This window comes from Epargyreus clarus, unplaced genomic scaffold (assembly GCF_041222505.1).
Source record: "Epargyreus clarus isolate Ecla_fem2 unplaced genomic scaffold, WU_Ecla_fem_2.2 ptg000001l, whole genome shotgun sequence".
Lineage (NCBI taxonomy): Eukaryota > Metazoa > Arthropoda > Insecta > Lepidoptera > Hesperiidae > Epargyreus > Epargyreus clarus.
Window position 1 is genome coordinate 13,287,275 of NW_027332209.1, and position 60,948 is coordinate 13,348,222.

General features: G+C 34.4%; 5 protein-coding genes across 6 annotated transcripts in view; 2 read left to right on the forward strand and 3 right to left on the reverse strand.

The window, feature by feature from the left end:
- Window positions 1-35, reverse strand: part of LOC140753884 (uncharacterized) — a 14,710-nt gene extending 14,675 nt beyond the window's left edge. Inside the window, exon 1 of one of the 2 annotated variants that reach the window (XM_073088739.1) lies at window positions 1-35. This exon is cut by the window's left edge and continues 218 nt beyond it. The gene's annotated coding sequence lies outside the window, so the exon portion shown is untranslated. The other variant, XM_073088819.1, reaches the window with a different exon arrangement.
- An 11,857-nt stretch (window positions 36-11,892) lies between these two features.
- On the reverse strand, window positions 11,893-20,731 carry LOC140754008 (alkaline phosphatase). The gene is made up of 9 exons (XM_073088942.1): window positions 20,655-20,731; window positions 18,393-18,595; window positions 17,591-17,783; window positions 16,600-16,763; window positions 15,505-15,718; window positions 14,780-14,913; window positions 14,162-14,360; window positions 13,073-13,291; window positions 11,893-12,237 (listed from the first exon to the last, which is right to left on the reverse strand). Exons 1-9 carry the CDS (start codon window positions 20,716-20,718, stop codon window positions 12,068-12,070), a joined length of 1,560 nt encoding a protein of 519 aa, XP_072945043.1. The 5' UTR covers window positions 20,719-20,731; the 3' UTR covers window positions 11,893-12,067.
- A 2,455-nt stretch (window positions 20,732-23,186) lies between these two features.
- LOC140757602 (uncharacterized) lies at window positions 23,187-27,515 on the forward strand. The gene is made up of 5 exons (XM_073093437.1): window positions 23,187-23,319; window positions 24,510-24,596; window positions 25,151-25,342; window positions 26,788-26,917; window positions 27,315-27,515. Exons 1-5 carry the CDS (start codon window positions 23,317-23,319, stop codon window positions 27,383-27,385), a joined length of 483 nt encoding a protein of 160 aa, XP_072949538.1. The 5' UTR covers window positions 23,187-23,316; the 3' UTR covers window positions 27,386-27,515.
- A 7,053-nt stretch (window positions 27,516-34,568) lies between these two features.
- On the reverse strand, window positions 34,569-46,601 carry LOC140742242 (uncharacterized). Its single transcript, XM_073073091.1, has 13 exons — window positions 46,355-46,601; window positions 44,674-44,762; window positions 44,132-44,206; window positions 43,053-43,082; window positions 42,891-42,932; window positions 42,469-42,537; window positions 41,921-42,022; window positions 41,258-41,275; window positions 41,136-41,162; window positions 40,391-40,420; window positions 39,694-39,772; window positions 39,313-39,323; window positions 34,569-36,128 (listed from the first exon to the last, which is right to left on the reverse strand). Exons 1-13 carry the CDS (start codon window positions 46,460-46,462, stop codon window positions 36,047-36,049), a joined length of 762 nt encoding a protein of 253 aa, XP_072929192.1. The 5' UTR covers window positions 46,463-46,601; the 3' UTR covers window positions 34,569-36,046.
- A 1,255-nt stretch (window positions 46,602-47,856) lies between these two features.
- LOC140754099 (probable methyltransferase-like protein 25) lies at window positions 47,857-59,062 on the forward strand. Its single transcript, XM_073089046.1, has 9 exons — window positions 47,857-48,348; window positions 50,081-50,313; window positions 50,733-50,961; window positions 53,353-53,525; window positions 54,339-54,527; window positions 54,972-55,140; window positions 56,899-57,069; window positions 57,430-57,539; window positions 58,040-59,062. Exons 1-9 carry the CDS (start codon window positions 48,180-48,182, stop codon window positions 58,400-58,402), a joined length of 1,806 nt encoding a protein of 601 aa, XP_072945147.1. The 5' UTR covers window positions 47,857-48,179; the 3' UTR covers window positions 58,403-59,062.
- The last annotated feature ends 1,886 nt before the right edge of the window (window positions 59,063-60,948 follow it).

The window sequence follows — 60,948 nt, forward strand, 5'->3', positions numbered from 1 at the left end:
TACGGCGATGGCGCGTTCCTACATCCGAATAACGGACGACCGTGGCCTTGCGGCTGCGGCGCGTCATTTATTAATCAAATACGATTGTTTCAGAATATCAATACAGGGGGGCATAGATTACCATAAGCTACTTTAGATAATATCTATCTGATTCATCTTCGAATCTCTACAATATTAAATATAGATTGATAGATAAACAATACGCGAGTCGCGAACGAGTGGAGGAAAGCTACCAAATTTTATGAAAATACACGTACGAAATTATTCTAATAAGGGGCGTTCCGATTGAGCCATCAGGGAAACAACGAATTTGACTTGCTTTGGAGGCTCTTCATCTGTTTGGAGGTTTCATTTCCGGTCCAGGGTAACTATTAGGTACCTATATCATTTTGGTATAACCTATTCCTGTTTGGTATATATGAAATCTATCTATAAATTGTTCACAACACGATCGCGATTGCGTACACAGATGTATAATCAACCCTGTGTATTTAAATATGGAAGTTACTCTAAAGAATACATCGTTTTCTCGTATGTACGTTTAACGGGAGTGGTAAGGAAAATTATCGTAAATAAATAGTCCTAATTTAAATCATCATATATGTATCGTATCGCTGGCCGGTCTAAAGTAAAACTCAAATGATATTTGCTGTTGATTACGAATGTCCATGGGCAAAACTGTCTACTTAAAATCTCATCCACTAAAATGTATACCAATCATATTATTTAATGTAAAATTATTATTTAACGTAAACGTATACAATAATTATAGTAAAAATATACTACGCTCTAGTGGCTTATGGGGGAAGGGCCGGTCTTCCCCGGGCGCCTGATCTTGGGGGCCCCCAAACACAGTTGTTAAAAAGATCGTCAGAACCAAACAATCTATGAAATGTGTATCAGTCAGCGTAAAATAAGGTCACCGAATCACAGACGACTAAAATTATGTGACACATTTGTTATTTTTCTGGGTTCCGTACCTAAAAGGCAAAAACGGAACCCTATTACTAAGACTTCGCTGTCTGTCCGTCAGTCACAGAGCTATATATCCGGAACCGTAATAGATAGACACATGAAATTTTTACAGAGGATGCATAACGGTGGCCGCTATAACAACAAATACTAAAAATAAAATAAAGTTGAATATTAAAGGGGGTCTCCATAAAACAAACCGGTATTTTTCGCAATTTTTCGATCTAACTCTTAAACCGTTCTTTAACTCTTAAACCTAAGAAGATGGCTGAAGTTTTTACAATCAGTTTACTACTATAACTGGTATTATAATAAATACAAATAAAAACCTTAAAACATATTTTAACGTTGTTTACGTATTATTCATCATCACCCCAACGCCATCTATTGTTGTATCATATAACTAAGTATTGTTGAAAATAATAAAATGAATAAAAATAAGTAAAAAATAATGAATGGTGGTACGGAAGCCTCCATGTGCGAGTTTGACTCGTACTTGGCGAATTATATAATCAAATCAACTAACAGTACGGGCCTACACTCAACTTTCCGCCCCGGGCCTCTGACCTTATTCCGCCACTGATACTACCGTATATTTTCAGAAACGATTGTGTCTGAAACATGCGGTGTGAAAGACAACTATATTACATGCGTGCGAATAAATCGTAATATTTCGATCATCTGAGGAGTTGTACTGAATCGAAATGTTGTTCCATATTCAATGAGTCAGCTTGTTTTTTGTACTTGATGAAAAGTGGTTACTGTTATGTGTCGACATATTTACCGAAGTAATATAACCACTACCTTCGAAGACTGAGTTGAATCATCTTAATTCATTTCTGGCCAATCTAGCTAATGTATTTCACACACTTTTACACATTTTTTTCTCCTATTCACCTCTCCAGCATTTTTTAACAAATATTTTCTTTTACCATATAGCAATTTGTGATCTTTCTCAGAAAGTTTAATAGCATTTGCATGGGATTCAAACTTCTAATTGCACACTACTAAGCTATCCCTGCTTCAGGCTTCTAAGCACGCGCTAAGGCTGCAGCGGGTACACGGTCGCATGTTTGTATTGAAAAATGTATGACCAGATTTTTTTTTATAAAGTGACAGTTAAAAAGCGTCAATCAAACTTTCCCTTCACATCCAAAAACCAAATTGCGCCCTCTGACTTCTGCACACTAAGGACCAAAAATTGCAACGTTTCAAAGAACTAATGCAATAATATTAAAATATGCATTATACTACTTATTTTGTAAATAAATCGAGTATTGCCGCTACGTACCGCAAGTCTCACAGAAGACAATTTAAGCGTACGTCCTACAGTGAAATGTAGTGGCAGATGTTGCCATTAAAAAGAAAGAAGAAAGAAAGAAATAACTTTATTAAGTAATGTATTGTAAACACACATGACAACGAAAAATTATCTTAATTAATTACAAAATAGTGGGATATGGGTAAATCGAAAACTAAATACTAGATACATAATATAGCAACACAAACGAATAAAAAAATACAACAGTTAAATAGATGCGTTCCTGCATATCCCTATGCTTGTATGTATACATTGCATACGGAAAAGGTACTCACTCAGCATTGATGCCATGGTGAGTTGCACCACGGCGCTGATTTTCAGTGAGCCCACAGAGTGACTCACAGATATGCGTACAGCGAAGAGAAGTAAGGTGTAAGCGAATTATTCGTTTAAAGTCTATAACTGATAAGGTGAGTGATGGTAAAATAAATAAGTATAATATAATTTGTCAAGATTTCATCTGAAGCTCTAGTAAATATAATTTATACTTATTTCTAAATATATTTACTGTTTGTAGATTACGGAGAGGTAGACGAACTAGTCTAATAAAATAAATTTGTCTCCTATTTTTTTAAGGTCAAGACACTTAGATATAAGTCGCCTAATTTTTTGATAGTCTAAGACTCTTAGAAGCATTAAAGAACACTTTTATAAGGATATATGATTAGTTAACGATTTACCGACAATCGACATGAATGATCTTTTACGTATTATTTACCTTACATTTACTATTATACCATTTACATATAGGTTATACCAAGAACATTTAAAAAATAAAAGTACCTACTGTTCTATTTAAGCGTTTTATTTTGCTAAAAATATTTTATTAATGAGTGGTTTTACTAATTCTCTCATGGGTTAATCCCCCAAATCCCCAATATCCCAAAATACACTTTTTAAATTAGAATACTACTTCACACACAGACACTACTCGTATATTATATAACAAGACAAGACAGAATAAAACTAGCTTAGCAAATATTCTTTAAAATTACTTAATTTATATAATAAAGGAGAGTTTCTACATAGCATGTAGTATAAATCAAAATTTATTTTAACCAATCACATGTATCTTTATTAAACGATCTTTTTTTATACAATATTGAAGTAGCCAACGACCATGCAGTCCATCTCATGGTAAGTGGCTACAGCCGCCCATGGACCATGGCCCATGGATGGATGGTAAGTAACCTCAAACAAGATAAGAATCCTATCTGGGGGTTACTACCATCTTTTAAAACAATATTACTTTAATCATACATTGAAATTTCGTACCACAACGTTAAAGTAAGATTGTTTTTTATAATATTATAATAAGCAGTTTTGTATTATGTCGGTCGATTCTTTTTTTTTGTTTTTTTTTAATTTTAAAATTAAAATTTAATTTTTAAGCAAAATATGACAATTTCAGTTGGTTTTATACAATGGATAAGCGAAAAATTAATAAGGATTTAAGTTTGTTCAACTGCGTATGACGGAACACAATCAAGATCATGGTGCGAAAGAGATAACACTAGTTTCGTTTTCTCATTTCCTCTTGAATACTCGGCAGGAATAAAACAAAACTGTTTTAAGGAGGTCGTGGTACGTTGAAAAAAAATAATGTTGATACAACATTAAAATAAAACTTTCCTGAACTACGATGGTTTCTAAAAGATGGTGGTAGGCCCCCTGAGGTTAACCACAGATGCGTTGCCACACCCAAGGACTAAGTTGGAACGCCTAAAAGTATGTCTCCCTTACCACACCCTTCCAACTGGAACACAGCAGTGCTTAAAACTGCTGTTATTAGGCAGAAATAGGTTTGGTAGTGTTGCGTCCAGAGTCGAACCACAAAGAGTTCTACCACATTCAACCAGGGCCGGATTTAGAAGTCTAGAGGCCTTGGGGCAACAAAGGAGTGGAGGCCCCATTGCCCCAAATTATTTTCCGAATAAAATGAACAATTTATTCAGTTGAGTCTTTCAATAAATATTTTATTGTGAAACGCAGAAGTACTGTAGATAAGTACTACAAACAAAGTACTGTAGATAAAGGTAAAACAGCGAAAGAAAATATCAAAGGAAAAGATATATATACTTTTTTGCTAGTGTTTACTAGTCGGAATTAAAAAAAAACCGACGTCTCTATTGGGGGGTTCCTCTTTTGTGGAGGCCCCGGGGCTGCCGCCCCGGTTGCCCTCCCTTAAATCCGGCCCTGCATTCAACTACCTATTATAGATAAATAGCTTTCCCTACTGCGAATCACCTCGAAGTCGCAGTAAGACTACTCAATCTAAATATATTTGCATTTCTTTCATTTATTTTGCCCCGTACAAGCAGGAAAAAGATTACAAAAATAATTAACACTTGATAAGAATTAATCACACAAAAAATGTATACATGTATATCGTTTCTTACATCTATGTACGTATGGGCGATCAAATTCGTTACTAGCATTTGAACACCTATAATAAGTACCAATATAAAAGCAATTATGGCACATTTGATATAATTACCAATACTCCTGGTACCCTTATAATTGATAGCCACTAGCAGAATCTTAACAAAAGCCCCGATATTTAGAAGTACAATAACTGCTTCAGAATAAAAAATGATTTCATAGTGAAGGTAAAAGTACCGCTGATCATCCATTTGCAATAAAAATACACAGGGCAAAGCAAACGGAAAGGGGAGGATCAACGCTAATATACATTTTGTACGTAGATAACGTTTCCTAACAGGGAAAACCTGTACAATTTTGTTGTATAAATTTTTCGTGAAGAAACACGTGAAAAACAGAAGAGCAAGATCCGTATGGTAGTATAGCACATAAACAATCTGTTTAGACATAATTTGTAAATCAGAGGTATAATAGATTATTACGAATTCACACACAGCGTTTAAAGCTCTCGCGCACGACATCCCACAAAGCACTACTTCGTCGAATTTTCGACATTTCGGCACCATCACGAAGAAGCAAACTTGCACGATTATCGTCCCAAGTGAGATTACTATCCCCACGAACCATGGGATTTGTGACATGTCCCCGATTTTAATGTACTGCGTTGTGATATTTTCAGACATTGTTGTGATATTGTACTCCATTTTATATCCTTATCCGAGATATTGATTCTCAAATCCATTCAGTTCGGCGTCTCTGAAGATTGATATTCCTTTATCATGGCGCAGTCATGGCAACAATGATTTCACAAATGTTCATTAAACGTCCGCCAATTTTATCCAAATTTATAAATATTTGTTTTCCTCCAACTATTTTAGGAGGAAATTTATTACAAATGTTTTAGATAACACTTATTTACGGTCACTATAATGTACTTATTCTCGAAGTAACACTTCCGTCTTCACTCTTCCCGGTTCAAAACTGAAATGGAGCGTATATGAACACTTACTGCCCATGAGAGCGATATGTTGTATCTATTGGAAGGAACATAATACATTCGGGACCACAATAGCGTTATCAACACATACGAGTAAATATTATTTCCAAAAATAACATAACTTATATTAGTAGACAAAAAATTAAGCCACTTGCTATATCGACTGTTGTAGGTGTGTTTAAAAAGATTAACATGATTTTTTTTTTAATTTTCGATATGTTTACCTGAAATTAAATAAGGAATCTTAGATTGAAATAATTTTATTTAGCAAGCAGTAGATAAGTAAAATCAAAATAAGAAGAAGAATGTTAGATATGGTTGTCACAGTACGTATTTATTCCGAGTTAGGAGATAATGCCTTTGTCCAAAACAGACCATGTTTTTTAAATATATTTTTATAAAATTAATTATTAATTCAACCGTTAATTAACTTGCCGTATCAGTTCGTATGTATGCCTATAAGTCAAATCTTGCAAGCGAAATTTGACTAGCTTCCTGGTGCTTATTTGAGCTGAAATTTTACATACACTTTTGGAAATGACAATCAATAATTAGTTTATTGTTTAGATCAGTGACGTCATAATAAATCTAATATTGCGAACTAATCTATCCACCCATGATATGGGTATCAAATGAAGGGATTTTGAAAATTGGCCAAGTGCAAGTCGAACTCGCACACGGAGGGTTCCGTACTACCAATTTTTTTACTATTTATTGTTTTAGCCACCCTTATACATACTCTGTAAAAAATTCAGGCACCTATCTATTACGATACAGGAGATAGAGCTCTGTGACAAGTAAAAATTAAATCAAGTTATAGTTCACGCAAAACTGCTAGTCCGCTCTGAATATAGAAATGAATCGCGTCGCTATAGCAAATTATATGACTACACCTGCTCGCTACAACTTCGGAGCGGGCTAGCAGTTTGGCGCGGACTATACCTACCAATATTCTTATTTTTAAAAACTTTTCGTATATTTTCGTTATTAATATCACTACGGTGCTAAAATAGACCTAAAAGCGACCAAAATATGGAAGGTGGTAGAACCCTTTGTGGTCCGACTTCAGCGGCACCACCGCCACACCTATTTCTACCTAATAACAGCAGTATTAGGCGCTGCTGTGTTCCGTTTTGAAGGGTGTGGTAAGGGAGACAGACTTTTCCGAGGCGTTCTAGCTTAGTCCTCAGGGGTAGCGGCGCATCTGTGGACGACCTCATGTAGGAATATCTAATCCTATCTGGGATTGAATACAAATGTCCATGGGCGGCAGTAGCCACTTACCATCAGGTGGACTGCATGCTCGTCTGCTACTCCCATATTCTAAAAAAAAAGCGAATAGTCGATATCATAAATATCAACCCATAAAGTACATTACTTTATCATCAAAACATCTATCATGTTACAAGCGTCTGGATTTGAACCCATTATAGATAATGTCTGTTTTATTAACGTCAAACGTTTTTATAATCGATTTGCTTGTTTGGTGTATTATAGTTTATTAGTGAACGTAATTACGTTATTACATTACAGATATATTTACAGTGATTTACAGATATACATACTCTGTAAAAAAAATCAAGGGTCTATTACGGCTTAAGAGGTAGAACCCTGCGACAGACGGACATATAGCGGAGTTTTAGAAGTAGGGTATCGTTTTTACCCATCATCATCATCATCAACCCATTACTGTCCCACTGCTGGGCACGGGTCTCCTCTCAGAATGAGAAGGATTAGGCCATAGTCCACCGTGCTGGCCAAGTGCGTATTGGTAGACTTCACATACCTTTAAGATTTTTTATAAATCTCTCAGGTATGCAGGTTTCCTCACGATGTTTTCCTTCACCGTTTAAGCAAGTGATAATTAATTTCTAATACGCACATAAATTTGAAAATCAGAGGTGCGTGCCTGGGATTTGAACCTCGGACCCCTCGATCGAGAGGCCGCGTTTCTTAACCACTAGGCTATCACTGCTGGTTTTTACCCTTTGGGTACGAAACCCTAAAAACTAATAATTTAAAGTAACCTCCTACGCACACACACTCATACGGGGGCTCAAACTGTTGACTTTTATTACCAAGAGTAGCTGCTCCCCTCGGTTTCACGAGCATTACAAAATCTACCAATATCATATAATACACCAATACAAAATATCATCAAGATTGAAGTGGTCTTTGAAATGTACCTCCCGGGGCCTTGCTTTAACGATGAAGGAAAATATCGTTAGGTACGTCTAATGATTATTTTCATAATATGTAGGTACATACCAGAGCGTTCTTTAGAAATATTCTCAAATATTCCAGAAGCGAAACATTTTTATAAAGAATTGTCTTCGCGCCTGATTGAAACCTCCGGTGACCCAAGAGCTGGAACTTACCTCGGCCAAAAAATTAGTTTGTCAATTCAGCGAGGTAATGCTGCTAGTATCTTGGGTGCACTTCCTCGGAGCAGCGATTTGGCTCATTTATTTTATTTATAAAATTATTGTGTTAATTGTATTCGTTTTATTTGATTTTAAATAGTGTTTAATTGTTTTATAAATATTCTATTGTAATTACAATTATACAAGAGCATAATTGCTGTCTTTAAATTCGCACTTGGAAAGCGCCACTTGACTGACTGATCGTGACCCAGTGACTTAGTAGGCAGTTATTTTATATCCTGTAATAACATAAGCCGTACTTTGATTTCAAATATTTCACAGTATTCGAAGGTGGTAGAACCCTTTGTGGTTTAACTCCGGCGGCACCACCGCCACATCTATTTCTGCCTCATAACAGCAGCGTTCAGTGCTGCTGTGTTCTGGTTTGAAGGGTGTGGTAAGGGAGATACTTTTCCGAGACGTTCCAGCTTAGTCCTCAGGGATAGCGGCGCATCTGTGGCCGATGTCACGGCGGCAGTGGCCACTGACCACCAGGTGGGCCGCATGCCTCGTCTGCTACTCCTATACTTGTATTATATTAAGTGCGTTTGAATTATAACTTTATTTCGCTCCATAATTCAATAATCCATAATTTAATTGGCTATATGGGTCTCGTTTCGAAAATCGGAATAAATTACCTAATATATTTAAAAAGATTTATTCATCAAATCAAACCAGTTCCTAAGTTTAGCGCAAACAAACAAACAATCTTTTCCGCTTTATTAGTATAGATAAAATTATAGTGAGTGATGGGCTTCCTTTAAAATACATAAGTATGTAGGATTTGCTTAAAATTAAAATCACGTAAACAAAGATTAAGAACAAACTACAAAGAAATGTTATCATATTATAGTACTTTACGGTTGTTTTTCAACGTCCAACAAAGCGAAATAATTGACTTGATGCGTATCGAATAACAACGCCATTAATCTATATTAATCTTAACCAATTTTATTAACCAGATGTGTTTGTTTGTTTGTGCTAAAAACGCATCTATAAATTACATGAGGATTTATTTTATACCACGAAAAAAGAACTCTCTGTGGTTGGAGTCCAGCGGCATCGCCACACCTATTTCTGCCTAATAACAAAAGTGTATGCGCCGTTATGTTTGTGGCGCATCTGTGGCTAACCTCACATATGAATTGAATCTGATCTGAAGTTGATGATACATGTCCATGAGCGACAATAGCATCAGATGGACTGTATGCTCGTCTGCTGTACCTATGTTACAAATAAAATAATCATCGGGTCGCACTCCGTGAGTGCTGGCAGAAGTGAAAACTTCCGCAAGTAATAAAACTTTCGTAAATAATAAAATTTAATAAGTAAATAAAAAAATAAATTGACATAAACCCTGTAGTGTGTGTAGGACTTACAGTTATATAAGTTAGGTTAAGCTTAGTATTAGAACAGTTATAATAAAGACCTCATTCAAGTAAGACGCCTCTCTTACTCACACGATCGGCTCCTTCACTACAACCCAATGACATATTTTTTCTATGCAGACAACGGATGACATTTTGTTTTTTGCCTTGTTGTCCTGACGCGAGTTAAACATTTTTTACTCATCACAAAAAGTCCACAACGCCGGAAAAGAAGTTTTGACTTCATAAACCTCTTTTATATGGATTTAATCACCAATACCCATAAACAGCATTGACCTTCAGTAGACTTCAAACTCAATGCTACCACAATCTTATAAAAAATATTTAAAAATTCGGATGAGACCGCGGAGAATAACTAGTTACAAGACTAGTAAAGTTAAATGTGCAAAGCCTTGACGGGATCGATTGGTATCAGCTATTCGCGTCTGGCGCCTTGTAGGCGATTTCCATGGTGTGATGGCGGTTGCTATGGCAACGTGCGACTTATCCTCATGCTCTCCTTCATACAATTATGTTGTATAGTTCAAATCGATCTTTAGCGAAATGAGAATTGACCCGCGTGGCGGAGTGCTCACCATACCGGTCTGACGCGTAAGGTTCCGGGTTCGATCCCGGCCAGATTGAATGAGGAAATTAGTTCTCTCATGGGTCTTGGTCATAGATTAGTAAAGATTACTCACTCCTAACAAGAAAATGAATCAGTTTTGAAAATTGAAATAGTTGCGTTAAAAAGGTTTGCCACGTCTCCGTGCGAAAATGTCCCTTAAATATTTGAAATATTTATTTATTTATTATGTAAAGTAGGCAGTATTCGTTATTTATTTGTAAATTTTCTCTAAAAATGTTTTTTATTTGTCAAGAATTCCAAAAAATAACTGACAAATCAGCGTTTTTGTGACTTTATTCAATTTCAAGGCGGCGAAGTATCTTTACTAATATGGTCTGGCTGTTTGTGTATTCGGCTTTGTGTGTGTTTATGGTATCTAGGACACAGGGAATCCTAGTGTGGGTTGTGTGAGTACTAAGCGTATGTAAGCTTTCAGCTTATGTCATCATCAACAATACATTGCTTTCCCAATGTTAGGCAGGTCTATTCTCAGAATTCGTTTTACCGGTGTAACCAAGTGTGGATTGGAATTTACACATCTTTGAGACATATTTTAAATAGCTCCTAGGCGTGTAGATTTCCTCGCAATGTTTGTCTTCACTGTTAAAACAAAGGATAGATGATTTCAATTTCCACGAACCACATAACTTCGAGACGTCGAAGCTTGGGGTTTGAATCCGTTTGAACAAAAAACAGACAATTATTAAACCAACCACGCTATGACTACTTTTAGATTACTAGACTAGAACTATTTTTACAATAATTGTACAATCAAAAGAACTAAATTTTCTCATTTCCTAAAACAAAAGCATTTTCTCGACAATATCTTTATGTACACAAATGTTTGGCAATACTTACCTACATATGAATCATTCGCATTCGTATGAATATGTTAAAGTATAAATTGTATATTTTTAAACAAGGTCCTTGTTTTTGGAGCCTTTTAAAGACATATTTTATTTTACATGACATTTTTATTTTTGGAACCAATAATAGTCAACTATCAACCGAAATTAAAACTCTAATCTATCTATATTTTACCAGAGATCGAAATTTTGAATTTCTAATACGAAGCAATCGTCAAATATCGATATTTGGTAGCCAAAGCATGGAATACTTTTGTTACTTTGTTTAGAACATAGATATTCGAGTGAAGGCGTTACTTTAAAAATTTGCATAAATAAGACTGAAAATCATATTTAATATATTTACTCTGAAATAGTTCGCGTGTCTTTCCATTCACACATCCATCGTTTAACACGCACACACAAACACGATGCCCTAAACCCAGACCCGAAAAAAAATGTAACTCCATTATTAAGATTTATACCCGAGACCTTAGTATTGCGTGTTCCAGTCCACCCCAGATGACATGACTTAATGGGTGAAAAAATAGATTTTTCATTTATCGTAATGTGTATTTTATATTGGAAGAGATTTGAAGCTCAATTTAGACCCCCAAGATTTTAATAGGACAAATTTTCTTCACCTAAACATATGCACATAATCGCTAGGGACAGTTCTGAAGAAACTGTGTGATCTTGAGTACGTTTTATTGTCTATTTCTTTATAGCGGGCGGCGAATTCACTTTCATGTACCTGTACGCTACGCCACTTAACATGTCTATTTATATAAGAAGCTGTTTTTGAAAGTGGTAGCACCTTTTGTGGTTCGACTCTGCAGGCAGCACCACACCTATATCTGCACCTATAACAGCTGCGTTAAGCGCTACTGTGTTCCGGGTTAAAGGATAAGGGAGACATAATTATTACTCTGTAACAAAGTAAAAAAAAACAAGTGGTATATTTTGACTAAGATTTTATTATTAAGAACTAGAACTTAGTTTATCATTACAATTTACCCGTGATATCCTTCTTTCATTCTTTTCCTAAATCTCGTCTCTCCGCGACGTAAATCAAATAATAAAAACATAAATAACAACAATTACTCGTCAAAAACAATCTGTCCATCACGAATCATGAGTAAATAAAAGTATAAAAGATTAATATGAGCGAAGTGGCGAATAACATCACATTCATATTAACGAGTGATCCGGTGCCATTCGGTATCAACTGAGCTGCGTGTACGATAGCATGGAACACGTAGTTTTGCTCGTGGATGCTGTGGAAGAGATGCGCAAATGGACCTGAAATAAGAAATAAAAAATCAGTTGTCTGTAAAGTCGGTTTACTGATGATAGTTTAATGTGACAACGTCATAAGAAAGGCCGATTGTGCCTCTTTGTCGCCCGTTGCGCGCTCTCGCTTGCACTTTAAGCCTTAAATGGAACGCCTCAGAGCCAGGTAACGCCGCATGAGTCATGTTTTTTGGTACGTGCAGCCGGCTCCATCGAATTATAAGACGTTGTCACGTCAATAAATAAAATGGAATGGAGACAGTAGTTTGGGTGTAGATTTATCGATGCAGGCTGTGTTACGAGGCAACCATCAGAGTTTTTACGAGTGGTAGCACATCTGTGATCGGCTTTAGGTAGAACCTATACTATCTGGAAGTGGTCACAAATATCGACGAGCGACAATGACTATTTACCACCAGGGGGACTGAAAGCTACTCCAATCTTATAAAAAATGTGAACAAATGGATGATACTTAAAGAAAACAAATGAATTCTTACACTCCGGACGGCTACTTAAAGAAAACAAATGAATTCTTACACTCCGGACGGCCTGGGACATGCGCCCGTCACATGTATGTGCATAGCGACCGTACGTTCGCCGCCTGGCACGCGTATGAAATCCCGACGCAAACGCATAGACCTATGGCGCTGCTCATACTATTCATCAAACACGCGAGCGTACATCGGTGCCAGTTTAACGCACACGTGCGAACGCTCGCACACACGCCACTTCTATACCGTCGTTTGTTACGCACACACTCACGTGTCCCGAAGAGATTGCATTAGTACGGGTGGACACAAACAATCACTGAAATACAAAAATTACAACCCTAAATATCCAGTACCTCTAGCGTAAACAGCCACATCGCCACCGCCGTGGTAGTTTTCCTCCAAGGGTACAGCAGCGATTTGTTCATACATGTAATCGTCTGAATTTTTGTCACTCGGATTATCCCTCACGATAGAACCACTCGACGCGTTGTATTGGAAGGAACCTGGACCTCCTGAGCCATATGAGAGGGTTGTGTAGTTGATGTGGTCGAAGGAGGATGGACCAAGGGTGCCTGGAATCAAATATACCTATGTGTTAATCAACGACTTTACCTTATTTCTGCCTTATAACAATTGTTAACCGCTGCTGTGTTCTGGTTTATAGGGTGTGGTAAGAGAGGAACTTCTCTTATTTAGTCTAAAATTCTCTTACTTAGACTAAACTTAGTCCTTAAGGATATATTGCATCTGTGACCGACTAATCCTCCATATATACCTACAGAAGTCGATGAACGGCTGAAAATTGACTGTAATGCGATAACATCCAACATAAATCTTAATATACCGTATAGGTACCCTCGACATAATATTACAAACATTTTTTATGTAACTTTATGCAGAACAAATGTACTCAAACACTCACCTTTGCCACGAATGTGCTCTGAATACAATCGGCTCTCTGCACTTATTAACGAAATAGATATTTTCCACGACTCAGGCGCAAGCCTGAGAAAAAAGCTTACCGCACATTTCTGCAAATGATCTACAGAACAATATCTCACTTTATTGATACTTTAGATTAGTTATTTGGTCTATATACTTTAATGTTATGCTTTATATATAGGTCTATATTTAAGATTAGCAAAGATGTACGCACCTGTAACTGGCATGCATACCAGTCAACGTGTATAAGAATAAGTCTGTATAATATATTTTGTATGTAATGCTGTTGGTGTGTCTTATAAATAAATAAAATAAATAAATAAACGGCAATGACCACCTGGTGGACTGTACATTTAATTCTTTTCTTCATGGTTCTTCAATTTCATCAATCTGGATCACAGAGACTGAAATTGTACTCTAGGGTGATAGCTCTGTTATAAATCCAGGGCAAAACTAAGTTAAATTCAAAAAAAAAATTTACAGTAAAACAGAGCACTAACCAAAAATGTTGGACCCCCGTTCCGGATACCCGTTGATAGAGAGTGAGTGCGTATGGTCGCTGGTGACCACGATCAACGTGTCGTGCTGGTCAGTCATCTCCACAGCGAGTCTCACGGCGTCCTCCAGCGCAGCCGCTTCGCTGATGGCCGTCTTGGCTCTGCCGCGATGGTGACCCATGTCTATGTTCCCACCTTCGACCTTTAAAGATTTTTTTTCATAAATTCCGAAGAACACTTTTTAAGACATAAATTTTGATCTACTCTACGTTTATTTGCGAAATCACGAAGATTTCGCAAAAAAATATCTTAATTTATAACTAGATCGCGATGATTAGAATAGATAGCTAATTCTATCTATTCTTAATTTTTTTCATCATTCCCTTAATTTTGAAAATTGAAACTTAAGTAAAATAAAAAATTATAAAAGAATTCTCGTTACTTCATTTGGGCTCAAAAAATCTTAGGTTATAACTAGGATGGAACGTCTCACGCAATATTTTAGTATTTATTTATTATACGATGTTCAGCACAAGACCCACTAACACTCCTATCTGATGATAAACTACACAATAGTGATAATATTAAATTGAATGATTCGAGCTTTTTATGTGTACAAACCATCAGAAAATACCCTTTTGGATTTTTCTTCAGAACTTTGATAGCAGTTTCCGTCATTTCGCCGATAGAGGGCATCCCGCTTGGACTCTTGTCCCTTTCAAATTCATACTGAAGATGGGCGTTGGAGAAGATACCTAAAATAATTTATTCTTAATTAAGCAGTTAACGCACATAGTTTATTAAATACATGCCATCAAAATAATATCATCATATTTGTTCTTAAAATAATTAACTCATTAAATGTTTAACATAATATTAAAACATTGTCATTGATTATTATCATTATTTTCAAATTTGTTCGTAAGTTCGAAATTTGCGAAGTTATCTACGCAATAATTAATTGTAAAATGTCGAATTATGAGAGGCAAAAATAATTAAGACATTTATTACTAACGAATCTTTCAATCGACAAATTGTAATAATTCTAATTCTAAATAAATAAATTAATTAAGTTAAGATTAAAACTACTTCGCAACAATCCGCTAAAACATGTATATATTTTAAACCATGCAGTATGTACCACCCTCCCTCCCTCAAAGGATGCATGCAGATGCAAAATAAATAAATTCTAGGCTGTTAAATAATTCTACCTGTAATTTTAAAAACTGTTTTGCATTTTATTTTAACGCACAGCTAAGTGCGTTGGATAAATTTCAGCCACTTAATAAGTAATTACACGAACACTACACGTCCTTTTTCATATAATTACTGCAGAAAAGACTTACCTAACAGGCAATCAGTTTCATCAATATTCAGTTCTTTTAATTCCTTGTTATTATAAACCACGTTATATTTAAGGCCTCTACTTTCTTTGTCCTTCTTGTATTCGTCAATGAGATTCTTTCCGTCCTTCCTATAGCACGACCACTTGCTGATCGGATCTGTTGCTGTACCAGTGGAATTAGATACCAGGACTTGTCGACCACCTCCTAACACCACCTGAAACAGTTACAAATATTCGTTCATAGATGGCGCCACAATGTAAAGTAAAGTATTCTGAAACACGCTATTGAAGTTTCGTAGCCATTTTTCATATATACTTTTCATGTATCACTGATAAAATAAAGGCGTTACTTTAAATTTGACCAGCATGCACGGACTAGTGAAATTAACTCTATAATCTACTAACCAAGACGAGGATATTTTGTTTAGACCTCAACCCTGTATTTGTTTTGTGTTTAGACTCGTTGTTTCATCTCAAAAAGTAAGTAAGTACTATTACTTTTCGTACAAGAGTTAAATCACAGGTTGTGGACGAGTAACGGTGTTGGTCGCGGAGGAGGGGTGGGGTGACGGGCCCGTCACAGCTGTACGTAATGGTCAAGCGTGAACGGTTCCTTTGTGTAAGAATGACCATTGACAATAATTTAAATAGACCTTTGCTATACTAACTCATAACCCCCGATATTCTTTGTATCGCCGGTGTATACAAATAATACAAATCACCCGGAAATTGATAATACAAATACAAGTACACGAGCACCCAGTACCAGAAATTTAAATCGTTAAGATGCCCGTGTGACCAAGGTTGAACCCAAGACTCTTTATGTCCCAAACGTCTATTTGGAAAAGGCAATTGGTGCCACGTGGATTATTTAATAATTTAAATTGAATTGATAGTATCAAAAATAATTGTAATATGATTTTTTTATTTCATAATAAAATTAATTTATATTAATCATTCACTCCTATGTTCTTATTCTTTAATTCGTCTAAGGGGCCTCCCTTATTTTTACTTCCCACCCAAAGTTTGTCGACAACTTGCTTGCTACCCTAAGGGCTAAGTTAGAACGCCTTACGCCTTACCATCCTTTAGTTACCTGAAGATCTTTGCCAGGCCAGTCCTCGACTAACTGACGAGCGATGTCCTTGCAGTGCTCAGTACCATTGGGCATGGCGTCTTCGCATTCCCAGGATCGGGAAGCACTGTGGGCGTATATAGGACCCGGCGTTCCATGGGTCACTCGCATGGTGGTCACGAAACCTGGAATAGTCCAAGGGTAACATAAACGACCGTAATTTAAAAGGTTGATTTTGAAGGTGGTAGAACCCTTTGTGGTTCGACTCCGGCGGCACCACCGCCACACCTATTTCTACCTAATTACAGCAGTGTTACGCGCTGCTGTGTTCCGGTTTGAAGGGTGTGGTAAGGGAGATAGACTTTTCTGAGGCGTTCCAGCTTAGTCCTCAGGGGTAGCGGCGCATCTGTGGCCGACCTCAGGTAGGAATATCTAATCCTATCTCGGGTTGATTACAGATGTCCATGGGCGGCAGTAGCCACTTACCATCAGGTGGACTGCATGCTCGTCTGCTACTCTCATATTATAAAAAAAAAAAAAAAAAAAAAAAAAAAAAAAAAAAAAAAAAAAAAAAATAGGTTGAGCCAATATGATTCAACCGGGGAGGTGCTACCGCACCTATTTCTAGAATAAAGCAGTTCTTGCAGTCCACCTGATAGTAAGTCCTGCTGCCCATAGACACCTGTAATCAATCCCATATAAAACTAGGTTCTACCTGAGGATGACCATACGTCGGAACCCCGAAGACTAAGTTCGAACGCCTCGGAAAACTAAGTCTACGTTACCACACCCTTCAAACCAGAACACAGCAGCGCTTAACACTGCAGCTTATTCCACAGGAATAGGTATGGCGGTAGTACCCTGAAGACAGTGGTATTGCATTTGTTATCAGCTTCAGGTAAGTCTCCTATCCTTCATGTCCACGTGTGGACTACCAGACCACATAATGGTTGTCTAGTGACTTCTCCCTAATAGATGGTATGTATGCTACTTCAATCTTAAAAATCCTTACCAGCACTCTTCCCAGCTTTAATGGCCAAAGCAGCGAGAGATTCCAGCCTGGCTTTAGGATCCAGACTCGCTGAACAGTCGCCACTCTTTACGCTGGCATCGACTCCAATGTTCCTATGGTTAGTCTTCACACCACATAAGATGGCAGTGGCAGTGCTGGCTGAGTCGGGCACCATTTTGTTTGCTGAATACGTCTGAAATTTCAAAAGAATAGCGTGGTAAGAAAAGGTCAAATATAAGTATCAGTCGCATTACCACACCCTTAATTGTTTCACGTTTAATAAAAGCAAGGTTTTTTAATTAAATTTAGAAGCAGCAAACGGCATATTAAGTGCAACTGCCGCCTGTGAATATTTGACATCAATCCCAGATAGATTCAGAGTCCGAACTGAGTTCGGTCACAGATGCGTTGCTACTCCTGAAGATTAAGATAGTCGCCTTATATAAAGTTCAGCTAGTTCACCCTATTTGGTGTGGCGGTAGTGCCTCACCTCTGTCGAACAACTCTTTCGCCTGGCCATGGACGGAGAGAGGTTCAAGAAACTAACGCCCAACCTTCAGTAGTGAAGAGGCACATGAAGAAGAAGAAGAAGGTACCTTCCTGGTCGAACCGCACTGGCTCTACAACCTTCTAAGGTCGCTTTTGATTCCTAGATTTCCATGTTTCGTGACCACTATGCGAGTGACTCACGGGACACCAAGACCTATGTATGCACAATGCATCCCAATTCTGGGAACGCGAAGAAGTCACCTTGGTCATCTTATTGGTTCCACCATCAAATTGTTTAGTTTTCCAACTATACCTTTAACAACCCAACATGCGGGAACTTCTCATACACCAGCTTATGACTTTCTCCTCCTTTCATTATCCGAGTGGCCGTGATGGTATTGGGACCCATGCCATCTCCTATGAAGAGGATCACATTCTTCGCTATACCCAGGTTCCATTTCAGCTGAAGAGCCTCCTTCAACTCCTCTTGGGCTAGCTGTTTCCAGTAATCTGCGTCTGAAAATATAGTGTTTCATGTAATATCATTAATATTAGCAATGCAGTAGTAAACAAAAATGCAATCCCATTAGTAGTAAGTAGTAGTAAAGGGTTGACAAAGGTAGTCCTACAAAGACGTAGAAACCTAAATTAAAAATAAGTATAGTCCGCGCCAAACTGCTAGTCCGTTCTAAAGTTATCGCTAGCAGGTGTAGTCATACAATTTGCTATGGTGACGCGGTTCATTTCTATATTCAGAGCGGACTAGCAGTTTTACGCGGACTATACATGTGAGGTATTTTTATAACCACCTTAAGTATCGGCAAATTCCATCAACTTGTGAGTAAGTAATTAACAAGTACTTACTATTTAACTACAGTAATAAAATCTAACAATGCAAATTCGGTTATAAGACTGCAATTTTGCTTTCAATATTAGCTTGACGTAATAAAGACTGCTTGACTTTGAATTTTTGGTGCGCATATATTATATTACATAGCAGTGATAGCCTAGTGGTTAAGAAACTCGGCCACTCGATCAAGGGGTCCGAGGTTCAAATCCCAGGCACGCACCTCTGATTTTTCAAAAAGTTATGTGTGTATTATAAATTAATTATCACTTGCTAAACAGTGAAGGAAAACATCGTGAGGAAACCTGCATACTTGAGAGATTTATAAAAAATCTCAAAGGTATGTTAAGTCTGCCAATACGCACTTGGCCAGCGCGGTGGACTATGGCCTAATCCTTCTCATTATGAGAGGAGACCTGTGCCCAGCAGTGGGACAGTAATGGGTTGTTGATATATTACATTCAATATTTTACCTGTGTGTTTCGTTCTTTAAAACAGCTTTATTCTACCCTTATTCCCAATATTCTTTTCTATATATAGTTTTAAGCGCCTACTATTCCTTATTATTTTTTAATTATTCAAATTTGATATTTTTGTTTATATATAACCAACACGTAAATTCATAGATATCACATATTTAAGGAAGTCGCCGACAGTAAGTTTCGACAATAACAGATTCTATGGTGATACAATCGCAAACTCGACATATTATCGCGTCACCCGTCGCTCTACCCGAAGTCACGATACCGGCTAGAACGGCGGGTAACGCGACACCGAAATAGCGCGACACAAGTTAACACAACGCGGGCTCACAAAACGGACTGTAATAATGTATATATAATTTATTTCAAATTATATAAATTTATTTAAGACACTTAAGATCGATACACAATAATATACAAAATGTATTGGTACATATTCATTGTCTAAGTGTTCATGTGCACTACTGAATCGCTGAAAAAACCTCGTAGTGGATGATCTAACTTACAAAATAATAATTTGGACTGATCAATAACATAATACGTAAATTTAAAATTGTAACTGACAATTTCAGGGACCACGTAACACGTGATTCAAAATTCTTTCTTATTATTCATTTCTTTACATATTATTATGATCATTGGGAACATTAACATTAAATGTATAATTAACATCCTAGTGTAATTAACCTAATGTATAAATTAACGAAAAATGTTATACATAGATAAACATACTTAGAAATAATTTAATCCGATAGTAGTTTAATACTATAGGCGTCGAATTTTCATCAAAACTTATTTTTGTTTTATATCATACGTGAGCTAATCTTCAGGCATGAAACGTTCCAGACACGGGCCGTGTCAGACAAAATAATATAATTCTATGCAATGCATAATATATAGGTATTTATATCTACCGTATCGGGACCCCGCATGAGCCGAGGTTGTCAAATAATGTTTTGTATTAAAAATTATTATTTAGTCTGACGCGACACGTTGTATGCCGGTAGACATAAATGGGGGCAAAATATTAATTGTGTCATCATTATAATTTTGCAAAGAATAAAAAACGTCTATGACGGGGTTCCCCCGACCTCACAACACCGAATCTGTTTAACTTTATTATTTACACTAATTTCAACACATTGAGCAACAAAACAATATAAAGCATAAACAAACTTAAAATTTAATAAGTTGCACACAGTAAAATAGCGATAAAACTCATAATAAAGATAAAACAAAACCTTACCAGTTCGTAACTCACATACAGTATGAACGTATAAGGAAAAACACAAGAACACAACCGGCAGCATCGTACGTACTCTTACAACTGAACTACGTATATAAAAAACTAGGTGGTACTACTATCAATGCGATATAAAACGTTAACGCTTTTATCAATATAGTTGTATACATTGCTGGTTAAGTTATAAAAACAAATTAATCCGTAGTACAAAACGAGCAATGGATGTCGCAAAGTTTTTGATTAAAAATTGTGTCGTAACCTCGTCAGCTGTAATTGCAACAATTGTATTTGTAATCCAATGAATGGAAGATAGCGATACAATTCATTATTTAAACATGACAAAACCAAACAAATTTTATTGACACGAGAAATATGATATCTAAACACCAATAGACTGTATTAACAATCCATTTGGAATCAATTCTAAAGATCTATCTGTAATTTGGTTGTGAATAGAGACTTGTTTTAGGGCATTGTTTCGTAACGAATGGTTCGCAAAAATATGAGAGGCGGTGGTGCGCCGGACTAGAAGCACCACTGTAGTAAAATGTGGTTGAACCTTCGTTTTACCACCATTAGTAACGAGATAGAGTTATGAGAGCCGAAGTTGTCAAGTAGTAGTCTTCTCAAGTAATGGTTCAAGAAGATAGAAGATGAAGGTGGTAGAGTCTAAATAGATTTACATGGGAGGCATCATTTCCACACCCATTTCTAGGGTAAAGCAGTTCTGCCTTTCGGTGGAAGGGTTTGGATGCTGACTGACTTACAAATGGGGTCACCTTTATACTCAGTGACATCCTCACAGACAACGCATCTATAATTACCATCAGATCCTGTTATACATGGAGTTGATTACAAATGTCCATGGGCGTCAATAACCACTTTATTCAGACGTTTGTTCGTGTCTTTTAAACGTATAGAAAAAGGTAAAAGAAGAAACTATTCTAAGTTGACAACATTATTCACTTAAACGGTCTAATCTTCAAAGGTCATCGCATCGTCTAAAACGGATTTCCTGCAACCTGATATGACTTTGAAATGTTATGTAAATGCAGTCGTAATTTTTCTAACATCACGATACTTTACTGTTTATTGATTTAGAATAACAATAGGTTTATAGGTTGTACCTACTATACGTTACAGTTGTTTTTATTTATGATCTGAAGTGGTTCGACGGCGGGTGCCTTATTTTGTTTAAACCCATTGTTAAGCGCTACTGTGTTCTGGTTTGAAGATATGGTACGGGAAAAACTAAACAAATCATTCCAGCTTAGTCCTCGGGGGTAACATGCATCTTTGTTCAAACTTAGACAGAACTACATTAGCAAAAAATGTTACAGTAACTTAAACAAACTTTAACAGAAATAGTAATTGTAACAAAAAAAATAGTTTTCCTTGTAGTAACCATTGTTCCCAAAAAAATTAGGTTCTTGTCCAATAACTGAAAAACACCATTCAGAAATGTATAGAAGAAGCTCGTGTAAAATATTTCCAAGTATATTGAATTTTTAGCTAATACTAAATCAGCCACACCTAGGTTGCCCTAGATTTAGATATGTTCTAGATTTAAATGTTGTGTAGCTGATACGTTCGAGAGTTGTACCGAATGCTATCGATCGGTGGTTCGGTCCCTTTGCGCAGGATCGGTGCAGCCTCCCAGTTAAGGCGAAGATCTTTGTCACAATTCAGGACTTATATAGTTACGATAAGAGATGAATATCAATCATTATATTATTTTTATAATAGCAAATGAGCATGGATATCTTATGGTAGGTAAGTGATAATTTCCATTCATGGATATATGCAATCAACTCAAATAGGTTTCGACTTTTTTAAATTGAGGTCCAGCACAGGCTACAGGCCTACTTTGATTTTAGCCAATTTTACTTATAAAATTGTCATCTCCAGGATGGCCAAGTAAGTTTGTAAACTTCAATTAACTTCAAAACTCTGACAACTTTAATGTAATCAAATTTGATCATCGTCAAGTCATTATTGTCCCACTAAATGGCAACTACTGGGCACCGTTCTCTTTTCAGTGAGAGCGGCTTAGGCCATAATCCACCACGGTGGCCAATTGATGGATTTTACAAACCTTTGAGATGTTTTTTAAAGAACTCTGTGATATGATTTTTCCTCACGATGATTTTCTTCATCGTTATAGGAAGTGATAAGGTATCTAGGATTTAAAACTCAAACCCGAAGGATTGAAGCTTAAAGTGGGTGTTTCAATCACAAGACTATCAATGCTTCCTTATAAAGTTTTATTAAGACAAAGAATATAATTCGTTAACTTCGAAATATCAGTGGAACCACTTAGAATATGTCAGTAGCGAACCTGATCAATCAATACATCAATCAATTGTGGTTTCAGCAAGCGTTATCAATTAGTACATTAACCAATTATTTTTGTCAAAACATAAATCAATACACGAACTCGCCTCAACCTATTTTTTTTTATCAAAGACGAACATCTTAAAGAAATTGATGCCGCTAGCAGCATCCCCTTAACAGTCCCGGCCCCACTAACTTCAATCAAACTCGCCTGTAAACTCCTTTACAATGTTCCTCGGGAATATTGAATTTCAGTGCACATTCTGACATAATCTCCATCACGATACGTGAAGAAGTGTAAAAGAGAAGTGTTGTGGTTAGGATTCAAGAAATGGTAAGTAGCTTTAATGAGACTTTTTCAGTTCTTAGAGGTGTTTGAAGTTACCACCTGCCTACTAAGGCCAGGATAGTCGTAACACTTTACTAATAATTCATATGAGCCGTGGAAAGATTCACCATTTGGAGTGTGACTGGTATTTTTCCATAGTTTTCCCATAGGTGTCGTATATACTATAGGTAGGTATATTTCCTGTTTCAATCCCAACATATATTGTATGTTAAATTTTCTCAAAATATCAGATTCTTCTCTAACATTCTTATAATAGATTCTTATTACCGAATGTTTTATGTGGATAGTTGGTAATTTGGTATATTACAGAAAGAAGTTAGTACTGGCAACTAGTAATGGCTGGCTATTTATCAGCTGCCTGCTTGCTATGCCTGTAATATTTTATTTATTACGCAGCAAATTTCGCAAGCAGAACAAGGGCCGATGTGACAGTGGTGCCACAATCACACCTTGAAGTCAAAACGCATGACAGCATACAATAAAGCTATTAATTTTCACAAACACATTGGATGTAATAGACTGATATAATGCCAAGTTTTATAAACATGACTGGCATATACGCCTGGTTATGAATAGAAAAATATGGACACGTTTTCCATTTACCCAGAAATCCCAAACACTTGTTGTAAGAGCAACCGGTGGCCAATAGACCGGGAAAGTTGGCGTCCATCCAAGATCATTTTTTGTCCCGCAATATAGTGTAGCCTCCTTTGTTTCTGTTACGAAGAGACTAGTTGAGTCTAACTAATGGGTTTACTTTGGTTAGTTGTTCTTATTAAAGTGCTGTTGGATGCTGGATGCAAAAAGATTCAAATGATACACCTCTGATCTAATTAAGACAATTCTTACAAATACTTGAAGTAGAAAAAGTAGTTTTAATAAGGATTTAAAATCATACTGACGCCGTCATAAATCGGCGTCCGTTATTAATAATTGATCTGTCTAGTTTAGCCAAAGATCGACATGTGACAATTTCTCCATACTAGAAATTGTATTAATGTCAGGCTAGAATTCTCTAGAGTTCTAGTCTAGATAGAGTTGATTTATTGGTCTTAACTCTTAATTTTAGCTTCCTGTGCAGAGGTTCAGTTGGATATTAACAGATTTTTGGTAATGAAGTGTATAATAGTTTTATTTCTTATGATATTTACTTGAACATAAACCTTATTTTGTAGGCAAGGATGGAGTTACCTGTATTGGACAAGTGCTGTTTCATATTCCACTTAAGAACTGGCTGCATCTGCATGGGAATCATTAATTCTGTAAGTGTAAATACTACTGTGTGTTCGTGTGTGTACTGATACATTGATTAATGTTGATTTGTTATGTGTAAGGTTTGAATAAGAGTGATATCCCTCTGTAAAACTTCTAAGATTAGGATGTCATTAATTATAATAATTAACTGTCCTCCATACTCGTAGCCGGCTATAACTAGTAGGTACCTCTATCAATCTAGATAGATTATAACCAACTGGACTGTTTAGTAAACTTACAAAATCGCATCAGGCAAGACTTTACGATTGTACGATATAAATGTAAATTATCTAATAATGCTCCACGATCACATTCCTTGAACTTGAAATATTAGTTAAGACAGAAGTACTACTTTAAACAAATTAATTAATTTATTCTTTAGCATGTCCAACAACTTAAACGACTTTACAAATTTTAACAAAAGAGGTGTCGTTCAATTTATCCAAATTGTGGGATAACATAGGATAATATATCTAATAATATTTATGATTGTGGGATAATATATTTTCGAATAGTCTACATTTTATGTTATGATAATTCCCACCACGTTTATATTCCACAGCTCCTGACCTTCGTGCTAGCAGTAATTCTGATCACCTTCGCGGTAGACCTGAAGGCGGCGGCGGATGCCCCGCTGAAGCGAGACGACATCGAGTCCGGGACCTCCGTCGTGTACACCATCGTGGTGCTGCAGGTCATTCTGCTGTTCATCAAGTTCTTCCTTGACCTGGTCTTCGTTTATGCTGTTTATAGGGTGAGTAGCGTTTGGGTGAATTATATTGATTCGTTCCAAATTATTGCTCGCAGTGCAACGCATCTGTGGTCGACTTCACGTATGTATTATGTTAATTACAGACAGCATTGGCCACTTACCATCAGATGGATATTTTAAAAAATATTATACGACTGTTGCTCCCTCTCCGTAATTAAGAGAGGTCTGAAACATACCTTAGAATACCATATCATCACATCAGCCCATATCAATCCATCTGGGCATAGGCGGGAGGCCTTACGTATGCCACAACATTCGCTTTGCGATAATACGAATTGCTGGAGAAAAACACAAGTTAAATTAGCGAATGTTAACAACCAGCTCGCGAAGGCTTCGAGGTTTAACGACCTCACATTGATAGAACTAGAATGACCTTATCACGTGCTCGCCGAACTATAAAAGCGCGCATCTATTATATCAGCAAGCGAGCACCCTTACAAAGGGTATCGTAACCCCTTTACAACCATAATAATAAAGGTGTATTTTATAGTCGGGTAGATTAGATAATAATTTTTTACCTTAAAGGAATCATCGAGCGAAAACCTAGATATAGGTATACTCTAAAGTGGGTTAAGTCTAAAAATCTACTTACTAACTCTCTATCTAATAGGAGATTCGTCATCATTACTACCCTAGTAGGTAGTAATAAACACCCACATGATAATGAACAAGTTAGTTCTCTTTAGAGTTGCGCAAAATATATCACTAAAGTGAAAAGAGAGAGATATATCTTTTGAACTCAGTGATATATATATCACTCTTTTAGCTCGGTAACTCACTTTAGCTCAGTAGCTCTGTAACGATATAAGCGACATTTTATATCAGTATTTCTGAAAATCAGATCAAAATGTTTTGACAACATTTTTGATTCCTATATTTAATACAAAACTGGCAAGAAATTATATATGAATTTCACAGCCAACATTATTTGTATATCCCTGTTTTCATATTCTTAGCAAAGAAAAAAGATTTTAATTTAGTGTTTAATAAGTAATGCATTTGACTCAAATCAGACTCTCTCAGTCAGTCGCTCATTTGACTCATCACTCGCTCGCGAGCGAGTATAACACTGTTGAGTTCATAGATATATTATCCTACTGACGTAGGGGTTGACTTAAAGAAGATCTTATATCCGGAATCATATGGACCTATGAACTCAACCATGTGACGCGGATATAAAGATATAATTCAAAATCGTCGGAGTTGATGAGTGATTAGCTCTTTGGAGAAAATATATATCTATTATATCACTCACTCGCGAGCTACTCAATTCTAGTTCTCTCTCCTGAGGACTAACCTCAGGAGTTACAACGTTCAGCTTCGGAAACAATCCGTCTTGTGACCATCAGATGGACTGCACGTTTACTACTGCTCTCTTAAAAAATCTATAACATTATGGTATACTAATTCATTTCCGTTTGATACAGGAAAAATGCAGCATCATGAAGAAGTACTGCATTTTCTGGATCGTGTTCATGGTGATCTTCATCATTGGATTCCTGAAGTCTCTGTTCCAAATGGAAGCTGGCCACGTCATCGCCCAAACTCTGTTCTTGGGTAAGACATACTCTAATTCTATCTCATGTTCCAGTCCCATTGCAACTGTGGTTTCTTCTGGCTTCAAAAGTTCAAGTCATATGTTTCCAACTCAGTCCTTAAGCGAAGCAGCGCATTTGTGGCCGATCTCAGGTAGGACTCTTTTCTTATTTGGGATCGATTACAGATGGGCATCAGTAACCACTTACTATACAGGTGGAATACATTTTTGTTTGTAACATCTTCATTATAAAAAGTCACCTAAAATTTCCACGGAATGTTTTGCTATTTTTGTTAGATAGATAGGTAGGCTATACTGATATTTTAATAAATTTTGAGTAAGTATATCCAAAGCTTAAACTGTTTCGAAATAATGTGCCCTAAATATTAAACAAAAAATATATTTTCTTGTTTTCAGCTGAGAACTTCTATTACATCTGCGTGATTCGTAGTTATTTGATATCCATCAACGAAGACGGTGTTTTGTAAACCCCGTTATTATTGTTTTAATTTAATCAAGAATTAATTGTTGTACTTATTTTTATTCAGTTTTACTTATTATTTTATCTAAAGAGTTTAGACCAAAATCAGGAACGTTATTAGGTACTAGTCATCCTAACACGAGGAAAACAACGTGAGTTATTCTAATACATTCCTACTATATTTTATAGTTAATGTTATTTATAATTATTGTCATTTGCTGCAGCTATAACCTAATATAGTTGTTGTTAGTTTAGTATGCTTTTTATATTTAAATAATATTTGGCACCGTGAGCCGGAGGTTAAAATAATGATATATATAATACATATATTCATTTCTTAATATACATTTTAAATGTATGACTATACCACTTAATTTTAACAGATTTTAATTTACTTTCCTGTCGCGCATGTTTACACGTGAGAGTCGCGTTTCTTCGCGTCCCACACGCATGTATATATGAAACGATAGCAAACTTGCATCCGTGCATATTGCACGTCCCATCATGCGTGCGGTGAGACACATTACGAGCGTAAACTCGCGTGACAGGAAAAGCGCCCTAATTAATTATTGCGGCAATTTTTTCTTATATCTATTAACAACATATGTATTATTTAAGTGTAATATTTAAATACTGTAAAATTTAAAAACAAAATCCAACTAGTCTTCCGCGTTCCATTAGATATAACGAACCTAAACTTTATTACGGAATTGCAAATACATATTTGTATCAACCATATCGATGTTAATATAATACATCTTGAACTATTTTAACTGTGTTGTGAATATTTGTTGTGCATTTGTGTGTACATTATACCAAATTTTAACATATTGTTATATGAATTAAGTGTGCGTCAGATATATTAATAATCTACGATATCCTCACATATAATAGATAATATCAGATATTATATTTTTTATATTTTAATGAACATAATATTTTTAAATTTCTCATTGGTTCGACTTAAGTCTTTGCTGTCTTAAAATGCGACTATTTAAAACTTTTGCAAAATACATATACAAAAAACTTATATACTTTAACATCGTACGACCCTACATTACCTAAATATAAATATACTAAAACTCTACATAGTCACGTTAATTTCTGTCTTTCCAAAAATAACATTCTTTTAAGAATTCGCTTTTTAAAAGAATGCAATCGTATAAAGCGACTTTTAAAATAAATTTGTAATAATTTTATCAAATAATAACATATCTATGTGGGTATATATATTTTCTGTATCTATACATAAAACATCTTTATAGGAAATATTTAACAGAAAATAATTAAATAATATATCGAAATATTTCAATATACATTTCACATTTTTATATATTTACCTACATAATATTATAATCGCAAATCTTTAAGTATGAAATACTTGAATATCAATATTACTTTTGTAATATTTAATTAATTAGTAATTGTAATTTTAATAAACTATTTCATTTTTAAAGTTCCTGTCATAAACTTATAATACACAAAATATATATAATATTATAATATAAGATACTTATATTACTTATATGTTTTATCGGTGTACCAAATATAGATTGTTACGGAAGCTTTCATAAAAAAAAAACAGAAACCATTTTATTTCGATTTAATTTGTCTCTTTCTTTCTTTCACGCCTTTTGTTTTTGAACTCATTTATTCAATTTGATGACGTACTATATTATAATTTCGTTATTAGGCACGTAATCCATTATGAAACAGATATCTAATGAATATAAATTATTAAATCAATATGTTATACTAATTATCTACTGTTATAAATACTTATATACCTATTAACCATTCAAAAATGTTATTATTAGAAATCTCATACTTAATTGTATTGAAAACGTATGAGAATGTATGAAATATTAAATATCATATACATATTACGTATCTACGTAGTTGGTAAAGTGCGTAAAATAGTGAATTCAAATATAAAATTTTTGAACAGCAGTATTCAAATATCGTTTATGTGAACAATATGTTGATTCTTAGAAAAATAATGCTATTTATCTTCTTCGTCGTTTCGGTTCACCTCACCACATCCGATTATTTAATGAAAAGGAAAAATTACATTCATAAGATTTGATCTACCATTTCCCTTTTTCTGACATTTTTTTGTATTTTTTGAACGTTTTGAACGTTTTAAGTGCACTAATAAAATTCCATCATACCATAGTCATGAAAAAATCCAAATAGCAGCTTAAATTATACATATATCGCACAATATCTTTAAACGATATTCGAATAACGCTGTTATTTTATAATATCCCATTATAACATATTACTCGTATTTCGTGTAAAGTTAGCGATCATAGTATGTTAACATTTAACTACTTAATATCCATTGAAGATTGTAGGTACCAATAAATAACGACAATAAGACGTCCTTCGCTTTAATTAGCTAATAGTTTGTGTCTTTGTATCTCTTACTAAAAGCAAATGGGGTGACTTTTGCGAGATAATTTACTTTCATTTTAAATAATAATGTTTTTATAATTTGAGATGTGTATAACCTGGTTTAATAAGTATTGCATATTGGAACATGACGAATCTTGTGTTTCCGCTGACGTTATAGAGCGCGCTAAAAGTTAATATTTTTTTACGCGAGTGGAAAAAAAGAATGTCTTTATTATTAGAGTACCCACTTGGTTTTCCTTTTTCAGTTGACTATTCTTAAATCGTAACGTTAACGTTAAAACGAGATACAATAGGTACAAAAGTCTCTATTTGATTTAATTCTTTTCTGAAACAAAATAGATTAATTCACTTCGATTTTCTATTCATTTCTATTTTCTTCTCAATTTCTTAAAAGATTACTTCAGCAAGAGCCATCCCGTTTGCTGATATAAAATATAGGAAATCCTTAAATGTCAAAATGCATATAACTTTATTAAATATCCATGTTTCATGGAGTAAATCTGATAAACAGGTTACTTTGCGGGAATCTTTTTAAAATTATGAAACTTCTTTGCAATCAAGGTGAATGAACTAAGATAATTTTAGCAATATGTGCTGCTCTCCCAAAGCGCAGAACTATTCATTATTTTATTCTATTTTTTACTGTTTTCCCTTGATCATCAATATTTTATCTATAACTTAAACTAACAGAAGACACTATGGAGCTGAACCTCCGTGACCTGAATAGATAAATAAATAGCATTGCGAAAATAAATAAGTATACGACTTCAGACCACACCTTCCTATCTTATGTAATAATATTTAGACTATAACTGCTTGTTAATTTTTTTTATACTATTTACTATACAGGGTGAATTTTTCAAACGGGCCTTCAGGGCCAAATCCGTAACTATAAGGATTAGCTAAAAATGCTAAAAGGAGTTACGAGGCCGATTTTGATAAAAACTAAAACCGCATCATTACTTTTTTAAAATAACTTTTTCCCTAGCCGGGAATCGAACGAGTTCATTTTGAAAAAAAAATACACCTCTATATTATTCCACTATCTGATAGTGTTTCTTACAAGGATGAAATTCTGGGAAGTAATGATAAATGACAAACTAAAGGAAAAGCCTCAATTTTAAGAAAATACATATTTTTTCATATTAATTTGGCAGTTAAGTTTCCGCCTGCCATTCATATAAACATTTCGCGTATTAACATTTTTTTGGCTTAATGTTTCAAATAATTCGAAAGCGGACGTTTTGTTCACCAAGAATTTATATTTTTATGTTCGACTTAATTAAGGTTATTTTTAGGACCATTATAATAGATTTAACTTGCTATGGACAAAATTTCGTTTAATACAGATGAAATAAAGTTGATAATTTGCGAGAATGACTTTTTCGAGTCAAGTCATTCATTCATTGTGTGATTACTAAACAAAGAGATATAGAAAATCATATTTAACGTTGAAACGAAGTTGTAAATAACAAACAATAAGAATTTACTATTTAATCAGTTATTAAAGTTAAGTTTATTAAAAAAATAAATCCTTAAAACGGCGGTAACTTATTTGCCAACCTATTACTTTCTCATACTACGCCGTATTTCATGGTCATAACGTCGAAGAATTAGTTGATTAACCAACTAATTCTTCAATGTTATGACTTATGTATAGTTCTAGAGAATTATACATAAGTCATTTGTTATGTATAATCCTTAAGGATTAGTATGCCAATGTATGAAAAAATATGTATTTTCTTCAAAATGTTACTTTTCCTTTAATTTGTCACATAACATTACTTTCCAGAATTTGATCCTTATAAGCGGCACTATCAGATAGTGGAATAATATAGAGGGTGTATTTTTTTTTCAAAATGAATTCGTTCGATTCCCGGCTAAGGAAAAAGATATTTTAAAAAACTAATGATGCAGTTTTAGTTTTTATCAAGATCGGCCTCGTAACTCCAATCAGCATTTTTCGCTAATCCTTATAGTTTCGGATTTGGCCCTGAAGGCCCGTTTGAAAAATTCACCCTGTATACCTCTTGAATTTCTGAATCTCTTATAAGGCAGTGTTTAATATTAGGTTACAATTATCTTCTCATGTAATTTGTATTATTATTTTTTCATATGTAGATAGGTAGTCTGATGTTTTTAAATATATTTTGGTACATATTATTATATTGCGTAACATCTTTTACTGCAATTATTATTGCAAAGAAGTTTATTTTTAAAGCAACCGACTCTACAATTACTAAATCCCGACTCTACATAGAGATTGAGCAACTTAGAAACGCACAGACAAAAGGTTTTCTTATATTTATCTCAACATATCTAATCTCTCGTACTATTTGACGTTTATATCTAATATTGTAATATCGGTCCCTTTATGAATGTATTTCAAGTTAAACTATACTATACAATGTATCTTTAGATATTCGTTAGATTATGTCCAGTAGAAAACCCATTCAAATAGATTTATTTTTTGACTACTAATAATACATATTTTAAAGTGTATGAAATAAAACTTATATACCAAATTTGCAAAAACGCAGATTTTATTCGCATTTTAGCATATTCGAAACTTTTTCGCTCTCCTGTAAAGTTGTAATTTTAGTGACGATATTATACGTAGGAGGGGTCGATTTATTTTTTATAACTAATACTTGAAAATTTTAATAATAAATCTGCAACTTTTTAACATAAATATCTTATGACAATTTAATAAAAAGTAAATATATCTTTATATAAATATTTCCAATAACTTGTATAGTTTTTAATATTATAACAAATACTTGCATTTTAGCATATTTTATAAACAAATATTTACTGATAAATCGATTTGTAAAACTATATTATTATTTAAATAGAATTACATTATAATAATATTATAATCCTGACAATACGATGGTTAAAAACTTTTGAACATAACCATTATAAGAATAATATACCGACAATTATTTGAAGAAAATTCTCAAAATCTCTCTACATGGGATCTTTGTTCGGTTCTAAGTAATATTAAACACGCATTTAAAAAAAAATAACTTAGTATTTATAAAGTAGGTGTTTATTAAATTTCGCCACGATTATGAATGAGCTTTTAAGTAATCCAAAGGGTATCAAAAACTTTTAGATTATAACGATTTATATTAAAATATTTTTAAAGTATTTATATTTCTATATTTCCTGGTAAAATTTATTCCATTACATTATTCATCTAAGGCAGGTAATGCACTAGCGACAGTCTACGCCCACAACTGTCGACGGTCACTGACAACATGCGGCGACAGTCAGGCGACACAGAACGCAAGCGACTGCAGTGACTGCCCCCGACCATCGTCGTCTGTCCGTCTGTCAGCGATCAACAACCGAGCAAAGTAGTCTGTGACCAACGGCGAAAGTGAATCTTCGTCAACGGTGACCGACACGACCTGTCTTTAGTGTGTTACCCCCCTTAAACACCATTAAAATAAAAAGAAACTCTGCTGTAATGTATCTTAATCTAGGGGCACAGTAGTGCCGCCAAGTCAGTGTATTTTTCTTACACCTCATTTATGTAAAGTAAATAAAATCTATTTGAGTGGGTCTTGCATATAAATTATGAATGTCTGCGAACTATCGATCAATTAATCGCTTTAAATGTTGTATGGATTATTTACAATGTGATTGATATTAATTTTATAGAGAATTTTGATGTTTCTGATTGTTGTACAACGCTTTGTTAAATGCTCGAGTATTGGATTAAAAGCTAAAAAATACTAAGTATTTTTAATTTATTCCCTCAGTCCTAATACACAAACTTATCTAAGATGTAAAAAGTTATCATCCACCATTCACCAAACTTCATATTTCTTACAAAGAAGAATAAATATAGTTCAAAAAACTAAAAAACACGCTTTTATGATAAAATCTACTAAAAAGTAGAAAATAATTTTCAATCTAAGAATAATTAAGAAACAGTAAATAGTATAAGTATGAAAAAAGCGTGGGATGCTCCATTTATCAGGTTCGAAAAGCGCCCCACACTTTTTCCACAATTATACTTCTACATTCAACCCTAGCTAATAAAAGCGTGTTAAAAAGGGAATCAAAGCAAAAAGTTGCAAGATCTAATAGGTATAAAGCCAAGTCGGTTAATTTATTCTTATACATGTAGGATTTGTGGAACAACTTTGTTACAAATTGATTAGTTAGCTAACATCCTATGGAGTGACGGAATCAATCATCTTTATAAAAGTAATTAATTTTGAGTCTTAAATTATAGCTTTTTAGTCGACTGTCGACATAGATTAGTAAAGCTACTTCGCCGCCTTGAATTTGAATGAAGCCACAAACGGCTTATTAGTAAGTTCTTTTTTTGAATTCTTGACAAATAAAAACATTTTTAGAGAAAACTTACGAATAAATAACTGATACTGCGTAATTTACATAATAAATAAATAATTATTTCAAATATTTTAGGGACATTTTAGCACGGAGACGTGGCAAAACTTTTTTACGCAACTATTTCAATTCTCAAAACTGGGTACATTTTCTTGTTAGGAGTGAGTAATCTTTACTAATCTATGACTATCGAGGGTAATGTTTTTCGAGTGTCCTGCGTAGGGTAGACCATTGGCTAGACGAATATTAATACACGACGTTAGATTCATCGAAATTATGGAATGGAGATAAGCTACATTACTTCCTTTTCAGTAACTTAATTTTAAGCAATCAGCTTTGTTGTTTTTATCATAATTACCTAGTCCAGTTATTTATTATTTAAATAAGGTAAAAATAAAACAAAATTGTATATTTTGCTTCCTAATTTATTGTCTTAAACAGAATACGTTAGGATACAGGTAAGTGGTTATTTATAAATATTTAAATACAACTTCAAAAGCGTTAAATTAAAAAATCAACTAGTCTTTTTGAAAGATAACAATATTTAGCACTCTGGACCGTAGATGCTTTGTGCACTTTTATAAAAATATATACGATCTTGCGCAAAAGGAATGGTTCAAATCTGTAAAAGCTTATAAACATTGATCTAAGGTATAATAAATAAGATATAATAGTTAGATGTAACACATAATTCGAGATAATTCTACACTTCAAAAATGTACTGACATTGTGACGTCATACTTTTTTGTATTTATTAAGTACGTTTTGTTGATGGATTCTTTCAAAAACACATCAAAAATGACTTGGGTACGTTAATATCTTTTTATGGAGTAGCAAGAGCTTGCAGTTCAACTGATGCTAAGTTGTTGCTGCCGCCCGTAGACATCCGTAATCAACCTCAGATAGGATTTAAGTCCTACCTGAGATTGGTCACAGATGCATTGCTATCCCTGAGTACTAAAATGGAATGCCTAGAATAAGTGTAGCTCCTTTATCACACCTTTTAAACCATAACACAGCAGCACTTAAACACTGCTGTTATAAGGCGAAACACTTGAATACGAGATACTTGATATTCCGAGACTTTTCCGAGGAGTTCCAGCTTAGTCCTCAGGGGTAGCGGTGCATCTGTGGCCGACCTCAGGTGGAAATATCTAATCCTATCTGGGGTTGATTACTGATGTCCATGGGCGGCAGTAGCCACTTACCATCAGGTGGACTGCATGCTCGTCCGCTACTCCTATATGATAAATAAATAATAATATTGTATGCAAATATTACATGTTCACGTATTTACTTCATCGTTTCGCATAATTGCAGTCAACTTTAAAATACAATTTTCCTTATTGTTTTAAATTAACCTCTGTTCAAAGGAAAAATAGTATTAAATTTCATAAGTCATGTAGTATTTCGATTTCTTTCAGTGTTCACAAAGTAATACACAGTGCATACAGACAACATACATACAACATACAGACAAACAAGTGTGCTTTCGAGTTCTATATCATAATCGAGTATATTATTTAACATTTCGTAAGACATTTTTGATGTGTTTACATTTTATGGTGTTATTATTGAAAAGTATTGGCCTTAGGAGCTTTTAATACGAAAAAAAAACGAAAACTTGTAAAAATGTCGACTTAAAATATGTAAGTTCTAGAAATAACATATGAATTTCGATTTGGGTAAACGGGTAATTTGAAAAAGAATTAAATTCAGTTTTTAGTTTTTGACTAAATACCTATTATAAGCTTTAACTCAAAAACTTTTCGTATCGCATCTACTAAGGTTTGGTTAGGTTAGGTTAGCCTGTAACGGGTGTGGGATTTTATTGTGATTGCGCTGTTTAGTTTTTTTTAGTTTTTTGATTGCAATTCGCAGTTTACGTTGCCAAATATTTGTTGAGGACCAGGCCGATGACCACAGCACCAGCTAACGCCAGGATCGCCCATTTCAATTTCGACCTGAAAATAATAGATTCAAATTATTTAGGTACAATTTTTATTTTAGCGAAAAATAATCAAACATGGACTTATATAGGTACTTTATAAATTTGGAGGGAAATCTGCAATTGGAGAACCCTGCAGAAATGGATGTAACGCACCATCGTATATTTTAGCGGCAATTCACAGATATACAGCATTTATAACTGATTTCCCTATGAAAAGAGTTTATCTGTACGTCGCCTATATATATATTTCGTTATGGACTATGTGAGTTGACTTGATGAAATACAGCTATGACATGTGATAAATGATAATATACAAAAATAGCTGCACATTTTAATGGTTGAGACCAATTAGGTTGAGGATATTTGCTCTCACATAAAGATAAGAAAAAACCTTGTGTACATATGAATTAAATCTTAGTTATTTTTGAACTATATGAACGAGATAAAAATATAGAGATATCTCAGATTGTTTAATGTTAAAGCAAGTAATAATTAATATTTAAAAGGAAAACATTATTCAAATATTTAAATTAAAGATCTCCAGTCGCGTTATCGCCAGTCCATTATTGTCCCACAGCTGGGCTAGACCCAAGCCCTCTCATATTAGATCTTTAGACCATAGTGCAACCCTCAAGTGCATTTCAGAAGCTTTCAGACGCCACAAGTGACAATTTCTAACACGCATCGAAAATAACTTTATAAATTACTGGTACCTGGGATTTGAATCTGGGACTTCCGATTGAGAGGGAAAATAGATACTAAAACACTAGGCTAGAACTGCTATCATAAATCTCCATTACGAGAGGGCTAACTACTACCTATATATTAATGTATACTACAACTAAATTACGATATTTCCAATACTATATCGTAGTATGTTTTCATTTCAAATAGGAAAAATATGATCCATGTTACTTATATAGTATCTAACTAACGTCGATTGATTTCAGATCTAACAATGTCTAATAACAATTAATAGGTTACTTAGATATTCTAGATTTAATTATATCTACCTACAATACTTCAAAATGAACATAAAAAAGGTTAGAAAGGTAAATGGTTACTGAAAATCACCCTTTTGGTCTTCTTCGCCTTTAAGAAAAAACAAAGAAACAACAATTAATTATATTATCAATAATTATTCATATTTAGGAATAAAATTTTCCTACTGTACTAATTTTAGTATTCTGGACTCGGAGGGCAGATTTTAGGGGCGGCAAATTTATTTGGCACGACATTTTTAGACCGCTATAGGGAAACGGCAACAATTAAGGATTTGTATTCACCCAAGAACGTATTTATGTCATAGAGGTCGGTACGGGCGGCAAAATTATATTTAAACCCCTCTGGCGGCAAAATTGTAAATCTACCACCGATTTTCATGTTTATTTTCTTATTTATTATGTACACTTAATCATAATGTGTTTTAAAAGACGACTCACGACCATACAATCCATATTATGATAATCACAACCACCAAGACATTTGTAATCTAACTCAAATAGAAAAGGAATCCAGCGAGTGCTCATACACAGAATGCTAAGTCCCTAAATAACGACTTTAATGTCTCATATACACATTGTAATTTAGAGAATTGGACATGGCATCTCAATCAATACAAAGTGACTCACCCTCTATGCCTTTCACATATGTCTATCTCTTCCGGCAAGGGGTAACGAGGGGCCATGTTGGCACAATTATATTTGGTACCACATATTTAACTTTTCTATTACTCCATACTATCAATTTTTATACCCATATTCCGTTTAAATCATATCGGGATTGTGAATTTGTATGGGATACTGGGTTTCACCTTTGACGCGTGACTGACTTTGTCAGTTAAGAATTTTATTATTGTTTATGACTTTGATACACTTCGTGCTAGACCTTCTTGGAGCTTACAAGCAATATAGCATTGCTCCCAAAGACGAAAAGCTTCCTGCTTACAGCTTAGAGCTTTTTGTTTTTACATTATTATTGTTTATATTTACCAAATTATTACTTCATGTTACTTCCGTATTTCTATTTATTTTTATAAAACTATGGCAATTTAAACCAATATTATCTTAATTAATATAGAGCGCAGAATAAAAATTACATGTCCAAGCATATTTTTATAAAAAACATATCTTTAATTTAATGCCTGATAATGACTAAAATAAAAACATAATATTCAAAAATATTTTGTGTAAAAAAAAATTAACAAAAAATTACAACCGACTTCTATGTCACTACAAAGTAAAATATAATTGAAATAAATGTTGGTTTAGTACATATTTCTGAAGTCGGCGCTCATATTAGACACGCTGTTTACATCGTTATCCAACAAAATATATTGAGCACCGACTTCAGCAATATTTACTAAACCAACATTTATTTAAATTATTTTTTACTTTGTAGTGACATAGAAGTCGGTTGTAACTTTTTGTTAAAAAAAATTTCACACTTTTTAGTGATGACATACTAACATTTATATAAATACAATATAAAATTGTAAAAACGTGATCATGAATGAAGGTAAGGTCTGAGTTAACATTGATTGGAACCGCCCGCTCGCAGGGCGCTGCCGCGCCCTGCTCGCTTAGTTTTATATTGTCTTATATGTTCCAACCTAACCTAACTAAATAGTCAATGATGGCTTTGCAATTTCATTAGAACCTACACCAAATACATATCTTAAAACACAACTCAATTATTCCCATCGGTTGAGGAGTTACATATTTTGTCTCCGAGCCACATTATCAGACCCTTAAATAGTCAATGATGAACTGGCTTTGTAATTTCATTAGAACCTACACCAAACATCTTTAAACACAACTCAATTATTCCCATCGGTTGAGGAGTTACATATTTAGACTCCGAGCCACATTATCAGAATTCAGACCCTTAAATAGTCAATGATAAACTGGTTTTGCAATTTAATTAGAACCTACACCAAATATCTACAAACAAAACTCAATTATACCCATCGATTGAGGAGTTACATATTTTGTCTCCAGAACCCACTCCTCATCATATTTAAATGGGACCAACTTGTAGCAATTGTACACACACGAAATTAAAGGCATTAAAATAGGTTCATAAACGGCGAAGTTATGGCTGTTATATTTACATTACATATTTACATGGGTGGACGAGTTCCCTCATTTTCTCCAGAACCCGTCGATGGATCCTAACCATATTTAAATGGGACCAACTTCCAGCTCGTCTGTATACAATCAAAAAAGAATGATTAAAATCGGTTCACTAATGGTGGAGTAATTCGTGTACATACATAAAAAAAAGATACCGGCCGAATTGATAACCACCTCCTTTTTGATGTCGGTTAAAGATGTGGTGTCTCCTGTCTTATCTTTTTCTATCTACCATAAATGACTATAGGTCAATATACCTACTATCTCAATTATGTACCTACTTTTAACACTACTTCATACTACATCTTTACAATACATTTAATTTACAATTTTGTATATATTTACGTTTAATTGCATTATTTTGAAGTTCTTTCTTACAGGCAGAAATGTCTCTTGATATTGTTCTCCTTAACGGAGTTTTACTTTGAAAGCATTTCCACTTTAAGTAGCTAAGTACTTCTTTATGACAAATCCGATGACCACAGCGCTTGCTAAGGCCAGGACCGCCCATTTTAATCCGGATCTAAAAATAAATAATATAGAATAACTATCTACAATTATCGCCCTACACTACTACTTTTCTGTATCTAGACCTACAATAGAAGTTTAAATTCTCCATTTAGATATATGTCTGGCTGGGAATCGAACCCGGAACCCTTTACGTGTCAGAAGAGTATGGTAAACGTTCCTACAAGCGGGTCGTCAAAATCTTAATTCACGTTTTAGAGTTTTAGAAAAAGTGGACGCAGTCACCCATGTCAGGGCACCTGTGACCAACACCACATAAAACAAGTTTCCTTCTTGAACCTGATTACTTTTGGGTAAGTTCAATTAAGAAAAAAAAATAGCGGCAATTGAATATTAATGGTTCTGCCTTTAAATTGCCTTGTCTTATACAAAAATAATTATATAAAAGAGACAAGTGATGCACACACAACGTCCAATCTTTTACAATTTTTACTAACTATATTTTTTATAGATACATTTTATAGAACTCGTTAATCTAACTATAAGTATTTCTAAAATTTGACTACAATATGCCTAATCAAATAAATTTTAGGCAAAACAAAGTAATTACGTACTTAACTAAAATAAATAAGTCAAATAAAATTATAATATAAATTTAATAAAACATATTAACCCCCCTGCAGGGACTGACGACCGGCGGCGTCTTGAACAATTAAAAAGAACATATTAAGACCTTCTATTCTAGAATTACACCTATAGCACACAATGGTAGACTTTAACTCACCTATATTTCATAGGAACCCTCTGCCATGTGTATAAAGTGCGTAATTTTAATTTGTTTTTTTGTAAACCATGTAACAAAAAGTATGCAGTCCACCTGATGGTATGTGGCCACTGTGTATGTCACCCTTCAAACCAGAACACAGCAGACCATAATACATCTTTTATAAGGCAGAAGTTTAAAGTTTAGAGTCTAAACATGAATCACGAAGAGTTCTATCACGTTTTTAAGACTGTGGTTTAATTTCATGCCATCCAATGAAAAATTATGTGCGCTTCAGTGCTTTTTGGAGAAGATGTTAAGTCGCCGATCGAATTTATCTTTTATCTTTGCATAACAACTAACTATTAAAGATTCTATTAAAATAGTATCGTACAGTCTTTTACCAAGTAAACCTGTACTTGGTACGTATTACGCCGAACTAATTAAAAAAAATACTATTTCATAGTTACACTCTACTTTTTTTTCTAAAAACACTAAATATTTGTCCAGACTACTTTGAATACCATGTACATACAATAAACGACACGAAACTGAAGTTTATACCAGAAAAACTAATCCAATGACTATAATTATTTAAGTATTAATTAATTATTTAAATTAAGTTATTAAATAAAATTAAATAATGCATATTAACCCCCCAGAGCATGGCGGTCCACGTCTTCTTAAACAATAAAAAGAAAGGCATTAATAATCTTGTATCCAAAAAAATTACCATAATTTAGAGTAATTTCGTCACATAAAAAGACGTTAACTCACCTGCGAGGACGGCAACACCTGTCATCCATAACAAGGGAATGAGTTAAGATTTTAACCTACATATTGGCAACACATACATTTGGTTGGGCTACATTATAATCACAGAGAGGTTTATACGCACAAAATTAATAATGGAAACGCACTTTTTTACTCAGAATATTGTTGCGTATACAACATGTAACTTCATTCATTTTGACATTTTTGACAAACTACTTAATATTTTATTTATTATGACATTTTTGGCAATATTCATTTATGGTATTGTAAAATGTCAAAGACAATAATTATAGGTTTATTACCTGTGCTGTTACCATTGAACACAATCATAATAGGAAAAAATAAAAAAAAATTATAACACATTTCGAGATAAAACAAATATTCCGTAGCTATCCGTTATCCGGCCAATTATTATTACTCTGCAGATACCTAAGTTGAAAAGAAGTTTAACAATTATTTTATTAGCATGAGTACACATTACTCATATCACAAAAAAGTCATTAAAATTTACAACATGTAACATGGTAAAGGTTTGAATATCAGGCCATCCGGCCTGGAAGCTTGCTGACTAACCGGTATCCAGTATACAGCCAATTAATTATCCGTTTAATCTCTCAATATAACTATAGTACAACGAAATAGTATAGACAGAATTGAAATAATAACCTTTCCTTAGGCACAACAATAGATTGCACTCTTCGTTCAATTTTTGGCGTCGACGGAGTTTTGTACACTGACTTCAAATCGGATTTTGACCGACTGACTCGACTGTTCAAAATAATTACACATTAATCTAATTACCCAACAATTGCTATAATAAAATTAATAATTAAATCAGATAAAATTCTACAATACTTACATATTTATATAAAAAAAAATATTTGTCACAGGGCAATATCATTGTTAATTAAAATTTGAATTATTAAAGATATACTACTGCCCCACCGCTGGGTAAAGTTCTCAAAATGCGAAAAGGAAAGGCCAGACTGACCAAATCAAAATAAGTATTCCATTTAAGTATAACCTTGAGAATATTAATTCTGTCAGGATTCCTTGTGAGTTCTCCATCAAAGAATCTTGCATGCATATTTTGGTTTTACCACTGAGCACTCTGCTTCGGTATGCACATTTTTACAGAATTGTCCTATCACTACTGTTCTATTGGTACCGGATAAAGAATAAATATAAAAACTATAAAAATAAAGTTACTAAACCTGGCAGAGGAGCCATCATACGTTCTCCAAGTCTTTTCGGGCTTATCAATCGCTGGTAAATGTTCACAACTGAACAAATGAATAAAAATTAATATTGCACCCAAGTAAATTTTGATAAAGAAATTCCAGAATCTTATGGCAAGAAAAAAGATAATTAATATATTCTTATGGCAACACCAATTAATACGTATCAAATTGATATAATATTTTTTATACTTTATTTGTTTGTAATAATACGGATTATTTTAAATATTAATTGTAGGGAAAAAAATAATAATTATTTTTAACAATCGTTCAAATAACAACAAATGTTACAAACTTCATTCATTATTATTGGTGTTGCATGCTAAAAATTAAAATTTCTATATTCCCAAGAGCCATAAAATTCTGGTGGATTAATAAATAATTAATTGCAAAATAACCTGTAAACTATAATGTTTGTGCCCTCATAACGTGGACGGGAACTGTACAGAAAAAAGAAGGTTATAATTGCATATCTCTGTCTCTTAAATAATTAAATGAAATGTTTCTAAGTTTACTATTAGAAACTACTAATGAATTAATGAATGAAATAAAGGTATAACCTGGACAGTTTTCTCATTTTTTTATAACTGGAAAAGAAAATAATTTGATTTTAATTAAAAGTACATTCTGTCTCATTATAAAATAGATCATAAATGCCTGCCATGGAACTCATCTACATGCCATCTACTCAGAATATCCATATGATCATCATATGAAACTAGCCAGATATTATTGATAAATTGAGTTTTAATAAGACACATTGAGGTCATTTAACACAACATATATTTTAAATATTAAGCACCCTACGCTATTTACTCCGAAACAAAACTCTTTACTCTCTTAAAGTCTTTGTCATTAAAAAATATTTTCTAATTTTTAATTCGATTAGCAATAAAAGCGTGTTTTTTTAGTTTTTTATACTATTATTTATTTTTATTTTTTTAGTCTGTGACAAACTTATAAATTGGGGAATTAATTAATCTAATAAGGATTATGGGAAACTGTTATCAAATTATTGCATTGTCATCGTTCCTTGACACACGCAAATTTTCAAATTAATCACAGTTGTGGAAGTTGGTGGAAATTATGCTCAAATATTCTGTTACATACATACATACATAGATAAAACCTAAGCTAATAAAAGCGTGTTAAAAAGTCAAAAGTGGCTGAATACAAATGTTTAGTGTGCATAGTCCCACATCTGTTTGGATTGAATTAAAGAATAAAGCAACCTTGAGTATGATATCATGGATAACCACTATTGGCTGAATTTTATATGTAGTTCAGATTGTTGAGGATTCTTGGAGGTGAGAATTCTAGCCAAGGGACTCATTTTCTACCATCGAATAGCAGTTATTAAAACATGTTATAGGTTTATTGAAAACATTCATGTGTTAGCTACTGCCAATCCACTTTGAATCTAGCCTCTAGTGGGTAGAGAGCCATGCCCAGCAGTGGGATGTGCTACCACACAAATTAGAGATGTCAGCAGACAGAGAGACAGACTATTATCAGGTAAAGCTTTCTCTTACAAAATCATACAACATCCAAATTGTGATTCATCACACATTTAGTTTCCTATTAGTTTAACTTGTACTTCACATAAAGTTGAGTTCATATCTGAAACATGATCACTTACTTGTCAAAGGCGTCAGACTCAGTTATAATTTCTCCAGGAGGCAAGGATCCGATTTTAAACTTTTTCATGATTTCCCTGAAATACAAAGCATAAGCACATTTATTAATGGTGCCAAGATAACAATATTCTGCTTATATTGTCAATCAAAGAATAATTTTATAAGTTTTGCCCATCAATCCCATATGCAAAAAATTTCAAGACAAAAAAAATGGAGTAAATAAAAATTTTGACCCTTAAATTATGTTCAAAAAATTTAAATTTCAAATATTGAAGTAAGTTATGTATACCAAGCTAAAAATAATGAATCCACGTTATTTTTGTGGCTGTATAAAAATAATTCTCTCACAGCAATCATAACAGAATTGTTCAGAAAATAATTCCAAATTTTAGCTTGTCTTTATTAAAAACTTTACTCTAGTTATTTTTTTTTTACTTTATTTTTAATTCTTTTTTCTGTGTTTATACTAAGTGGTCCTATAAACTGGTATGATATTTTTTCGCACAGTCTAGAAGATAATTTAAAAACAGCTGTCCAAGGTTACCTTGCATCATCACTGTGTCCGACATCTTCAAAATCCCGAGTGCCATCAGTACCTGCTGTGCTCAACAGTGGATCTTCTCCACCAGGGTGCTAAGACAAACATTTTAGTTTTATTGGTGTTATTGGTTTATTATATGTATTTATATATTATGATATTGTAGGTGGTAGAACCCTTTGTGGTTGGACTCACCACTGCCAAATCTATTTCTATTTCATAACATCAGTGTTAAGGTCTGCTGTGTTTCAGTTTGAAGGGTGCGGTTAGGAACACATACTTGTCCGAGGTGTTCCTTCTTAGTTGCATAGTAGCAATGCATCTGTAGCCAACATCAGGTAGGAATGTAATCTTATCTGGGGTTGATTACAGATGTCTATAAACCAGTAGTAGTAGCCACTTATCACCAAGTGGACTACATGCTCTCTTAATACTTAAATATAAAAAAAAAAACAAAAACATCATAACATAAAATATTTTTTCAAAAATTAAGTAGCGGTGTGATTCTAAACTTAGGACTAAATTTACTTAAGTTAGATAATTCGAAAGTCGGTACTATCTGGGTCAAAGTCAATACACAATTATTACAAAAACAAAACATTGAAATAATAACCAGTATGATAGAGGCAGCAAATAATGTCAATTAATTAATATGTTCAATTAATTGGTTACATGCGCTACCGTCTAGTAATATTGGCACCGTGTTGGATCCAGTTACCTTAAGAATTTCTGTAGGTCTCCGGCTCGGTGCCAAGGTATGCGAGTCTCACTTTTGTCCGTGTGGGCAGGCGGTGGACACGTTGGGTCGGCATGGCTTGTCCTGTACCAGGAGTGCCGGTCGGCTTTATCGTCACGGGACTCTTAACGATCTTATTTGTCGTGCTCTTGCTACCGTTTCTGTACCAGCGACACTGGAACCTTCTGGTCTATTCAGAGATGATGGCAAGAGACCCGATGGTATCACTTTGGTGCCGTGGAGTCTCGGACGACCCCTGGTATGGGACGCGACCTGTGTCGACACTCTAGCCCCATCTCACGTTGGTAATACCTCTGTGAGCGCTGGGGCTGCAGCCGACCATGCCCAGATACTAAAGCGCCGCAAATATAGTAATATATTGGATAATTATTTGTTTGCGGCGCTTGCAGTAGAGACAATGGGTCCATGGTCATCTGACATGAAGAAATTCATGTCAGATATGTCGACCAGACTTGTCCTCGCTTCTGGTGACCAAAGAGCTGGCGGCTACTTCGCCCAAAGATTGAGCCTAACAGTGCAGCAAGAGAACGCCGCCAGCGTTTTGGGAACCATGCCTCACACGGCAATTTTAGATGGTTTGTTTTATTTATAGTGTTTATTGTTTTTATTCCCCTTTTTTGTATATATTATTATGTACATAAATATAGTTATAATATAGTTATTGTAAATATGTTTTTTTATAAATAATGTAATGTAGATATATTTAAAGTTTGTTGCAATATGTTCAATAAATATGTGAATATAATAAATATTTCCTGTTCTCCAACGGCAAAATTTAAGTGCAGGATATTTAATTAAATGCAATCTAAAAATTAATATAAACTAAAAGATTGATTACACTCATATATTCAGTATTTACTAAGGTAATTCAAAAGTGTCAGTCAAGTTACTTGATACACAATTTGCATAAATTAATACAAAATCACTTACCTCCGCCAAATAACTTGTTACATCGTAAACATCGTTATGTATCACAATCCAGCAGCTCTTCTCATTATTATGTTTTTTAATTTCACTATAACTTATCAATCTGGTCATGGTTACACGTTTTTAATTTATTTCTTATTTTAAAATTATTTCTTATTTATTTTACTTTAGAAAGGAATTTAATTCATGTTTTCCCTGATTCCAAATTTGGCTGTCTGATTGACTGTCAGTCAGCAGTCGATCAATGATGTAATGTCAGTGAAAAAAGTGTCAAAATCACGTGACGATCAAGAATAATGAAAGAATCTGCAGAGGTGCGTTCAATAACGTAATTTCTTAAAATTAAATTAATCAAACAACCAAAGAGTATAGTAACCCAAGCAACATTATTCATATTTGAATATCAAAATTAAAAAGAAACTCTGTCGTATAAAAATATACGAAGCAATGATTACGGTAACTGACATTATTTAAGGTCATCATCATCATCATCATCATCAACCCATTATTGTCCCACTGTTGGGCACGGGTCTCCTCTCAGAATGAGAAGGATTAGGCCATAGTCCACCGTGCTGGCCTGCGTATTGGTAGACTTCACATACCTTTGAGATTTTTTTTTTAGATTAATCTCTCACGTCTGCAGGTTTCCTCACGGTGTTTTCCTTCACTGTTTTAGCAAGTGATAATTAATTTCTAATACACACGTAATTTCGAAAAATCAGAAGTGCGTGCCTGGGATTTGAACCTCGGACCCCTCGATGGAGAGGCCGAGTTTCTTAACCACAAGGCTATCAGTGCTGTAGTATTTAAGGTATTTCACGAAAATTTGTTCTACATTAGGTAAGTGGTAATACAAAATTCGTAATAGGTCAGTTAAAAGATACTATCGTAGTATTGTAGTGAGTGCTGAACGTATCTTAGTTTTTTTTTTCTATTTAAGCAGTGTGATAGTTTTATACCTATTTTATATAAAAGATATAAAATAAGATAAGTACATACATAAATATAATTTAATTTAGATATAGCTCAAAATTGAATCGCAGTCAAACTCAGTGCAATAATTATATTTTTACTTTACGATTTGAGGTATACGACATGACTTGCAGCGTAGGGACGTTCAATCGGGTTGATGGATATCGATATTCTGGACTATATTCGATTGATAGATTTTATTGATCGATACAGTATCATATCAATTTTTTTAAAGAAAATCTCTCTCAATTTATAACATAATTTTCATGAAAAAAAAAATCCGTATTTTTTTCTAATGAAATTTGCCAATTTTTGCAACCAATAGTCATTAATGAAGAAATTGTTTATTTTGTGTGTAATATAAAGCAGCAAATGAATCTATGGCAAAACAATTACATTTTTTTGTATGTGATCCGCGTGTGTATATCTTGTATCCACGCGCGGATCGCATAAAATTATTATAACTGTTTCGATCAATCCACTTGAGTATCGATACGCTTCGACCATCCCTATTACAGTGATACATGACACTGACAGTATTTCAAAACCTATAAAATTACAAGTACTCAACGTATCTAACCTAAAACCGAATTTATGTCTTTTCCGGAATACATAACATAAATCTTGAAACTTTAATAACATACACGTCCATAAAAAACAATAAAAGTCTTTCTCAGGTTTTATACAATATTACAGACATAGTGCAAGTATTTATTGTTTATTTACTTTAAAATTTTTTTACGATATTCTTCCATCTGTTCTTATAACTTCAGTATCTTATAACAGCTTGAAAATAAGATAAATGGCCTTTCCAAATAGATAATTAAAAAAAAACTTTGGAGTAATTAAAGTTTAAATGGCCGAAGAAAAAGACTTTAATGACGTTTTAGAAGATATATTCCTTAGTGAAGAGACGCAAAAGCAAGATAGCTACCAGGAAGGATTTAAAGCAGGGAGTGAAGCTGGCAATCCCGAAGGTTACCATCTTGGGTACCACAGAGGTGCTGAGCTGGGGCGGGAACTTGGTAACTTCTTTATTTCAACAAGCTTTCGGGGGGATTACGGTTCTTACGGCGCCAAGATTTGAATGCGGATCCGTATAGATTTCGATGAGACAAGACGAAAAGTAAGAATAATTTTTTTTGATATCTCGCTTAGTTTTCGAAATATCGATACTCAAAAATTATTCGAAAATTTCGATTTTTGCGTTTTAAAAGTGAAACTGCCGAGGAACGGCGCGGCGGAAACGGGTGCGACTGGTATCTCCGGATAGGGGAGGACGTGCAGAATACGGTAGAAGAAAAATGAAGAGAATTCGTTAAGAAATGGCGGAGGAAAATGAGAAAAACCAAAAATTGATTTTTGAAAAACGGAGAAGATTATATTTAAAAATTTAGAAAACGGAGAGAAACGGAAGTAGTATGTGCGAAAAGGTATCGTTGAGATGAGTACGATGGTATAAAATAATTAGAAATCGGGCAAGGGACAACGAAGTTAGAGGTGATTGAAATTTGAGTTGGTATTGGTTAGGTTAGGTTAGGTTAGGTTTAGGTTAGGTTAGGTTAGGTTAGTTGAGATGAGTACGATGGTATAAAATAATTAGAAATCGGGCAAGGGACAACGAAGTTAGGGGTGATTGAAATTTGAGTTGGTATTGGTTAGGTTAGGTTAGGTTTAGGTTAGGTTAGGTTAGGTTTTTTTTTATTATTATTATCATAATAATAGTGATAATCATAATAAAGGATGAAATATATCTTCAAAAAATTTTTTCAATAAAATTCCAACATTTTTAATAATGTATTTATTAATATCTTGAAAACTAAGCAAGATATCGAAAAAAAATATTCTTTGTTTTCGTTTTCTTTTCCAAAAATCTATCGAAATACATCATTAAAAGAATATATATTTTTTTTATTTTTCGATTTTTAAATATCGATATCTCGAAAACTAAGCGAGATATCAAAAAATTTTATTCTTACTTTTCGTCTTGTCTCGTCGAGATCTATAAGGATCCGCATTCAAATTTTGGCGCCGTAAGAATCGTAATCGTGCCCTGTGTTCTGTTTCGAAAGGTGTGGTAAGAGAGACATCGGAGGTCATTCATTCATGGTTAAGGGTTCATTCTGAGGCAGGCTAGACTTCAACCATGTGGTTTTCTAATTTGATCTGTGACCAACCTCAGGTAGTGATCTAATCTTATTGTAGGTTGATTACAGAGTCCATGGGCGGCAGTAGCTTCATACCATCACATAGACCGCATGCTCATTTGCTAATTTAATACTTATTAGTGTTTGGTACATTGATATTTATGGTATTTTTTTTTATTATATAGGAGTAGCAGACGAGCATACAGTCCACCTGATGGTAAGTGTCTACTGCCGCCCATGGACATATGTAAACAACCCCAGATAGAATTAGATATTCCTACCTGAGGTCGGCCACAGATGCCCCGCTACCCTGAGGACTAAGCTGGAACGCCTCGGAAAAGTCTGTCTCCCTTACCACACCCTTCAAAACGGAACACAGCAGCGCCTAACACTGCTGTTATTAGGTAGAAATAGGTGTGGCGGTGGTGCCGCCAGAGTCGAACTACAAAGGATCCTACCACCTTCAAGATTATGTTTGGTATTCAAAATTTAGATTCACCGTTTAGTTATCTGTCTCATCAGAGATCAAATTTTTGTTAGACTAGTAGGATGACCACTCTGCCAGAATAATAATAAAAAAAAATAGTTATATACATATGTATAATTTCAGGTTACTATTCTGGCACAGTTGCACACTACCTCGCAGCAAATGACACATCAGAGACCAAATATTCAGACAAAATCCTGGCTCAACTACACAAAGTACAGGAGCTGATTGCAGCTTTCCCTCGGATGAACTCCGAGGACCATGATATCCTAGCGATGGCTGAGACAATCAGGGCACAGTACAAGAAAGCATGCTCATTGTTGAAAATACCTGCAACTAATCCGTTTGAAGCTGGGGTTTCATTTTAATTACATTGGGTATGTAAATGTTGTTTTTCTTGTATGTTTTTTTGTTGTTGTTGTTTGTTGTTGTTTTTTCTTAGGGCTATGTACAATGGTACATAGCCCTAAGAAAAAGAGCGTTTTTTTTAATTAATCTCACAACACTTCTCGCAAACTAATCTTAATTAACTATACAAATCAGAAATATGAAAGTATTTTAATGTCATATTTAGAAAAAAATGTTTAACATGTCTATCTATATAACAATAATTGCCACATAATTTTATTCTTATTTGCACAAATATCTCTCTTGATTTACACATACTAATTTGGAAGTAATTGAACTTATGTTAACAAGAATTTAAAAAAATATATTTAATATTCACCATTTGAACACCTTTCATCTGTTCACAAATTTAACATACAAATTTTAGACTAAATGCACCATGGAGGCGACAGCACACAGAATCCGACAGCACCTGGACTCCATAACCACATACCTGACTCCTCTACTACCTCTAGCCAACTGCCACATGGTGGAGTTTTTGACCCAGAACCATTGGGAGAAGTTGGTGCCGAGTGGCCTTTGGAAACTGCTGGATGAATGGGACTTGAATTACGCTGTTGAAAAGTTTTGGTCCATAGCAGAGGGTAAAGAAAATGGTAATAATTTATTTTATTTAGGAAGAACTATTTCCATCTAATGATTAGGCTGACTGCACATTGGGTACTATCACATCTTAGCATTTAACCCTTAACTTGGCAAGTGTACTAGAGGGCACATGAAATTATGAAATGAGTTTCGGCATGTGCCCTATAGAGCACGGATCAGTTTATAGATAATACAATAAAAAAATATTAAATATCAATGTGTTTTAATAATGTTAGCTGTAGATCATTTTATAAACATTCATCTGTCAATGTCATAGTGTTAGTAAAACGTCACTTTTAAACATTATTTGCGAAAATGTCGAAAGGTCAAGTACGCACCTCGCGCCTTACGGTAAATTAACTTGTATTTTTTTATTTAGTTGTTGTACTTGGTATCTTACACGAAATTTTTATTGTTAAATAGTCAATTAATGATTATATTGCTTTATTTGATCAGCTTTCACCATGTATTGTTAGATATTTCGCTGTAAAGTTAACTGTGCCCTGTAGGGTACGCTGCGAACTTTATAGAAAACTTGTTTTGTACCCTGCAGAGTACCTTGCCAAATAGGTTTAGTTTAATTTATGTGCCCTATAGGTCACATACTTATTTTACATTAATTATTTTTTGTGCTCTTGGCGGTACAAATATACATAGATACATACATTATAACTTTTTTTTAATAAATTGCATATTGTTTTAGTTACGCTAAACAAAATCCAGATCCATAGCCAGTATATCAAGCCTAAACCTAAAATGGGGTTATACATTACTTGTTAGATCAGGTGTATCAGGGTTTGTGTATGACTTCCTGTTATACGGTGGAGAAAGCGCTTTCCAGGGGATCACATTCAAATCTAAAGAAAAATCCATAGTATTAGGAGCTAAAGTAATTTTAATATTATGTTGTACAATGCAAAATCCAGTTCTGTCGGTAGTTTACTTCGATAACTTTTTCTCAGGTATCGATCTTATGACATATCTGCGCGATGAAATGGGCATTTTATCGATCGGAACTTTCAGACAAAATAGAATACGGAAATGTGATTTGAAATCCGATAAATCAATCAAAAAGAAACCACGTGGTTCTGCTGATTATAGAATTTGTAATGATGAAAAGACTATTATGGAAGGATAATAAAGCTGTACTAATCGCGAGTACATATGTGGGTCTTGAACCTATGGGAGTATGTCATATATTAAGTAAGGACGTTAAAAGATTTCCCGACATACCCTGTCCCAAAGTCATTCAGGAATATAATAAACATATGGGTGGGGTGGATCTGTCCGATATGTTGATTGCTATATACAAAACATATTATAGAACACACAAGTGGTATATGGCAATTTTTTCACAGCTTCTTAATATATCTGTAAATAATGCGTGGCTATTGTATAGATGAGAATATGGGTTAACTAATGACAAATACGTTCGATTAAAAGATTTTAGATTATTTGATTAGCCCAAAAAGAACCTCCACTAGGAATGGATTTGCATAATGTTCCAGGCCCATCATGTAGCAACATAACTTAACATAACTTTTATTTTGATTTATTTGATTAATTTTATTGTGAGAAGTTTATATATTTTTTTCTTTTTCATAGATAATTAATAATTGCGTTATATTTTACGTTTGATATTTTTGATCTCATAAATGAGGCTGTTTTTCAGTTAGATAAACTTAAAAAAAAAACTAGTAATTACGTTTATATGTTTAGGAAAAGTTAATTCTAGACAAAATTTAACTTTTGAAGTGTTCATTTTTGTTTAAATTACGTAATTTACGTAAATTACGTAATTTTCTTTTATAAATTACTGTGATTACTAATTTATGGGAAATTGATGATGTACCCTTTGGGGCACTGTTAATATTGTATATAGTAACAAACTAATGTTATAAAAAATATTCATTACATGTATTTAAGCCCATAAAAAGCTATTTAAAAATAAATAACTTGTTAATTTTCAGTTTTATACTTTGCCAGAATACTGTACCAACATGTGCTATGCATTTTGCCAGCTTAACTCGACATTGAAAATCTTGCTCAACTGCTCACGTAAATAATCGCGATGACAGTTTTATCAATAAAATGAATAATAGATTTAGCAACCTATCTCATTTACCTATCTCTAAGCAACAAAAGCTAATGAGCTATGAGTTCAAGCATTAAAGTAATTGCATTAGGGAACTATCGCTCAATTGATATATATTTAATGGAAGGTCATCCTAAGTGGTAACCATTTTTCATACATACTTTGAAAATAATAGAAGTTGTCTTCAGTGGCATTACTGCCAATAGACCTACACTGCTGTTATATAAAAGCAGTGTCAATTGCTGTGTTCTGATATAAATGATGTGCTATGGCAGGCTAAGCTATACTCTACTTATTTTTTTTTTAGAAAACAATGAACTATCCAAATGGGTGCATACAGCCCGTTCCCACTGTATAACTATCAACAATGAGTATTGCCTGTCTCGGGAACAGCTCCAGTCCCGGATTCAAGCTTGGGGTGGAAGCAACAAGCCTGAAATAACAGTCAAGGCATTTATGAACAGCAAGAAAAGTTATGAGGTTATTATTAACATGTTTCCACAAGAAGTGGTTCGACTCCGGCGGCACCACCGCCACACCTATTTCTACCTAATAACAGCACTGTTAGGCGCTGATGTGTTCCGGTTTGAAGGGTGTGGTAAGGGAGACAGACTTTTCCGAGGTGTTCCAGCTTAGTCCTCAGGGGTAACGGCGCATCTGTGGCCGACCTCAGGTAGGAATATCTAATCCTATCTGGGGTTGATTACAGATGTCCATGGTCGGCAGTAGCCACTTGCCATCAGGCGGACTGCATGCTCGTCTGGTACTCTTATATTATAAAAAAAAGAAGACAACCAATTTGTTGATATAAATATATTTTTTTTAAATTGGAATAGCAAATAAGTGTGAAGTTCTCCTGAGGACCTTATGTAATTGCCAGCCATGGAAATCTGTCCCAATTCCATATAGAACAGGGATTCTACCTGAAATAGATCACAGATGTGTTGCAGCTTCTAAAGGGCTAAGATAGTCGCTTTATATGTACATCAGCCGGCAACCACGCTCGACACACAAGAACCGCTTCACCCTAGATATAGGTATGGTACTACCCTAGTCTATTAGTACTTTAGTTCTACCACCTTTCAGTCTATTCCTCATCCTTTGAGGAATAAAATTGAATATCTTAGTGTAATGACTACCACAAAATACTAGGAGAACCCTGGCGGGATAGGGCGGCATCTTAGGAACTGGCGGTCCTAAGATGCAAAGACCAACAATCCAATGCCCAGGTCCTAACAATGTCCAATGTTACAATCTCCAGGTCCTAATAATGTCCAATGTTACAATTTCCAGGTCCTAACAATGTCACATCTAGTCGCATCTCTCCACGAAGCCAGCAAGTCCACGCACTGTATAGAGGCGGGTGGTGGCCGTGGTCATCTTCTGGTGGCGCTCAGCCTGGGGCACGGCATCCCGAGCCTCACTGTAGACTGTGATGATCAGACCGTGGCTAATGCGGTCGAGAGGGTTAAGGTTATTCAGGTTTGTACTGGAGGTATCTGCTTGATAATGGCATTTTAAAATATAACACAAAAATTAGCAAACAAGTACGCTTGGTTGAGGTTAAATGTTGAATGGTGGTAGACTCAGTGGTTAGACTCCGGCGGCACCACCGCCACACCTATCTCTGTCTAATAACAGTGTTAAACGCTGCTGGGAAGCGTGTCGTAAGGGAGACATACTTATCCAAGGCATTCCAGCTTAGTCCTCGGGGCTATCTTTAAAGGTAGCGGCGCATCTGTTGCCGACGTCAGATAGGAATTTAATCTTATCGGAAATTAATTATAGATGTTCATAGGCGGCAGTAACCTCTTGCCATCAAGTGCACTGTATGCTCCTTTACAATAATATAAACAATAATTTATTAAAGAAAGAAAAACTATTTATAGTATGTTGGTATTCTAATACGAAATTCTATTCAAACAGAAACAATGGCACGCTATAGCCGACATGAACAACGGGAAAGAAGCGTGCGAAGCAAACAGTACGAAGCATCGCTTCGCTGCAGCTTATGTGAAGACTGACACGGATTTCACGAGAATCGTCAGGGAGAAGTTCCCAGAACACTCTGATGATGTTAAGGTGCTATTAACAGGTAGGTTCCTACTATTACATATTCTAATAAGTTAGCTCCATTGCCAAGAAATGCATATTGTTTGGGTTTTTAAAGAGCATGCATTCCATATGATTGTAGTCAACCCCAGATAAATTTTGATTCCTACCTAAGGACGGCCATAGATGTGTTTTAGTCACAACCATAGATTAGTAAAGATACTTCGCCGCCTCGAAATTGAATGAAGCCACAAACGACTTATTAGTAAGTTCTTTTTTTGAATTCTTGACAAATAAAAACATTTTTAAAGAAAATTTACGAATAAATAACTAATACTGCGTAATTTACATAATAAATAAATAGTTATTTCAAATATTTTAGGGACATTTTAGCACGGAGACGTGGCAAAACTTTTTTACATTTTCTTTTTAGGAGTGAGTAATCTTTACTAATCTATGGTCACAACCTAGAAACAAGAAGATAGCAATTTTACACTGCTGTTCTTTGGCAAAAATAGGGTTGGTGGTGCCTTTATGAACTTTATGCCTTATGAACCACATAGAGTTCTACCATGTACAAAAGTGTATACAGGGTGAATTTTTCAAATGGGCCTTCAGGGCCAAATCCGAAACTATAAGGATTCGCGGAAAATGCTGAAAGGAGTTACGAGGCCGATTTTGATAAAAACTAAAACTGCATTAGTTTTTTAAAATACATCTTTCCTTAGCCGGGAATCGAACGAGTTCATTTTGCAAAAAAATACACCCTCTATATTATTCCACTATCGGATAGTGTTGCTTATAAGGATCAAATTCTGGGAAGCAATGATAAATGACAAACAAAAGGAAAAGCCTCAATTTAAAGAAAATACATATTTTTTTTATATTAATTTGGCAGTTAAGTTTCCGCCTGCCATTCATATAAACATTTCGCGTATTAACATTTTTTTTTGGCCTAATGTTTCAAATCATTCGAAAGCGGACGTTTTGTTCTTCAAGAATTTATATTTTTATGTTCGATTTAGTTAAGGTTATTTTTAGGACCATTATAATAGATTTTCAACTTGCTATGCGCGGAGTTTCGTTTAATACAGACGTAAAGTTGACAATTTGCTGAATGACTTTTTCGAGTCAAATCAAAGTAATTACTAAATGAAGAGATAAAGAAAATCATTTTTAACGTTGAAACGAAGTTGTAAACAACAAATAATAAAAAATACTAATTAATCAGTTATCTATTGTTTATTAAAAAAAAAAATTAAAAATGGCGGGAACTTAGTTGCCAACCTATTACTTTCTCACACTTAAGTCGTATCTAATGATCATAATATCGAAGAATTAGTTGATTAACCAACAAATTATTCAATGTTATGACTTATGTATAGTTCTAAAGAAATATACATAAGTCATATGTTATGTATAATCCTTAAGGATTGGTATGCCATTGTATGAAAAAATATGTATTTTCTTCAAAATTTTCTTATTCCATTAATTTGTCACATAACATTACTTCCCAGAATTTGATCCTAATAAGCGGCACTATCAGATAGTGGAATAAAATATAGAGGGTGTATTTTTTTTTCAAAACGAACTCGTTGGATTCCCGGCTAGGGGAAAAGTTATTTTAAAAAAGTAATGATGCAGTTTTAGTTTTTATGAAAATCGGCCTCGTAACTCCTTTCAGCATTTTTCGCTAATCCTTATAGTTTCGGATTTGGCCCTGAAGGCCCGTTTGAAAAATTCACCCTGTATATGTATTTTAAGTATTTATAGTCTATATAATAATCTGGACTGTCCCCAGGCCTTCACACTTGTGGCAACCTAGGTCCAGACTCCCTCAGGATATTTGACACCCAACCCTCGACAGCAGCAGTGCTAACTGTCCCGTGCTGCTACCACCTCCTCTCCGAAGCAGATGGTTCAAGTCACATGGAAACAGACCAGGGATTCCCTATGTCACGTCATTTGAAAGGTACCAATTGGTAACACAATCAATTGTTGTATCTGTTGCAATTTGTTATTTAATCAAATTAAATTAAAATTGTCTAATTATCTAGTTCAACAGAAAAACCTAAAAACGTCGACAAATACCGGTTTTCTTATACTCGTATGGCAAACCCCATTTATTTTAAAGCTTTTTTTTTAATATTTGTTATAGTATACATAATCTATTAAGAATTTAGGTGTCTATATATTATTATTATGGTTCAAGAGATAGAGCCGTGTGACAGACGGACATACAGTGAAGCTTTATTCCAGTAGTTCCGTTTTTACCCTTTGGGTACGAATCCCTTAAAAATATATAATAATAAAATGTTTTTCTGTCGTCCAGGTTACAGATTGGGTAAGAACGCACGGATGTTGGCTGCGCAATCGATAGACCGTGTCGTGGGGTTACGACAAATGCCCTCCGACAGCTTACTATACAGGGCTACTTTGGAGGTAATTATACAAAAAGCATAGCTTTAGGATTTCATATTGGGTCTTTTACGCTTGAGGTCCGGGGTTCGAATTCCAGGGACACACCTTACTTTCTAAGTTACGTGTGGACTTAACATAAATTAAATTTCATTTTAGAGTGAAAGAAAACATCGTGAGTTGTGTAATTAAAAGTCTCTCAAAAGTGAGAACGCTACCAATAAGCACTCGGCCAGTACAATCGACTATGACCTAAACATTTCTCTGAGAGTGGCGGTGCCCAATATTGGGACAGAAATGGATTGATAATGATGATCACAAAGTTAAGGTGCAATACATACCTACTTTTTGCTATCCTTAAGATCTAAGTTAGAACACCTAAAATAAGTATGTCTCTCTTACCACACTTCAGACCTGAACATAGCAACGTATAAAACTGCTTTTTAGGCAGACATGGGTGTCTCCGAAGTTTAATCATAAAGGGTCCTACCACCTACGACGTTCAAACGTATTTTCTTTTACAGGTAATTATCAAAAAACATTTACCCAACTTCGTACCAGCGGAGGGTAAGCTGAAGCGAGTCATGCCAAAATGTCGGAACTTCGACGATTATTTCAAAATGGCGGACGCCATTCTCCAATTGGGAATATATGACAGCTTACCTGACGGCTACCTGACAGATGTCAACAAAAATATGGATTTTCAGAAGAAGAAACTAATTATGTTTTATTTTTTACGAATGTGCCTAGCTCAGGTTGTGGAAAGTGTGATATTATTGGATCGATTATTGTTTTTGGTTGAGAAAGATTTTGAAAATGTTTATTTGGTTAAGTTGTTCGATCCTGTGTTGTCGCCGCGTTGTCATAGTATTGTAGCTATAAGGTAACATTTTTTTTTATATATATATTTTTACTATGTATATGTCACTGAACTCCTCCTAAACGACTGGACTGATTTTGATGAAATTTGTTGTGTGTGTTCAAGGGGACTTGAAAATGGTTTAGATTCACAATTTAGTCCGCGGGAGAAGGTTTTTTTAATTAATTTTTAATTCGTAAGTAGTTATAGAATCAGAAACTATGCATTTGATCAAGTGATGATCTTAGCAAAGTTGTTGTCCAAGAGCCCACGAGGGTTTGGGAGTTGGTAAGACCAATTTTTGACAGATGGCGCCACTGTCATTTCAATGAAGGTACAAATTTTCCGTTTGATGTATGTCATATTAATTCTTTAAAATACGGGCGAAGCCGCGGGCACCACTAGTTTTATTTAAATAATGCTTTTTGAACAATGGATAGAGCATTTGCGTAATTATTTATATACTGTGGTTAGGAACACACTGCCAAGTGGTGACTATGAAAACTTTTGAGGGTATATGTCCAAACAATGAATTCTTAAGGGTTAGTAGTAATAGTTAATAGAAATATAAATATATTTCTATTTATTATAATAGTAATAGATTTACATAATAATTTTATAGATTTTATAATTTTTATATCATAGTCAATATACTTAGATACGTACATACTTAAGTGAAATAAATAATTTACAATTACGAAAACTGTATTATTTTCTTTATGGCACCGTTTCCCCTTTTTTTGATAAAATAATATTAGTTTTAGTTTATAAAAATGAATAATGGCGCCTAAGATATACCTAATCCAATATTCAGTTATTTTTTCAATCATATTATAATGCAATATTCAGTTATTTTTTATAAATTAAATTCCAGAATTAAGTTTTTTAAATAGGTAATTAAAACTATTAGAAAATAGTTGAATATTGTACATCTACAATATAAAAAAATGCATTTAAGATTACTATTATTATTTATATTGACCGATTATAGTATATTAACCTATCGATACTGTTTTTCGGCCAAAACTGAAAACCAACCTGCCATTTATCTCCTAATTTTGACTTTAACTGGAACCGCTAACCATACAATAAAGTAACCATTAAAACTTAACATTCCCCAAACCATAAATCTTTTTTTATATAATATAGGAGTAGAAGACGAGCATGCAATCCACCTGATGGTAAGTGGCTAATACCGCCCATGCACATCTGTATTCAACCCCAGATAGGATTAGATATTCCTACCTGAAGTCGGCCACAGATGCACCGCTACCCTTGAGTTCTAAGCTGGAACGCCTCGGAAAAGTATGTCTCCCTTACCACACCCTTCAAACCAGAATACAGCAGTGTTTAACACTGCTGTTATAAGACATAGGTGTGGCTGTGATGCCACCGGAGTCAAACCACAAAATGTTCTGGACCTTATAACTCGTTAATACCATGTTATAAAACCATAAAAAATCATGCTTACGTCTACCGTACCTTATCTGAACAAAGCGTAGGCAGACAATTCGCGAACAAAACACTTGATTAAAAAGAAGCCACCCAAAATATTGAATAGGAGAAACAAAAATTCGTTTATATAAAAGGTTTACGACACCCTAATTCACGTTTTTAAACAGGCTATACCTTTTTAGGGTTCCGTACCCAAAAGACACAAACGAAAGCCTATTGCTAAGCGGCTATTTGTCCGTCTGTCACAAGGCTCTTATCTCGAAATTAAACTAGTGCGAAAATATAAAAGGACCTATAAACGAACATGCAATCCACCTGATGGTAAGTAGCTACTACCGCCTATGGATATCGGTGATCCACCCCAGATAAGATTAGAACCTACTTGAAGTCACATATGTTATGAGTGTTAAGTACTAATCTATGGTGTCAAGACTAAGAGAAATGAGCATTGGAAAATTTCAACTGTTTTCTTGTTACAGTCCACTACACTTCTTTATCTACACTAATATTATAAAGAGGAAAGCTTTGTTTGTTTGTTTGATTGTAATGAATAGGCTCAAAAACTACTGGACCGATTTTAAAAATTCTTTCACCGTTCGAAAGCTACAGTATCCACGAGTAACATAGGCTATATTTTATATGAAATATATTTGATAAATAGATTTTGAGGCGGTACAAAGTTTGCCGGGTCAGCTAGTCTATTGTAAAGTGAAAAACATCGAAGGATAGCGGTTTTTTATGGTTACCTGGTTATGGTTATTTTGACAAATTTTTATTTTTAGTATTTGTTATTATAGCGGCCGTCACAATTCACTACACATATTATATGAAAATTTCAAGTGTCTATCAATAACGGTTCCAAAGACAGAATCATGCGACTGACGGACAGATAGTGGCTTAGTTTAAGGGTTTTGTTTTTACCCTTTGGATATGAAACCCTAAAAATCATGGCACTGTTTCGCATGTTGGTTTTCATAAGTTGTTCATATTATACGAAAATGTCAAGTGTCTATCAATAACGGTTCCAAAGATAGAATCATGCGACTGACGGACAGACAGTGGAGACTTAGGGGTTTCGTTTCTACCCTTTGGCTACGAAACCCTAAAAACCATGGCACT

What these genes read in the sequence shown, in the direction of transcription:
- LOC140757602 (XM_073093437.1), top strand. An exon ending in GCATGGGAATCATTAATTCT is followed by an intron (nt 24,597 to 25,150) that starts GTAAGTGTAAAT and finishes TATATTCCACAG; the next exon opens with CTCCTGACCTTCGTGCTAGC. An exon ending in CGCCCAAACTCTGTTCTTGG is followed by an intron (nt 26,918 to 27,314) that starts GTAAGACATACT and finishes TCTTGTTTTCAG; the next exon opens with CTGAGAACTTCTATTACATC.
- LOC140754099 (XM_073089046.1), top strand. Translation starts at nt 48,180, where the DNA reads ATGGCCGAAGAAAAAGACTTTAATGACGTTTTAGAAGATATATTCCTT. An exon ending in ACAGCAAGAAAAGTTATGAG is followed by an intron (nt 53,526 to 54,338) that starts GTTATTATTAAC and finishes TACAATTTCCAG; the next exon opens with GTCCTAACAATGTCACATCT. An exon ending in TGTTAAGGTGCTATTAACAG is followed by an intron (nt 55,141 to 56,898) that starts GTAGGTTCCTAC and finishes GACTGTCCCCAG; the next exon opens with GCCTTCACACTTGTGGCAAC.
- LOC140742242 (XM_073073091.1), bottom strand. Translation starts at nt 46,462, where the DNA reads ATGACCAGATTGATAAGTTATAGTGAAATTAAAAAACATAATAATGAG. An exon ending in GGACACAGTGATGATGCAAG is followed by an intron (nt 44,207 to 44,673) that starts GTAACCTTGGAC and finishes TTTGTATTTCAG; the next exon opens with GGAAATCATGAAAAAGTTTA. An exon ending in ACAAACATTATAGTTTACAG is followed by an intron (nt 42,538 to 42,890) that starts GTTATTTTGCAA and finishes TCATTTGTTCAG; the next exon opens with TTGTGAACATTTACCAGCGA.
- LOC140754008 (XM_073088942.1), bottom strand. Translation starts at nt 20,718, where the DNA reads ATGCTGCCGGTTGTGTTCTTGTGTTTTTCCTTATACGTTCATACTGTA. An exon ending in TGTATGTGAGTTACGAACTG is followed by an intron (nt 18,596 to 20,654) that starts GTAAGGTTTTGT and finishes CTATATTTTCAG; the next exon opens with ACGCAGATTACTGGAAACAG. An exon ending in CGCATGTTGGGTTGTTAAAG is followed by an intron (nt 17,784 to 18,392) that starts GTATAGTTGGAA and finishes TTGAAATTTCAG; the next exon opens with ACGTATTCAGCAAACAAAAT.